The following is a 72,089-nucleotide window of genomic DNA, read 5'->3' on the forward strand; positions in this document are numbered from 1 at the left end:
CCAGAAGTCGCGAAATGCCAGCTGCAACCCCAAAAGCTGAGAGTGCAAGACTACCAAGGAAACCGAATCCCTGTTCGAGGAGTCACGTCGGTCAGAGTGAGATATGGACATTTCAAGAAAACCCTGCCGATCACCATCGTAGATGGAAACCTGCCCAGCTTACTAGGTCTGGACTGGTTCCGAGCCTTGGGAATGGGCATAACCGGAGTTCACAGAAGTGGCGTCAACCTGAAGGACGAATTGCTGAGGGAATTCGAGGACGTTTTTCAAGACAGCCTGGGCAAGTACGTGGGGACCCCCATTTCATTCAATTTAGACCTCCAGGTAGCTCCCATTAGATTAAAAGCTAGGAGGGTTCCGTTCGCTCTCAAACCCAAGATTGACAGGGAACTAGATAAATTATTAAGCCAGGGAATATGAGTCCCCGTCGACCATGCAAAATGGGAGACACCAATAGTGACCCCAGTCAAACCGGACAGATCAGTCCGTATTTGTGCTGACTATAAGGCAACGCTTAACAAAGCATTGCAAAAGAGTGCTTACCCCGTCCCCATAGTGCAACATTTGTTGCACTCGTTAGGGCAGGGATAGGTCTTTGCCAAACTCGACCTGGCTCAAGCCTACCAACAATTACCAGTTGACAACGAAACAGCTGAAGCACAGACGATTGTCACACACCGGGGCGCTTTTAAATGCACTCGACTTCAATTCGGAGTTAGTGTAGCCCCTGGGTTATTCCAAAACCTCATGGAACGACTCCTACAGGGTCTACCGGGAGTAGTTTCATATTTTGACGATGTACTGATATCAGCAGAAAACTTGGAAGAATTAGGGGTCAAACTGCGGAAGGTTTTGGGCATTTTCAGGTCTGCGGGGCTTAAGGTTAAACTCAACAAATGCCAGATAGGAGTTGAATCTGTAGAATTCTTGGGTTACGGGATAGATAAGGAAGGCATCCACCCAACTGAGAGCAAAGTGCGAGCCATTAGAAAGGCTCCACCCCCAAAAAACAAAGCAGAATTACAAGCATTTTGGGGGCTTGTAAACTTCTATGCGGTATTTTTAAAAAATAAGGCAACGGTAGCCGAACCACTACATAAACTGCTAGCGAAAAAATCTGTATGGACTTGGGGCAGGGTTGAGGCTAAGGCATTTGAAGACGTTAAGAAACTTTTGTCCAGCGATAGCCTTTTAATTCAGTATAATGAGACGTTGCCATTAGTACTAGTTTGTGATGCATCACCCTACGGGGTAGGGGCTGTCCTCAGCCACAAGTTACTGAACGGTTCGGAAGCCCCTATCGCATATTTTTCCTGCACAATGTCTGCAACAGAAAGGAACTATAGCCAACTAGACCGGGAAGCGCTTGCTATAGTCTCTGGGGTTAAAAAAATCCATGAGTATCTGTTTGGGCGGCGATTTGAAATAGTCACAGACCACAGACCTTTATTGGGACTCTTGGCGGGGGACCGTCCAACACCAGTTGCATTATCACCCAGGCTGACCCGTTGGACTATTTTCCTGGCAGCATATTCGTACCAACTGTCTCACCGACCGGGCAAGGACTTGGGACATGCAGACGCTTTAAGTAGATGCCCATTGCCAGAGACTATTGAAGACCCGACCCCAGGGACACCTGTCTTGTTAATTGACTCTTTGGACTCTGGCTCGGTCACATCCACGGAAGTGACTAGGGCATCATACAAAGATATTATTGTAAGGACTGTGATCGGTTGGGTGCAGAGGGGATGGCCCACTGCACCGGGGGATCATTTTAAAGAGTTTACAAAGAAGCATTCGGAACTGTCGGTACAAGGGGGTTGTCTGTTATGGGGGGATAGAGTGGTTATTCCGGAGAAATTACGAGGGCATGTTTTGGAACTATTGCATGTGGGCCACCCAGGGATCGTGAGGATGAAAAGCCTAGCGAGAAGTTATGTGTGGTGGCCACAAATGGATAAAGACATTAGCGACCAGGTAGGGAAATGCCAAGCTTGCCAGGAATCAAGGCCACTACCCCCAACAGCCCCCATAAGGGATTGGGAAAAACCCCAGGGTCCTTGGTCCAGGATCCACATAGATTTTGCCAGGCCGTTCCATGGGCAGACCTTCTTCTGGTAGATGCCTACTCGAAGTGGTTAGAAATTATACTCATGAAAACCACAACAGCTGAAGCTGTAATCACAGTTTTGAGGCGTTTATTTGTGACACACGGGTTGCCCGATACCATAGTGTCTGATAACGGCCCACAATTCACGGCCACCCAGTTTGAGGGGTACTTGGCCAGAGAGGGCATCCAGCATGTCCTCTCGGCACTTTCCACCCGGCGACGAACGGACTTGCAGAATGTTTCGTACGCAGTGCCAAGGAAGCGCTATCTAGAATTAGCCCAGGAGATTGGCAATCCAAAATTGACACCTTCCTGGCAGTCCAACATAGAACTCCCTGTGTGACCACCGGCCGCAGCCCATCGGAGTTATTAATGGGTAGAAGACTCTGGTGCCCCCCTAGATCGGTTAAACCCAACATACTCCCCTGATGGGTACCAGAGCACAAAAGGAAAAACCAGAACAATGACAACAGGTGACCCGGTATGGGCACATAACTATAGTGAGGGCCCAGCATGGCTAAGGGGAACAATTGTAGGAGTGACGGGCCCAAAGTCATACTTAGTGGACCTGGGGGATGGCTGAGTGTGGAGACGCCACATAGATCAATTACGAAAAAGAATGCAAAACGATCCAGAAACCAAACAGCCAGACCCTGACTTCCAAATATTTGAACCAACAGCTAGCTCAATCCCGAGGCAATCGGAGGACTTAGCTGATTCAGAGGAAGTCCAGCGACGCCAACTGGCTCCTCCAGAGGACAGCAGGGACGACTCTGCCAATAATCCAGGGCCGGAGGGCCCAGAGGAGTAGCTGGGAGGAACAAACAGTCCCTCCGACAAGCTCGACTCACTCCCAGGGAATGATTTGCGCAGGTCAGAAAGAGTTAGGAGATGCCCTGTCTACCTGCGTGACTAAGTGGAAAAATAACATGCAAATTTTATGTAAATATGGCTAAATGTGTTCTGGGAGGGGAGGAGTGTAATGTATTTGAATTTTAGGAGGGAAAATTGGGCGGGAAAATGCACGTTGCTGATTGGTTGATGCCTCAGCCTAAATACTATATAAAGAGAGGATTTTGCCTGTTGGCTTTTGCTGGGATTCACAATAAACTAAAGAGCTGTTGTCACTTGCATCGTCTCCTGCCTCTTCATTGCCCAAACCCAACAGGGAGGACTCTGCATCGGAGGCAGAAAGGGAGCTAGACAGCAGTGAAGCAAAGGAACACCTGCAGCCTGTTCCCAGTGTGAGCATGTGCAGAGCTGCCAGAAGACAAGAACAACTAAGAAAGCTGGGCCGACTTGGGAGTAAAGCCACACTTTGGAGGTGATTGGCCCCTCCCATAGGAAACAAAAGAGGAGCGAATGGAGAATGGGCTTTTGCAGGAAACAATTCATTTGTTTGGTTGTTTCAAGAGTGGAAAGTTCTGTTCGTGACTTTAAGAGACTCTGTGTCAAGTTTTGCCTTGCCCTGTGTTTAGAAACTAGTTATCTGGCAGCTTTCCAAGCGAGATAAGGTTTGTGTTGATAAATATTCCTCTGAAAGACTGTTTGCCCAGCCTTGCTGACTGTGACTGAAGGGAATTCACAGTCGTGTAAATAAATGGTGTTTTGCCGGAAACAAGACTCTGCTTCATGCTTTTTAAGGAAGCCTAGGTCAGAACAGACATCATCTCATCTTTAGGTGGAAAGATCTACTCAGTGCACTGAAAAGAAGGGTTGATATGAATACCTAGCTGTATTCGGTGAATATTGATATGTAACCTATGTAGGGCAGTATTGCTGATCGTAAAAAAAAAATCAATCCAGATTCATGCAATGGGGCCATGGCCAATAAAAACAAATCAAAACAGCGAAATCATTCAAAACAGCTATCAAAAAATGTTGAACCCATGGATCGCCACAATGGAGAAATAGCACTAGCACTTAGACTTCTAGACTGCTTCATAGTGATTTACAGCCCTCTCTAAGCAGTTTACAGAGTCAGTATATTGATCCCAATAATCTGGGTCCTCATTTTACTGACCTCGGAAGGATGGAAGGCTGAGTCAACCTTGAGCTGCTCAGAATTGAACTCCTGGAGTGAGCAGTGAGTTAGCCTGCAGTACTGCATTCTAACTACTATGCCATAATGATTCTTAAATAGTCAATAAAACAGAAGAGAGAATAGTATCGGAAATACTAAATTCTAAATTCATACTAATTCTACCTAAAAGGCATGCCCAAAAAGCAAATGCACACTATTCTGCATGCTATACCAAGGGAATCTGCAGTGAATATTAATATCATGAATAGCATAGCAAATATGGATGCGAAAAAGCAGTAAGGGAAAAAAACTAACTTTATAGTTGAACCACCACAGTTTTTATTAAATTAAACAGCTTACTTTAAAAAGCAAACTTATATAGAAACCCCAGAACACAGAATGTCTGGTTATGGCAATAGGATAAAAAAAAGAAGGGAAAAATACATATACTTTGCTAAGGATATTTTTAAAACAAATTAATACAAGGTTTTATTTTTCTAGATAACCTATATGTGTGTTCTGGGCATAAAAAACTCTGAAGACACTTATATTGTTGTATTAGTCCAATTCTGTTTTCCAGGTGTTTTCTCCATCCACTGACCCATGCAAGACCTTTGCTTGCTTCCTTGCCATGCTCACCACATGAGCTCATTGATAGACAGACAAGAACTTCCCTCCTGCTTCCTTTTTCCACCATGCAACATTTTCTTCCCTTCTTCCAGCCACCTTCAGGCTCCTTTCCTTCTGCCATTTTCCTGTTGTTGTTTTAATGGGACTCTGGTAATTTCAGTGGGACTGGTATAAAAAGGAAAGGGAAAAGGAAAGGTGTACCAATTCACTGGTGGAAAGGTTACATGTCAATTATATTTATATTAAATATACATAGGTGTGACAGTAGCACGGCACTAATTCAAACACTCAGGAGGAATGCCAGTAATGCAGGTCACAACTCTCAACACTAGATGAATTCAGTGTTTGTTCCCAACAAACGCTCCTCCCAACTGCCTCTCCTTTAAACTCCATCCCCAGGTGTGCCTTGTGAAGGGTGTGCCTTTCCTTCCTCGTAAGCCACATAACCCATGTTGCTCTCTTCTGCGTTCTTCCCTGCACTCCCTAGGATGCGGAAGGGGTGGTCTTCATCTGAACCCCCTCTCCCTTGTTCTACCTCTCCCCTGCTCTGCCCAGTCTGACTTTGCCCTTCCCCAGTTTCCTCCACAACCAACAGAGCCACTCTCCCGCTCTCTCTCAGCTGTTCGTCTCAGATTCAGACTCTGATGGGGGCATGACAATAGGTTACAGTTACATTAAAAGAGCCACCACTCCATCGGTTAACTAGTGGGTTGATTAAACAACAAATCAAGGAACAAAAAGTTCGCATTTCACTATCTTGCAGCCCACAAAAGATCTGTGGAGGGCAGTGATTAGAGCCCAAAGAAGAAAGGACTAACCCACCACAGAACATACATTGGTGTGGAAGCTTTGGCTGCAATGAAATGAAGTGTGACAGAGTACACAACTTGGGCCAATATAGGTTGGAATAAACTAATTTTGATGCAGAGCAAGGAAAGAGAGGCCAGGATGCACATTGTGCATTCATATCATCAGAAACAGTAGGTGGGATTTCCCTATGTTGACTCAGTCTTCCATCCTTCCAAGGTGGGTAAAATGAGGACGTAAACTGTTGGGGGCAATATGCTGAGTCTGTAAACCGCTTAGAGAGAGCTGTAAAGCATTGTAAAAGCGGTATATAAGTCTAAGTGCTAGTGCTAGTGCTAGTGCTATGTTGAACTAAACAGGAAGTGAGCATGAGCCTTGCCCCACAGGACATGGTCTTGGTTTTGGTTTTCCACTGCATCATTGCAACAAGTCTGCCTATAAAGCATTGTGCATGGCTGTCACTCTTCAAACTGCTGACCCTGCTTAGCTCAGTTGTAAATCTGGAATGAGTTCTTTGAGTTCTATTAGGCCACCTTTAATGTTGCCTAGCAAAGGGGAAGCAGAATCTAGCTCTCCTGTCTAATTGGATTTACTGCTGCATTTCAATTGGTACAATTGGTTTTGTAGGCCCAGCCATCTCAGTAATGAAAACGAATGGAATGATATTTGGACTAGAAGTCTTTCATGGGCAAGTACAGAGAGCCATTTCATCAGCTCTGCCTTTGGTAAAATGAGAAAAGTCTGTTGCTGTTGCTTTGCTTTTCTCTCTCTCTCTCTCCCACCCACAGCCCACCTCCAAGCCAGAAGCGAAGGACAGTTCATCATCACTACCCATTTATTCTGACAGAAGTTTATACAGTATGATAATGGGTCGTTTGAAAGGCCTTTAAATATACTCAGTGTGATAATTTTATTAGCCTTATGCATGTAGCCTCTGCAACTGAATTACTGGCGAGGAGAAAATATAAATACAAATTATAAAACCATTACGCTCAGAGGGCATTGTGTGGGTGGGGGGCGGGGGAGAACTTTCGCCTGCCCAAGCCAAGCTGGTATCCTTTCTTCTAAAAAGAAGCAATTCTTTCTTTTAAAACTGCAGGAAGTCACTGTGAGAGCAGATGATAGAAAGAGTGGATGGAGCCCTGCAGTTTTATGGACACCAGAAAACTTTCTTCTCTTGTTGGTTTATTCTTGGAGACAGGGTTTACATTGTCAACATGTTGTTCAGTTCTGGACATAGAACTGATGAAAATTTACTTGTGCATCACATTACAATATATACCCAGACCTGACTGAACTAGCTGGACACTTTCATTTCTTATATTTGGAAGAGATGCAAATTTTGTCTATGTGCACATTATAGGTGATGATGGATTATTCACAAATATACATGGACCACGTACATTGCATTTTTCACCCTTGTGTCCAGCTGAATTAAAACATGCATTGTCAGCTATTTGCAGGTTAATGAGAGTGATGCTCAGTCTGAAGGAAGATAGCACAAGAAACATCAATGTTCACAGAAGCAATTTACCTCAAGCATGCCTTAAGACCCAACGTTCATTCCTTGCTGTCTTTCTCCATAATTTCTTACTTGAATGTTGCCAACATTACATGGTGCTAGGTCAAAAGTGTGGCCTTCTTTACTTTAGTAATCAATCCTGCATGCCCATTTAGACATTGATACTATTGAGAACAGTGGTCCTGCAAAGGGTAAGTTCAAACTTGATTATTGTACAATTGTTTACATCTGTTTGTTTATTCTGAAGATTTGTAAGGCTATCTATATTAAAGACACAACTCGGGTCAGCTAGCAAGTCAAGAAGCAATATATTAACAAGACCCCCAAAAAATGAAGTTAAAATAAACCAATACAAAATGAACCAATACAAAAAGCAAGGTATCACATAAGAAATTCATAGTACAAATGCATGTATATTCAGTTCCTGTAGTAACCTGGCCCTAATATCTGGGAAGAAAGCCAAGAGGATTGACCTGTCCAAATCTTTAATGGGGCAGATGGTGCAAAGGGAAGGTGTATCTTTCAATACCACAAGATGATACTGTAGAGGAGACCTTTAATATGCTGACCCTGTTGGATCTGGTGGAATAGGAATAGGTTCTTGTAAATAGATGGTTCTGCAAGCCACCTAGTTCTGTGACATCTACAGCTTAAAAGGTGATAACCAGGACCCTGAATTGCACCTGGAAGCATACTGGAAGCTTGTGTAATGAGGATATCAAATTGACAAATTTTGGTATAATTCTGGTATAACTAAAACTCTTTGAGCCGCAGAAACTTTTCACACCAACAAGAGCAGAGGGGGTACTACATGTGTACTTTTGGATGTCGCTGAATTTCAACTTCCAGCATCTTTCACCATTCGAATTATTGCATAGGGTGCATGAAAGCTCGGATTCAGAAGTATCCAGAGGGACAGATGTTACTGGCTCCTGTACTACAATGTAGGGAATGAATAAGATTTATCTCCTACAATGTAAAATCCTTTGTGATAAGGAAAAATCTCAGGCTAGATGTGATGGTGTGTGGGAATGGCCTTGGGAGATATAGCAAAGAGATGCAACCAAGTTGATAATTAGATAAAAGGTAACTGAGCCCACAGCAGGAATGTGGACAAGGCAAGAGACCAAAAGAGACCATCCCTAGTTTTGGAGGATGTAAATGAGACTTTGGGCAGGAAGGGATGGAAAGATGTATTTTCATTCTTGCAAGATTTCTCAATGTAGCTTTACAATAAAGTAGAATTAGCTCATCTGCTAATGTTTCCTGCCTGGCTTACCTCATAAGGCTAGCTCTAGAGTCCTCAGAAATTTGAATCGTGCACTTTAACTTCTTTACCACTTTCCCACTCTATGCCTTCCTCTCAAAGGAAGCCTAGCCAACATGGTCAGTCAAGACAGAATCTTTACTTTACAGGGTCAATTCCACCCTGTCTAAAAAGCCATCTCAAATTTTGCCATCTCGGAAGTCTGTCAGCTCTGCAGGGAATTCACCTTCCGATTTCAGGATGATGGTAAAATTTCCAGGATTTTGGTCTTGGACATGGAAGTGACATTATGCTTTAAAAAAGTATTCATTTGTAGGACCTGCTTATGGTTGATGGCAATTTTGTTCCACTTGCTTCAAGGATCTTATCTAGGTCGCAGCTGTTTTTGGTCAGTAAAGTCAAGACCAACCTGTATTTACCACAGACTTAGCATTGTTAGTTTTAGAACCTGCTTCGCAACCTAAGAAAGCATTCTGCCATTTATATTCCTTCTCCTTTTACCTGACGTATAACGTGTCCAGAAATATTTTACAAGAAGAGTTCTCCATTCCTCTGAAAACAACAAAATACCTTATCCCACCAGACTTGAAATCCTAGGCTTAGAAAACTTGGAACTCCGTCGCCTACGACAAGACCTAAGTTTAACTCACAGAATCATCTATTGTAATGTTCTTCCTGTTAAAGACTACTTCAGCTTCAATTGCAATAATACTAGAGCAACCAATAGATTTAAACTTAATGTCAACCGCTTTAATCTAGATTGTAGAAAATATGACTTCTGTAACAGAATCATCAGTGCTTGGAATACTTTACCTGACTCTGTGGTCTCTTCCCATAATCCTAAAAGCTTTAACCAAAAACTCTCTACTATTGACCTCACCCCATTCCTAAGAGGACCATAAGGGGCGTGCATAAGCGCACAAACGTGCTTACCGTTCCTGTCCTATTGTTTTTCTTTTCTTCTTCCTATATACATATATGCTTATACCTCCTTATATTTACCCATATATGTGTTTATATATTATATAATCTTTTTGTACGATACCTACATGTATTGTTATGACAAAATAAATAAATAAATAAAATAAAATAAAATAAATGATTTCTATCTCCTGAGTCTTGACTTCTACTGCAAAATCCCCATTCCCTCCCCTCTCCTGGGGGAAGGATATTGCAAAATCTCCATTCCCACCCCAATCTGGAGCTGGCCAGAGGTGGCATTTGCCGGTTCTACTACTCAAAATTTCCACTACCGGTTCTCCAGAACCTGTCAGAACCTGCTGGATTTCACCCCTGGTCCTGCTTTACTTGGGTAACACATGTAACTATGACCCCTTGGCTTTGTTTGTCCCTCTCGATTTTGAATCTGTGCAGAGGTGACTCTCCTCACCCCTATCATAAAATTACTTAGTAGACAACAGTGGCTGCTAGTCGCTGACTAGACAGACTCAAGAAAAAATAATTTTAATCACTTGCATTATTGGTTATTGAATTAATGTGCTTTTCTTTTTAGATGAATTATTTTTGAAATACGGAGCCTAATTGCAGATGCCTGCACTTCTTACCTTTTTGTTGTCCAGGTTCAAATTAATGTTCTTGTCTGAATAATATTTGCATTTTAATAAGATGTTTTTTCCTATCTTGCACACGCTCATAGTTAGATTTTATTTAATTCTTGTTCTCTGTCCTCTGAATCTCTGTCAGGGTTTGTTTGTCTTCTTGCTTATTTTTAGCTTTTACAATTCAGTGTGATATTAATTTGAAGTTAAACTATTCCATGCCATTACTTGGTATTTCTGTGATCTGTGTGGTCAGGGGTTGAAGCATCATATGCTAATTTGTCATGAGTGGAAACAGATGCATTATAAATGAAATCTGAATGTAGCGTTAGTATTAAAACCTGGAAACAGCTGTTATCTATCCGAGAAATTCTGTGCACATAAACAGGTATAACACTATAGGTGTATACATATATCTCTACAGCTGTAAACTTGCTACTTAAAGAGATATACTGTATTTTTGGGAGTATAAAATGCACCGGACTATAAGATGCACCTACCTTTTTTGGTGAGGAAAACAAGAAAAGGAAATCTGCTTCTGCCCCCCAGCAATTTTGACTCGTTGCAGCAAACAGAAAATATCCTGCTTTACTTTAATTTTCGTTTTCAGCATAGCTTGATTAGCACACAAAAAAAAATATCTGCTCCCAGCAATTTATCTCCTTGCAGCAAGCAGCAGAGGCCCTCGCAGCAATAGGCAATAGCAATCCCTGCAACCTGAAACAGCTGAGAGTTGGGAGCTGATTCAACTTGTGACAATCAACTTGTGCTAATTAGGCTGTGCTGAAGCTGAAATGGGCTGTTTCTTCTTGCTGCTTGCTGCAAGGAGGTAAATTGCTTGGAGGCAGAGGCCAAAGGGTGGGGGCCAGTGGGTGGGCAGGGCTACATTTGATGTATAAGATGCACCCAAATTTTCACCCCCTTTTAGATGGGAAAAAGGTGCATCTTATACTCCGAAAAATACGGTAGGTACATATGTAAATTTGGTTCTCATTCATGCTGCTTTGGATAGAATAAAATTTCAAAAAAAAGCATTAGAATGTTCATGTTTATGTTTATGCGTAATCACCTTTAAAAATGGAATTAGTGTCTCATTAGGCAGTTTGATTAAATTAGTATTAGAAACAAGGATCCCGTACAGGACCTATTGTAACAAAGCTTTGAACTCTGAAGGTTATTAAACTAGCTTAGATGTTCTGGGACCAAAATACCTAAAAATTAAACTTAATAACCAACAAATGCAACTTATGAAATTATATTTGAGGCTATAAAGGCAATCAAATAATAACAGGTCTACATTGTGGGAATTTAGCACAAACAGTATTTGAGGCTCATAGCTAAAAACAGTCAAAAAGAGCAGTGAAGTATCTATAAAAGACCAGTTTGGTGTAGTGGTTAAGACACCAGGCTAGAAACTAGGAGACTCTGAGTTCTAGTTCTGTCTTAAGCACAAAGCCAGCTGGGTGACTATGGGCCAATTACTCACTCACTCGACTCTAGAAGGAAGCAATGGCAAACCACTTCTGAAACTTCTCTACTGCCAAGAAAATTACAGGGATCTAGTCCCAAAGATAGTTTTTCAAAAGGCAATTGGATATTTTGCTTGAAGACATTTCTCTTCTTATCCATGAAGCTTCTTCAGTTCTCGGATGACAAGCAAAATGTCTTCAAGCAAACAAAGAAAATCCAGTTACCTTTTGAAAAACCACCTTTGGGGCAATCATGACCTGGATGACTGAGAAAATCCATAGACATATATGGGCTAGTCCAGCAATATCTAGGAGTGCATAAGGACTCAATTAATGATTCAATCACCTACATGCACAAAGACGCACTCACAACTGTGTACAGCAATTTAGCACTTAATTCAGCTCAGGGAAAAGTTTCAGAGCACAGAATATTCAGGTCAATGAAAGAAAAAGTAGGAGTTCAAAGAGTGCAGGGCGAGGGTGCTATTCAGCAGGTTCTGGAGAACAGGTAGTGGAAATTTTGGTAGAAGTTTGGAGAACCGGCAATACCACCTCTGGCTGGCCCCAGAGTGGGGTGGGAATGGAGATTTTGCAATATCCTTCCCCCAGAAGTGGGGAGGGAATGGGGATTTTGTACTATCCTTCACCCTGGAGTGGGGTGGGAATGGAGATTTTGCAGTATCCTTCCCTTGCCACACCTACCAAGCTATAGCCACCAAGCCAAGCCACGCCCAAAAAAAGGGTATTTAAAAAAATTGAATTCCACCACTGGTACAAGGGAAGTAGAAGACTTTCACTAATGCTTCAAATTTTAACATTCAGTTATAAAAATAGCAGGCAGAAATAAATTGGAGACTTACACCAAAAAAAAGCATGCATCTTTAAATTACAGCCAGGGAGAAACGAATTGACAAGACACAGCTTTCAAGCATACACATACACACACACATACACATACACACACAAAAATGTGCTACAGAGGAGCCACTTTTACACAGGCACCTCTTCAATAAATTCAAATTATTGGATTTATTTGTGCCCATCGACTCCGGGCAGCTTCAGCATTAAGGAATGGAGCAGGGGTGGGTTTTAGATCTGTTAGCAATGGATTTGCTGCCCCATTGCTGATGGGCATGACCATGTTGGGCATGACCTAATCAGCCGCCTGCACCATGCCAGATAGGCATTTTTCACCCTCTCCAGGCTCTGGAGGCTTTCCTCAAGTCTCCAGGAGGACAAAAACAGCTTCCCCCGAGCTCCGGAGACCCTCCGGAGGCAGGAAACAGGCCTGTTTTTGGATTTCCGGAACCTCCAGTAGGTCTGTTTTTTCCCTCCCAGACCTTCTGCGTGGCCCTTGCACTTACCTGAAATGATGAACGGGTTGCATGGAGACTTCTGGGAGGATAGGGGTGGGGTGGGAGAGGCAGGCATGGCCAGCCAGGGTTGGCATTTGGGGTTCACCGAACCCCAGCAATCCTTGGCTAGAGGATTGCCCAAACCCTGCTAAACCCCCAGAAGCCCATCCCTGGAATGTAGAATAAAGGGATTTCTGGATTGGAGATAGAAAAAGGCAGCCCTGTGCAATATTAGCATACCATTCCAGTCAGGGGTGAAATCTACTTACCTTCCTTACCAGTTTGAAACTGCACGCACTGCGTGCACTTAAAACCAGGAAGTAATGACACAGAGGCACGTGGGTGGAGCTTCGCTCCGCCATCACTACCAGATCGCTGAACCAGCCGCCAAGATCGCTACCAGATCACACGATCCGGTCCAAACCAGGAACATTTCACCCCTGATTCACCCCTGATTCCAGTCCTCATAAGTTGATATCAGATGGATCACCCAATAATTGCACAGAAAGGCATGAAAGTATTCAGATCAATAACTGATTGTTTGACTGGTCCACTTTGTGTGCAACTATATATATATATATATATATATATATATATATATAGGTCTTTGGTTGTTCGGGTTTTCTCCCGTGTAAAATTGGAAATGTCTTGGCGACGTTTCGACGAAGTCTCATTCGTCATCTTCAGGCTTCAGCTTCGTGCTTCTGGGAGCAATGTGTGATTGCAGCTGTTTCTTCCTTTTAACTGCTTGTGGGGGTTTGAACTGATTGGGTGGGAGCTTGGCTGTGCTCTGATTGGATGGGGGGTTTTCTGTGCTCTGATTGGATGGGGGGGTGTCCTGTGTTGGTGGGGGCTTGGTTGTGCTCAGTCTAGTCTGTGCTGCAGGGGGATTTGAGCTGGTGAGCTGCATAGCTGTTGTTTGGCTTTGTGGTCGTGCTACATCTTCATAGTGGGTGTCAGTCTGCTGCATGAATGGATTGGAGGGGTTTGAAATGGCTAATGTTGCAGCTGCGGTCTGGCTTCTGGTCCTTGGTCGTGCTTCATGATCAGTGTGGGTTTGGGTCTGCTTTCTGGGTAGATGTGCAGTGGTGACATCCTGTGTGGACCTTGTGAGTGTGGGTCTGGTGTCATTCCTCGTGTTAGGGACTCGTTTGTCAATAAGGGCGGATTTCCAAATGGCTGGTAGGCGGGAGGTGTCATCTCGTTTGTTCATGCTGTGTGGGCGTTTTTCTATCTCAATGGCTTCTCTGATTATTCTGTTGTTAAAGTGTTCAGTTTTGGCGATAGTTCTGGTCTTTTTAAAGTCAATATCATGTCCTGTGACTTTAAAGTGTTGGACCAGGGAAGAAATTGGTTCCTCTTTTTTGGATGAGTTCTTGGGTTCCTCAATCGCACTTATTCTTCTGTTGGTTTGTCCAATGATGGCCCCTAGGACACGCACTCTCACACCACGACCCAGCACAGATCAACTCCGTAGCCAAGACACTCATCTCCAGAACAAAATGCTTAGCTGATGAACAACACCTAAAACCCGAACTAGACACTCTCACTAACGTACTAACATCCAATGGATTCCAAAGAAATAAGATTACCAAACTAATCCAAAAAGAACCCCCCACTAAAATCCAAGACAGAGAACAAGAAAACGGCACAGCCCTCCTCCCATATATAAAAGCACCACAGACAGAATCAGCAAGATCCTCCACAAACACAACATCAAGACAGCATTCTGCACAAACAGAAAAATATCCACCATCCTAAGAAACCCCAAAGACAAAATTGAGTTAGAAAATCAAGGAGTATATGAAATCCCATGCACCGCCTGCCCCACCACATACATTGGACAAACCAACAGAAGAATAAGTGCACGCATTGAAGAACACAAGAACTCATTCAAAAAAGAGGAACCAACTTCTTCCCTGGTCCAACACTTTAAAGTCACAGGACATGATATTGACTTTAAAAAGACCAGAACTATCGCCAAAACTGAACACTTTAACAACAGAATAATCAGAGAAGCCATTGAGATAGAAAAATGCCCACACAGCATGAACAAACCAGATGACACCTCCCGCCTACCAGCCATTTGGAAACCCGCCCTTATTGACAAACGCGTCCCTAACACGAGGAATGACACCAGACCCACACTCACAAGGTCCACACAGGATGTCACCACCGCACATCCACCCAGAAAGCAGACCCAAACCCACACTGATCATGAAGCACGACCAAGGACCAGAAGCCAGACCGCAGCTGCAACATTAGCCATTTCAAACCCCTCCAATCCATTCATGAAGCAGACTGACACCCACTATGAAGATGTAGCACGACCACAAAGCCAAACAACAGCTATGCAGCTCACCAGCTCAAATCCCCCTGCAGCACAGACTAGACTGAGCACAACCAAGCCCCCACCAACACAGGACACACCCCAGCCAATCAGAGCACAGAAAACCCCATCCAATCAGAGCACAGCCAAGCTCCCACCCAATCAGTTCAAACCCCACTAGCAGTTAAAGGAAGAAACAGCTGCGATCACACATTGCTCCCAGAAGCACGGCTGAAGCCTGAAGATGACGAATGAGACTGTCGAACGCGCAAGACACTTCCAATTTTACACGGGAGAAAACCCGAACAACCAAAGATCTATATACAAACACCCGTGAAAACCTCAGAAAACAAATATATATATATATCTCAATGGCTTCTCTGATTATTCTGTTGTTAAAGTGTTCAGTTTTGGCGATAGTTCTGGTCTTTTTAAAGTCAATATCATGTCCTGTGACTTTAAAGTGTTGGACCAGGGAAGAAGTTGGTTCCTCTTTTTTGAATGAGTTCTTGTGTTCTTCAATGCGTGCACTTATTCTTCTGTTGGTTTGTCCAATGTATGTGGTGGGGCAGGCGGTGCATGGGATTTCATATACTCCTTGATTTTCTAACTCAATTTTGTCTTTGGGGTTTCTTAGGATGGTGGATATTTTTCTGTTTGTGCAGAATGCTGTCTTGATGTTGTGTTTGTGGAGGATCTTGCTGATTCTGTCTGTGGTGCCTTTTATATATGGGAGGAGGGCTGTGCCGTTTTCTTGTTCTCTGTCTTGAATTTTAGTGGGGGGTTCTTTTTGGATTAGCTTGGTAATCTTATTTGTTTGGAATCCATTGGATGTTAGTACGTTAGTGAGAGTGTCTAGTTCGGGTTTTAGGTGTTGTTCATCAGCTAAGCATTTTGTTCTGGAGATGAGTGTCTTGGCTACGGAGTTGATCTGTGCTGGGTGGTGGTGTGAGAGTGCGTGCAGATAGCGGTTTGTGTGTTTTCTTCTGGTATATGGTGTGTCCTAGGGAGCCATTGGGTTTTCTGTAGACTAAGACATCCAGGAAGGGAAGTTGGTTATTAACTTCTGTTTCCATGGTGAACTGTATTTTGGGGTGTAGGCTATTGAGGTGTGTGAGGAAGTTGTCAAGTTTTCTTTCCTGTGGCCAGATTATGAAGGTGTCGTCTACATATCTGAGCCAGAGTTTGGGTTTGTGACCAGATTTTTCTAGAGCTTGGGTTTCAAAGTGTTCCATGTAGAGATTGGCAATGACAGGTGAGAGGGTGATCCCATGGGTGCTCCTTCTACTTGTTTGTATTTTTGTCCATTATAGATGAAGTATGTGTTGGATAGGCAGTGGTTGGTCAGATCTAGGATGTGTTTGGGTTTTATTAGTATTTTAAATTTTAAATTTATTTTAATTCTGAGCCATTTAGTAATTTTATATTTTAATCTGTTTTAATTGTATATATTTTGTATTTTACTCTGGCTATACACCGCCCTGAGTCCTCCAGGAGAAGGGCGGTATAAAAATTTAATAAATAATAATAATAATAATAACCCTTTGCCAGCAAAAATGGAGCCCAGGAAGACTGCATGAAGCCCTCATGAGCTCCATTTCCGGCCACGATAGCCTCCTGCAACACCCTGCCAGTGAAAACAGAGCTCAGCCACACGCAGCCATCACGAGCTCTGTTCTCAGCTGCGATGGCCTCCTGCAACCCAAGCAAGAGCCCTCCCAGCTCCATTTTGACTGGCAGAGGCACTGCGGGCCAGTCTATCACCACATCCAAGGCGACCCCCTGGGCCAGATCTAAGCACTCCATGAGTTGGATTCAGGCCTTGAGCTTGACAACCCTGTTCTATATCATTCTTAATAAGAAATGGAACAGTTTCCCACAATCAGCATTTCGGACTTGTTAGAAGCATACATGAATGAGATCTGCAGAAGCAGCAACAATTCTAAATACTGGCTTACTGGTAGATTCTTTTTTTCTTTTTTTTTTGGAAGGGCTGATTTGTTTCTAATGCAAATCCCAGCATGTAAGCATTGCTCTTTTCTACTGATTAGCCAAAACATAAGAGTCCAGAGTACTTTTTCCTGTTGCTAGTTTTCAAAAGACTTGAGTCTAACAAGTCTGCAAGAATTACTATTTATATCAAGGTAATCAAGAAATGGTGCAAGATCACAGGCTTGTTTAATCAATCAATAAGAACAATAACATGCATTTTCAGGATTGATTTAAAGGTGCAGAGGCCTCTATGTAGTGCTTCGGCACTATTTTCTCTTTTGAAGAGAAAATAAAAGAGTGTTCTGAGCACAAGATGTTGAAGTAGCTTAACTGTTAGTGAATGAGATGTAATTCCCCAAAGATCTAACCTCCTTGCCTTTCAGGTGTATGAACTTTGCCATTTATTTCCAAAGAGCATATATGTAGAACTGTGTACAGCAAATTTTATAGAAAAGATAGAAAATCACGGATAACCTTTGCTCACCTAGGTTTCTTCGATTGTTCTCACTACTGAAGACACAGGCTACTAAAGTAACAATTTCCCTATGCTATATTTTAGTTAACAATAAATAAAATCCTATCATTCCATGTGAGTTAAATACTGTATATTCTTATTTGCACATGCTGCCACTTCTCTGGATTCTAGCCTGGCTTTATCATTAATACTGAGAGGTCCAACTTCAGTATCAGCTACAGTATGTAACTGCCATGAACCAGTACAGATAGTCCAGGGGTGGGCTTCAAAAATTTTAGCAAGGGCTTTCCTCGAAACTGTTCCTCTTGAGACTGATGAATAAACAGTTAGAAAAGAGTCAGGGAGCGATTTTTATACAGATAACTGCAGTGATGTTATTGTATGCACAAAGGCAAAAAGGTATGACAATATCTAAGGTGGAGAGATGATTGGTGAAAATGGACTTGCTGAAATGGCTAAATGGACCTTGTTTGACTAGAGGAAACATCATGTCTATATTCGTGACTGGAAACCCCTTATGGACTTTTTGTATAAAGAAAAAAAATGGACTTAAGATTTATAGTTTTGATGGTAGGCAGGACATATTATATAAAGAGGAATGTCATAAGGTAAGATTAGAGAGAAAGATTAATTGTGTTTATATGTGTGAAGGAGATGAGAAGCCTCTTCTTTATAGCTGCTTTGTATCTTTTCATTCTATTCTTCTTCTATTCATTTCTTTCTCCATCTTTAGCTTTTTCTCTCCCTTTCTGTTTCTTCTTTCATTCTATTTCATTATATAATAATTATATTATAAACATATAATAATTACTGTATACTATTATATACTAATAAAAACTATAGGTTCTTATTGTTGAAACTTTTATACACACACAAACACACATGCAACATATATATACACACACTTGCACATACACACACACATATACATACACATACACATATACTATATACATATACATACATATACTATATATGTATACTATATATACTATATTCAGCTTCGTGCTACTTCGAAGCACGAAGCTGAAGCCTGAAGATGACGAATGAGACTTCGTCGAAACGTCGCCAAGACACTTCCAATTTTACGCGGGAGAAAACCCGAATAACCAAAGACCTACATATATATATACATATATTTGTTTTCTGAGGTTTTCACGGGTGTTTGTATGTAGGTCTTTGGTTGTTCGGGTTTTCTCCCGTGTAAAATTGGAAATGTCTTGGCAACGTTTCAACGAAGTCAACGTTTCGACAAACCCAAACTCTGGCTCAGATATGTAGACGACACCTTCATAATCTGGCCACACGGGAAAGAAAAACTTGACAACTTCCTCACACACCTCAATAGCCTACACCCCAAAATACAGTTCACCATGGAAACAGAAGTTAACAACCAACTTCCCTTCCTGGATGTCTTAGTCTACAGGAAACCCAATGGCTCCCTAGGACACACCATCTACCAGAAGAAAACACACACAAACCGCTATCTGCACGCACTCTCACACCACCACCCAGCACAGATCAACTCCGTAGCCAAGACACTCATCTCCAGAACAAAATGCTTAGCTGACGAACAACACCTAAAAACCGAACTAGACACTCTCACTAACATACTAACATCCAATGGATTCCAAAGAAATAAGATTACCAAGCTAATCCAAAAAGAACCCCCCACTAAAATCCAAGACAGAGAACAAGAAAACGGCACAGCCCTCCTCCCATATATAAAAGGCACCACAGACAGAATCAGCAAGATCCTCCACAAACACAACATCAAGACAGCATTCTGCACAAACCAAAAATATCCACCATCCTAAGAAACCCCAAAGACAAAATTGAGTTAGAAAATCAAGGAGTATATGAAATCCCATGCACCGCCTGCCCCACCACATACATTGGACAAACCAACAGAAGAATAAGTGCACGCATTGAAGAACACAAGAACTCATTCAAAAAGAGGAACTAACTTCTTCCCTGGTCCAACACTTTAAAGTCACAGGACATGATATTGACTTTAAAAGACCAGAACTATCGCCAAAACTGAACACTTTAACAACAGAATAATCAGAGAAGCCATTGAGATAGAAAACGCCCACACAGCATGAACAAACGAGATGATACCTCCGCCTACCAGCCATTTGGAAACCCGCCTTATTGACAAACGAGTCCCTAACACGAGGAATGACACCAGACCCACACTCACGAGGTCCACACAGGATGTCACCACCGCACATCCACCCAGAAAGCAGACCCAAACCCACACTGATCATGAAGCACGACCAAGGACCAGAAGCCAGACCGCAGCTGCAACATTAGCCATTTCAAACCCCTCCAATCCATACATGCAGCAGACTGACACCCACTATGAAGATGTAGCATGACCACAAAGCCAAACAACAGCTATGCAGCTCACCAGCTCAAATCCCCCTGCAACACAGACTAAATTGAGCACAACCAAGCCCCCACCCAAACAGGACACACCCCCAGCCAATCAGAGCACAGAAAAAACCCCATCCAATCAGAGCACAGCCAAGCTCCCACCCAATCAGTTCAAACCCCCACTAGCAGTTAAAAGGAAGAAACAGCTGCGATCACACATTGCTCCCAGAAGCACGGTTGAAGCCTGAAGATGACGAATGAGACTTCACGAAACGTCGCCAAGACACTTCCAATTTTACACGGAGAAAACCCAACAACCAAAGACCTATATACAAACACCCGTGAAAACCTCAGAAAACAAATATATATATATATATATATATATATATATATATATATATATATATATATATATATATATATATATATATATATATATATATATATATATATATATATATATATATATATATATATATATATATATATATATATACACACACACACACACATACATAAATATACATACATACATACACGTGTGTGTGTGTGTGTATGTGTATGTACACAAGCACACATACACATGAATTCATGCACACATACAGTATATATATGCAAATACATATACACATATACATACATGCATTCATGCATACATGAATGCATGCTTATATAAATACACATGCACACTACATCGGACAATGTTTCTCAACCTTGGCAGGGTGTAGGCTTCAACTCCCTGAATTCACCAGCCAACAACATTGATATAAATCTGCATATTCGAATATCTTATGTCAGCTTTTTTTTTAAAAAAATTAAGTCAACATCAAATAAGTCAATATTAAAACCAAACGATTATGTAGTAATTAAAAATGTATTCATTATGACTCAAGCTATAAATTATGAACTGACATTTTAAAAGGCAATAATTTATGCATAATGTAAGAAAAATGGCATATTGAACATATCATAAAGAGATTAAATATTTTAGTCTTATATTGGAAAAATCTAAAACTGTGGATATAGTACAAACTCATTCATACGAATTTAGCCCAAATTATGAAATCAGTTTTGACAAGAGCATAACTTGATTGATCATTCTTCTACAGAATAACTTTTCATCTTAAGTTTTTGATCAGTCAATGAAAATCCATGTATGTGTTCCAATGTCACAGTATGAATATACCCACTTGCAAAGAAATGGATAAATCCTTTTGAAGGCCCTTGAAGAAATGAGATCTCAAGGGAAGGCAAACTGAATTTCTTCATTTATCTGGTTCCCATGTCATTTAAAACTTTAAATGTAAGTACCTTTAAAGCAGGTAGGGGAAGCCATGCATCTAGTTTATGGTTGAGGAACTATAACCTGCCAGATGCTGATGGATTATAAATCCCAGGACTCTCTACCCTTTATCATATTACCTGAGGCTTCATGGCACAGTAGTTCAGAAATATTTGGAGAATATTAGGTTTCCCAGTTCCCGTACATGGTTAGAGTATCTACATCTAATAAAGCAAGTCCTTGCCTATTGAAGTTGTACAAAACAGTAGTAATAGTTACTATTATTAATGGTATAGCAATATTCTACTGAAACAATGTGATTTAGACATCGTTTTATAATAACAACTTTGCACATTTATTTTAAAGAAAAAGAGTTCGTAGCCAAATAGAGATGCCCTGGATATCCTTGAATGAGGATGATGCTAACTATAGAATATGAAGTTGATGTTAACTATAGATTATCAAAATGCCATTTTAGTGAAAGAGCATTCTATTATTATCAATTATTAAGTTACAAATAAAATATTAACCGACCAAGACCATTCTTGTCAATAATAGGCATGGACATTCAATCCCACCTGGAAAGGATATTTTCCCATCTTTTATTAGACTTAATAGACAGGGGTGGTATTCACTTACCTTCGCTACCAGTTCACAAATGTTCGCGCATGCGCAGAGCATCAAAAACAGGATGTGATGACGTCCAGGCGGATGGGCAGAGCCCCTCGCAGCTGCCACTACCAATTCACCCGAACTGGATAGAACCGACTGAATACCACCACTGGCAATAGAAAAAATGGAAAGTTTATGTTATGTCCCTGGTAGGGACAAACAGACTGAGGTAAGATGATTTGTAAGAGTCTAACAAGATTTTTTAGTTAACATTAACGTGTTAACAGGTTCACTAATTTTGCGGCTAGCGAGGCTGCTCGGCTAACAAGAGCAGCGGCTGTCAGCCCATCTGACAACTTCTTACACACTCACGCCCGATTCATTCGAGCCAATCAGGGCTCAGCGGCTTCTGCAGACCAGAGTGTAGCCTGGACGCAGCAGTTTAAGTAAGAGGATATTCACAAAACTCACTTTGGGTCACATTTTTTTTTTCTTTCTGATATTTTTGCTCTTCTATCCTGGACATTTTAGAACAGCAAATGAAATGTCATCCCCTCTGTAACTACATTTTGCTGATTAATCTCTAAGATGTCATAAAGAAAATGCCACGCTTGCAGGTCTGATTGCCTGGATGAACAGTTTGGCCCACTTTGGATTGCTACCATTTTCCTCTGAGCAGTTCAAGGAGAGGCTGATTTGAATCTCGCCCCAAAGCTGCATATCTAGACAGAATGGAGGTTTACAACAGCCTTGAATCAATTAAACCAAATACACATTAAGGCCTGATTGTAATAATAAACTGGTACTGTATTAACATTTTGTTCATTAAACCTGTTTAATTAAATTTAATTGCACTTTTCCATTACAACGGCTACTGAGAAGCGAAATAACCACATATCGTCTTGTCTCCCATGACCTAATCATCTCCTCCTGCTGCCATTAGGGAATAGAGATCATCATTCAGAAGAAGGCAGAAGGTTTTAGGAGGTGTGCTTAGATGAGGTCTGAGGTTAATGAAATCACTGGATAAATCATCCTAATAAAAAAAAAGAGAGAGAAAGAAAATATCAATTAATTTGCATGCCTTAAGCCTCCAAGCCTGCTATTTCCAATCTATTCTCTGAAGCTTTGATCTTGTTTCAAGTTGTGAAATGGATGATTAGCTTTAGCCTATGTTTTCCTCAATGAAAAATAGGAATGTGTTAGGAAGAGGATGAGAAAAGTAGATTTGGAGTTTGGAGAACAAAGGGAGGATATTCATGTTAACTGTGAGAGATGCAGGGGCATCTCACATAATCGTCTTTTTTCCTTATCGATTGCCAGAAACAAACTAAAGGCATATACCAAAAAAGTTTAATTCTATAGATTGGAATTTTATCCATATCACAAGTCTCTTCAAAATATTATCTAGCACCCGCACAACATGAGACATATATAATGACCTGCTGGGGCTTAAGAGCTTGTTGTTGTTGTTGTTGTTGTTGCAGTGATTGTTATACAGGGGGAAAAAAGGAGATTTATTGACCTTCCCATGAGCTGCATGTCTGGCTAAGGCTAGCTTATTTTTCAGTTGGTTGTACGGGAATGTTAAAAAAGAAAAGCATCCAATAAACGAACAACAAAGGCATCATTTATTGCTTAAAAAGAACCATGTTACTGCTTTATGAAAAAGTTGCAGCCAGGGTGGAGTTGCTCTCACATATACATATGGTATACACATATCATATCTAAAGAGAATTCGGCCTGCAGGGTGCTTAGATCTGGCCCGTGGGGTCACCCTGGAAACAGTGAAGGACTGGCCCACGGTGCCTCTGTCAGTGAAAATGGAGCCCTCCTGAAGGGCCGCCGCAGCCCTCCTGAGCTCCGTTTTTGCTGGCAAAGTACTCGGGCCACCGCAGGTGCCCCCGACACAAGTGATAACGAGTTGGCCATGCCCACCCTGGCCACGCCCACCCATCCTCCCCCCCCTGAGGTCAAACACAACCTTGATGTGACCCTAAATGAAATCAAGTTTGACACTCCTTGTTCTAGAACATCTTATCTAAACCTTCTAGATCAACTTCCTTACTCTTTACATTATCAGATAATCTTCACACTTACTTTTCCCTAAACTGGCAGTGACAGATCAACTTTGCAGTATCCTAGAGTAAGTAGATCATTTTGACCCTTTTCCGTTGGTTCAACGTGAGCGTGAGGTGTAGCCATCATTGGCTGCTCTCTTAGATGGTATACCACTCCTAGTTCATTGGACCGCTTAATAACATTTAATATCATCATTGCAATGTGCTCCATTTGAAGCGGCCCTGAAAGACAACTCAGAAACAACAACAGGTTCCAAATGCGGCAGCCCACATTTCCAGTGTTGAGTGCATTTAATCAGAGGTGAAATCCAGCAGGTTCTGACAGATTCTAGAGAACAAGTAGCGGAAATATCGAGCAGTTTGGAGAACCAGCAAATACCACCTCTGGCTGGCCTCAGAGTGGCGCGGGAATGGGGATTTTGCAGTATTCTTCCCCTAGAGTGGGGTGGGAATGGAGATTTTGCAGTATCCTTCCCCTGCCATGCCCACCAAGCCACACCATGCCCACCAAGCCATGCCCACAGAACTGGTAGTAAAAAAATTTGGATTTCACCACTGCATTTAATACATTTTTGTGATTTGTGTACTGCTTGTCGATCGGTTTTGAGACAGGGCTGTTTTTTTTATCTCTATAGCTCATTATGGTTTGGAACCTACAGGATCCCTTATCCAACCATTACTGGCTCAACCTATTAAAACAACTAGCAGAAGCAAATCCACAAATTTAGAGATTTGAATAGCTGAATGGAGTAAATGCACCAATTGTCCCTCTATGCTGATTTTTCAGAAATTTTTGAAAACAGAATTGTTGCAGAAATTTTCCTTGACTTCAGGTATGAACCTATCCTTTCTTTTTATTCTTTTATTGTTCCATTGTTTTGGCTGATTGTTGCTTTTATCTCTATTCCTCTTTAGTTTGAAATGGTTTAGATTTTTAGTCTCTGAGAATAATTTTGACTGAGATTGAATAGAAATATGTTTCAAATACATCTATATTTTGGCCCAAATAAGAAAGGATATTTGGAAGCAGCTTAGCCAGCCTAAAACCAAGTTGCGAATGTGAATGGAATTAACATGGCATTATATGTAGGCAATAGAAGAAACCAGCATTTTTTCTTTAGACTAAGAATTTATTATCCCCCAATTCCCTTTATTCTTCTTTGGAGGTATTTTTAATTATACTTTCCTCTTACACAGAAATGCTCTCAGAGGAAATACTAATGGAGTAATAGTAGTGGTAGTAGTAGTAGTAATAATGCATAGCAATAAAACAGTAGCCCAATGGAGAGATTCTGAGAAGTGTTGTGAGAACATTTCTCCAGCATTTTTTCTATCCATTGTCATGTGGTTTGATGAAAGAAAAATTACTTCCAGCTTTTCTTCCAAAACAGAAGAAAATGTGAATCAAAATTGTTGTCGGTAGAATATGCATTTTCTAGAGACCTTTAAGGTTTTTTGAGTGTGAATGTTGTATCTCTCACTGTAGAATCCTTTCTTGGGAAGCTTACAAGCTCCCAAGTTTTCCATTTTCCAATTGAAAATGACATAGGGGAATATTTCCTGTCTGTACTTTTCAGAAAAGGACTCAGCCACAGAAACATCTGAATGATAAAAAGATGTGTCCCTTGAAAGCAACAATGCCAAGGCAGAGGTGCTATTTAGCAGGTTCTGAGAGATTCTGGAGAACCGGTAGTGGAAATTTTGAGTAGTTTGGAGAACCAGCAAATACCACCTCTGGCTAGCCCCAGAGTGGGGTGGGAATCAGGGGTGGGTTCTACTTACCTTTACTACCAGTTCGCAGCGGGAGCAAGGGCTTTTCTGTGCATATGCAGAAGCTTCTGTGCATGCGCAGGTGACCCATGATGACGTCATGGCAGGTGGGCAGAGCCTCCTCCGCTGGTTTTACTACCAGTTCAAGAGAACCGGGAGCAACCCAACACTGGTGGGAATGGAGATTTTGCAATATCTTTCCCCTGGAGTGGAGTGGGAATGGAGATTTTGCAGTATCCTTCCCCTGCCATCCTTCCCCTGCAGTATCCTTTCCCAAGCCATGCCCACCAAGCCACGCCCACAGAACCAGTAGTAAAAAAAATTGAATTCCACCACTGTGCCAGTGATAACATTCTCCACATTTCTAGTAAAAACAAAATACTAGAAATGCTCAGGATTGATACCATCAATAGAAATTTAAAAGAAACCTGGCACTTCAAAAATGAGGAAGAAAGCAGACGCCTCTTTTATAAGATGATGTAATTCACTTGTTTTACTTGATTAAGACATTTATCTACCCACTCATCTTCCAACCAACTTTAAATAATTTCTTTTTAAAAATTGCATGGTCAAATTGCGGCAAGCATTTAAATGAAAGACTCCCCGTATGCAAGATTCATGAGATTTCCAAGAAATCACCCAAGATTTCCATTTTCGCATTTTCTATTGGAAGTTTTAACTAGATTTTGGAGATTTAGCAGTTGCCTGTAAATCACATTACATGCTCCTCAAATTGGGTTAGTCTCCTCCACAAAAATCAATCTCAATTCTTTGGCATCTTGGATGAAGAAAAGTATTTGTTGTTGTTAGTCTGGAAGTCATGTCTGACCCATCACGGCCCCATGGACAGCATTCCTCCAGACCTTCCTGTCCTCTACCATCTCCAGAGTCCATTTAGGCTTACACTGACTGCATCACAGTCTGCATTTTCCATCAGAGGAAAATGTGATAAGGAAAGTTTTAGAGTATGAAGAGATGGATAGACTTACAAAAGAAATAAAAGATAAAGGAAAATCAGTCACCTTCTTATTTTGCCCATTTCTCCACTGAGTCCTTCCTTCTCATTAGGTGGCCAAAGTATTTGAGTGTCATCTTCAGTATCTGGCCTTCTAAAGAGCAGTCAGGGTTAATCTCCTCTAGGACTGACTTGTTTGATTGCCTTGCAGTCCAAGGGACTCGCAGGAGTCTTCTCCAGCACCAGAGTTCAAAGGCCTCAATTCTTTGGCATTCAGCTTTCCTTATGGTCCAACTTTCACAGCCATACATTGCAACTGGGAAAACCATAGCCTTGACTATACTATAGATGTAGGTATACTACATTCCAAAAGTCAGCATGCAATTAGTTACTCTCTTTGCAGCATTTTTGCTTGTGGCTGCTTACTCTTTCCCATCAGCTTTCCCCAACCTAAACAATAAAAGTATAACAGGTCCTATTTTTAAGTGCACAGCAGTGCTTGCGAAATTGCAGTTTAAGATTAAATAAAATGTTTTTGTTAAATCAGACCAAAGGAATTGTCTACTTTTGTTTTGTCAATAACGACCTTGAATATGCTTGCGGGATGTCTTCAAGAAGAATTTATTCCTATCAGAGATACTCAAAATCTTTGCCATGGAACTACCAGAATTATATATGAATATATGAATTCATATATCCAAGCATGAGCTACACAATGAAGCAATGGACTTCTTTCTAAATTAGTGCTGGGCAGTTTTAGGAGAGAGGTGGAATATCATAATAAACTGTAATAGTGGGAAGAAGAGCTTCTATGGATGTGCTTTGCAAAGTATATTTATTTATTTAATTTATATAGCCACCTATCTCACAGTGACTTTTTCAGAATGGACTCTGCCAATATTTGAGGCTAAAACTTAAAAAGAACACTTACAGGAATTGGGTATGTCTAGTCTAATAATAGATGAACTAGAAGAGACATGATAGCAGTGTTCTGATATTTGACCCCCTTGTTTCCTACAGAGACAAGTGGGTCAAACTATTTTCCAAAGCATCAAAAGGAAAGATGAGAAACAATGGATGGAAACTATCCAAGAAGAGAAACAACTTAGAAATAAGGAGAAATTTCCTAATGGTGAGAACAATCAACCAATGGAACAGCTTAATGTTTATGCAGATTCTCAGTAACCCAGGTCATGATTATCCCAAAGATGCTTTTTCAAGGGCAACCAGACTTTCTCGTTTTTCTTCTTCAGCTGAAGAAGCTTCTTGGATGAGAAGCAGAATGTCTTCAAAGAAAAACAAGAAAGTCTAGTTGCCTCTTGAAAAAGCACCTTTGGGACAATGGAAGACCTTGCCTTCAGAAGTTGTGGGTGCTCCATCACTGGACATTTTCAAAAAAAAAAAAGACTGGGCAACCATTTATTTGAAATGATACTACTTGAACAGGGGATTGGGTTAGAAGACCTCCAAGGTCCCTTCCAACTCTATTATTCTATATATTGTAATACTTAGCTGATATTGCTGAGCAGATTCTACTGGTATTTTTCTCTTCTAGTCCATCATTTGCATGAAGAATGATATATCCGAAAAATAATGCATATTTCAGAAACTTGAAGCAAAAGAGGAGGAGAGAGAGCATATTAAAAATGCATGCATTACAATTAGTGACATTTAAAAAGAGCCTGCACTGCAGGTATTTTCAGTGAAAAGCCTGCATCAGAAACAATTACAGACACTCAGGAGTTTACAGGACATCAACAACAAAATGAAAAGTTGCAAAGAGAAAAAGTTGCAGGGTGTATGCATGTGTGTATGTGTGTGGTAACTAGCACAGATAGTTAAACTGCCTAGATGGAGAGTGATTTTTACATCTCTGGGTATTAAAAAATGCCAAGTCTCCCAGGAGATAAAATTATCATTTTATGTTATTTCAGGCATTTAAGGTCACATCTATCACTGGGTTGCACTTCACTAAATCCTTTGCTTCTTCTGGGAATAAACGGTCAGATTTCTCAAAGGAGTAAGGATCCTTTATCTAAAGTAAACTTACCAACTTGATTCATTTGACAGTTTCTGCCTAGCTCAGAACCGCTGAAGATAGAACTTGACTAACAAAGAGCAATTAGAGGAGGGGGGAAGGCCTTAATTTTTAAATGGCAAGGGAAGAACTGTCTAGATCCAGTCCCCTGTGAAAGGTTTAGTTGGTGGTGGGTAAGAATCATTAAGAGAAACACTATACAAGTGTGAATAGAAATGATACTTCCTTAATGAAAGTCACATGTTGGAAAAGCCTTGCTGCTCTATTTAGCAAGTAAAATAAGACTGTAAGTGTTCCTAAGTGGTAGATCAAATTTACAGTAAAATTGGAGCGTAGATTTGTGTGGTGTGTGCTGAAAACATGCAGTCTTTCCCCAAAGGTCTACAATTGGCAGTGGTGAAAGGCTAATTCGAACCTTTCAGTTATCCATGAGGGAAACTGCATATTTCCTATAGTGTTGTTATACAGAAACCTACAAGACTGCAGAAAGAAGAGTCCATGTAATTTCTTAAATTTAATGAAGCCCATTAATTTTATCCATCTGCATAGAAGCAATCTTATATAACCATGTTTTTTTTTTTAAAAAAAAGGGGGGAATAGGAAGTTCCCAGTATGTCATCCCCCTTATACTAGACACTAATACTAGGCATGCAAATAGCAATGTTTTGGCTGTCAGAAATAACTTCCCTCCATAATGTTTGTGTAAGATATAGCTAAAATTGCCCACTTCCCAGCTTTGGGAGAGCAAAGCTCACCAAGGGAGGGGAAGGAGGAAGAAAGATAGCCAGGGATGGGTGGGCAGGGAGGAAACTGCTGCTGGAACTCAGAAGACCAAAAAATGCCTGCTTATAAATATTTATAGGAGAATGTTTCACATGGTATCTTCAATGCTGAATGGTGAATATTATTCTTATTAATGTTTCATAAACATTTGCATGAAAAACAATATGTTTTACTTTGCTTCTAAGTATTAAGTAGAGTTACTGCAGCATCTGCTACCAATGGTTGAGTGCACAAGCAAATTCGTGCCTTGTCATAAATCCTGTGATGCATTAAGATGTCATTAAACGTACCTTCTGTGCTTGTCTCTTAATTTACATACTCTGTAAATCATCAGGTAAAAATCAAGTGAACTAGAGAATAATCTCCTGCGTTCTTTCCTTCTGCTCCAGAATTCAATGCATTCCATATTTCTTACCATTCACAGGCAGGGAACAAGCATCTGTGCATAAAGTTTCTATCGTATCTATCAATGCACAAATGTGGATATCAGTAGACAGAGATTACCACAGTGATATAAATAGAGCAGAAAGGGATGCCATGAGATGGTGTTCATGTATACAGAAACACCAATAGACATCTTCCTTGATGTCTGGCAGCCTTCCTGTGTTAGTTGACTTCAATGTTTCCAAAAATATTTTCAGCTTTGAAAAAAATCAATGGGGAAAAGGCTTGCTGGAATACCAAGTGCTGTCTTCTCGAATCATCTCTATGTTCAAAAATACATTACACGGCTATTTTTAAAACATAAATAGGTTAAGTTTGTGAATGTGCTGTCTTGACCTTCCTAAAGAAAAAAAAATGCATGGTGCAGTAAGTATGCCGGAGAAGCATTTCTTGACATTAGTTGATGATAGATATTGTTTCATAACTGGGTGGGTCCATCAGAGAAGGTATGTTTTTGAACAAATGTTTCTCACCATTGCAGTCATGTTGTATAGTTGCGCACAACAGGATCTCCAAATTCAGCAGATCCCCATCTGTGCCCACCACCATCATTACCAAATTATAGGTCTTATATAAGAAATTGATTTCCAAAGCCAAGATGAAGTGTGATGAAGTACTATCTGAGCTTGGTTGTTTTCTTGCAGATGTTTCATTACCCAAGCAAGGTAACATTATTAGTGCTACTAAAGAGTGGGGTTTGCTCTCAATTTATATTCTAGTGGCTTCTAGTGGAACCAATGATAAGCCAATCAAGGGTAAATTAATAAGATCTCAGGGGCTCAACTATCCTTTCAATCTCCCAGGCCTGGGGAACAGACAAGTGGTAAGAGCTTTCCAAAAAGACCCCAATGTTGAGTCAACTTCTGGAGGCAAGTTGTTCTACTGATTAGAAATTGTCAGGAAATTTCTCCTCAGTTCTAAGTTGCTTCTCTCCTTGATTAGTTTCCCTCCATTGTTTTTTGTCCTGTCTTCAGGTGCTTTGGAGAATAGCTTGACTCCCTCTTCTTTGTGGCAACCCTTGAGATATTGGAACACTGCTATCACGCTCTTCTTTTCCTTAGTCCTTCTTTCCATTACACTACACATACCCAATTCCAGCAACCATTCTTTATATGTTTTAGCCTCCAGTCCCCTAATCATCTTTAGAAGTTAGTGCAGCTCATGAAGCAAAGTATATCCAGCTAGATCGGGAACTATCTAGCTTAATAACAGTATTTATGAATCAGACTTAAATTATGATTTATCCAAGCTGATTATAAGCCACCACCATGGCATAGCTACCAAAAAAAAAGGTGTTTAAATAGTATCATTTACAGCTTGTCAGAAGTAGCAATTTCATTCTATGCTGGTCAGTTCCCACATTAAGTACAGTTTTCAGTTTGGGGCATTATACTTTTAAAAGCATTCAGGTTAAGACCGATCATCTCTTCTCCCCATTCATTGCAATGAGAAAATATCAGATCCACATCCAGATGCCAGATGGATATACATCTTTGCTTCTTCCATGCATCCAGAAATGTGCAGATGTTTTACACAAATGCTGGGGTTATGGGATAATTATATAACTGGAGGAAACATCTCACAAGCACTCAGAAGTATTAGCTGATAATGCAATTTGATGCACATGGGACATCTGGTACACAATCCAGCCCAAATTAAAGAACAGTTAAATTCCATAACATCCATTTTTTCCGTGGGAGGCAAAACGCATTGTCAGCTCTCCCAGTGCTCTGATTCTTGGCCTTGTTTCATTGGCTCCAGAAACTGATGCAATTTGGGTGGGGATATTTTATGTAAAATCAGCATAATTAAACCCAATGACTTGTTGAAAGGGAAAATTCCCATTGAGCAGCTGAACTGATTCCTATAGATGGTCTGATGAACATCATACTCCAAAACGAACAGCAGCAAAATAATAGACTAGGGGGAGAGAATGGAAAGTAAGCAAAAATGATTCCTGCTAACACACACAGTCAGATTAATTGATGCATCAAAGATTAATTGTGGAACTGCCAGAGGTTACTCTCTCATTCTCTTTAGTTCACTGGATTCCAGAGGGAAAAATTTCCTCTAAGCCCCAAGAAAGCATAATAACCTTGTAATTCAGGGTCAGACTTTCAACTAGCATATGTTGCAACTTTCCTTATTGTTGTTAGAATAAGGCACAGAGGAACTGTACGCAATCTTGTTTTAGCTAAACCCAGCTTCTGAAAGGGCTGGACTCTTTTCACTTTAAGTAGCATCGCTAATAGGAAAATAATAAATAACATGTCATTCTGTAGGTTTATGACGCATTGTATAAAAAGCTCCCTTGGCTCTCTTGGCAACCTCCTCCTTCTTCTTGTCTCTGCTTATGCTGTCTCCTATTTGTCTTTGTAACTCCTTTGACCTTGAACTACTGCAGAAGAAAATACACAGAGAAAAAGAACTCCACTAAATGATAGCAGACTTAATATTCCCTCTTTTTGTTTTCAATAAAATAACAATTGGCAGCTTCCAAGACGTAAATAACATTTGTTGTTATTGGTTGCAAAGTCATGTCCGACCCATCGCGACCCCATGGACAACATTCCTCCAGGTCTTCCTGTCCTCTACCATCCTCTGGAGTCCATTTAAGCTCACGCCTTCTGCTTCAGTGCCTCCATCCAGCCACCTCGTTCTCTGCCATTCCGTTCTTCATTTATGCAGCAACACAAAAATGCTATTATCCTGTGTTAAAACGAAATAGGTGTCTTGTCCACACTAAGAAGCTCAGCAAAAAAAAAAAAAAAAAGAGGGGTAACAAGCACCTTCTTGGAGCCAATAACAGTAAAAATAGTAATTTACAACTTTCAAGTAAGCAATTTGCAGATCTTCTCCTCCCAATTTTCTCAACCCATATGATAATCATGCTGTGAAATTAAGGAATTGGCATCAGCAGAGCCATTCTCTGCCACATTTTCTCTTTTTCCCCCCTCCACTACTTTACCTCTTCTTCTTCTTCTTCTTCTTCTTCTTCTTCTTCTTCTTCTTCTTCTTCTTCTTCTTCTTCTTCTTCTTCTTCTTCTTCTTCTTCTTCTTCTTCTTCTTCTTTTTTTTTTGCCATCCCTAGAGAAAAATAGGGGAGAAAATATACGAGGCCTTCTTTTCTTCTATGATAGAGAAAGGAGGGTCCAGTAAGGAGCAACTTCCAGTATTTTTTTTTCCTGCTATATCTCTGCTTTTTAGTATGCTGTCTAGATTTGCCATAGCTTTCCTCCCCAGGAGCAAGCGTCTTTTAATTTCTTGGCTGCGGTCCCCATTTGCGGTGACCTTGGAGTCCAGGAAAATAAAATCTGTCACTGCCTCCATTTCTTCCCCTTCTATTTGCCAGGAATTGAGAGGGATGGATGCCATGATCTTAGTTTTCTTAATGTTGAGTTTATTTAAGACTGTTTATTCCACATCTGTTCCTCAGCTTAGGCTTCAGGCTGCTTGGAAATAAAGTTGTGGTAAAGTTGCAAGGAGGAAAGACTCGCCTGAAGCGGTCCTTCCCTGGCTTTCCTTCCCATGATCTCCTTTCTCACCATCAAAAAAAGGTAAAGCAAGCAAGGTATATTTGATTTGTTATCCAATGACATTTCCTGATAATTAAAAAGTCAGGAAGATAGATGAGCGTATTTTACATATATAAAATGCATGGGCATATATGCATATATTCATTCATATATCCATGTATGCATATATTCATTCATATATACATTTAATTTGAATGAATGAATGAATATTCCCTATCATGCTAATAACCAAGGTAGAAACAACCGTTAAAAACATCAGCACCAACCAGACACATCATGGTCTAAGCAAGGGCAATAACCTCATCAATGATACCCTATATATCATCTTACCTAGCTTTTAGGTGAGGGTGAGAGCCCAGAGTAAGAGCCAATTTTTAATGTTTCACAAAAAGCATTAAATTTAGCTGCATTTCATTATTATTTTTTTCAAGGAAAAAAAATACTGTGCAATATATTTAATAATGGGGAGGGTTATGGGTAACTAATTTCTGAGCTTACATCTTTGAGCTCTGGAGGGGGAAAATTGCGGATCTGTGCAGGAGAGGTTAATTAATTTAGTTCCAGTTTTTATCCCCTCAGGCCTTACTGAGTTCCTGGCACTTTTTCTTCATGAAGATGAACAACTGGTTGGCTGCCTTTAAACATCTCTGTCCATTGTCCTCTAGTCATTTGTCATCATCTGGACGCAATGCTTACCTTCATCTTATGCTCTCACCTTGAAAGGCTCTGATAACAATACCTCATCTACCAGCTTATACGTGCTTTCCCATTGTTGTTTTATCCCTCCACAAAATTGAACTGAATATGTACTTGCGTGAAATTAGATATTTCACTGCTGTCGCTTACCTGTCACTAGAGTTCATCTCCCTTTTGATGGATCTAGGCAAATCATCTAATTGCTTATCTTGATTTCCTGTTATCATTGTGACACAAGAAATTTATGGTTTGGCATCCATGAGCAGGTGACTATCTAATTATTAGAGGTGGACTGAAATGGCCTCAGTTGGAAGTTTTATCTGTTGCAACGTGGTTCTTTCATTATTGAAGTCAAAACTCTGAAATCCAACAGGCAGAATTAATCAGTTCTTCACATTATTGTTACTATTCATGGAACAGTCAACTGGGATGTGGAGGTAATACAATATGTATTTCTAGCATACGACCTCAGGCTTCCAAAAGTCCCACCTGGCATACAAGAATCTTTTACTGCAGTCAAATATCATTTCCTTTTTAAAAGATATATAGGAAATTTTCTAAAGAAAGTTCTCAGCCCAGCTAATGACACAAAATAATGACATACCCAGAGTTGTGCTTTCAAATGGGCAGCCATACAAATCTTTTAAATAAAATTAAATATAAAATTTTAGCAGGTACATGTGTGGAATATCTGGATGTCCACGTGGGTACAAGAGAAGCAAATGGTGAAACAGGCCATGACACCCTGATGCAATTCTGCAACTTACATGCTTTGTGTCAGTTATTAGAATCCAAATATATAAGGGTGAGGTTTACAGCATGACATAAACAGTTTGCCAGTTTTGCATCGTTGTAGCTTGTTATGAGCATAGCTGGTTTATGAATGCAACATAAAAAAACTTTTTTTTTTATTACAGAGACTTAAAAAAAAGCAAAGTGAAGAGAATCAAAGATTGAGACAAGCAAAAAGTTCATTGTCTGGAGTCAAAATAATACCAACCAGTAAAGCACTGCCCACAGACAGAGTGCCACCACTGAAAAGACCCTGTTGCTGTCACTCTCAGATGAACTTTATTCAATTGGAGCCTTCTCAGTCATCCAGGTCATGGTTGTCCCAAAAGTGTTTTTTTCAGGTGGCAACTGGACTTTCTTGTTTTTTCTTTGAAGACGTTTCTCGCTTCTCATTCAAGAAACTTCTTCACTGGACAGTGGGGAATGGAAGGATTTATATTCCTTACAGAGAGCTGGTCATTTGCATTCTTTTAGAGAGTCATTGAGGTTACTTGAATGTTTATCTTTGGAGCATCTGGAATAGGGCTTTTGAAGACGTTAACATTCTGAATAGACACGGAGAGTGATAGTCCTGAAGGACTCTGGTCCAAAGCTGTGACTCACAAATTGAATTGAATCTGGCAATACAAATATGAAGATATTCTTACTTTTCCTCATAGGCACCAAGTTAAATCCTATCTATTCAAGATAACTCAGAAGTAACCTTGGATCGATCACTGTCTCTCAACTTAATCTATTTCAAGGAATTCTTCAAGGATGCAAAAGGAGGAGAATAAGGTTTGTTATCATAAGATACTTCTAAGAAGAAGGGTGAATTATAAATGTAATTAATAAATAGAAATAGGGGCCGGTTTAGCTCAGGCTGGTAAAGCCTGTTATTAAGAACACTGAGCCTGCAATTACTGCAGGTTCAAGCCCGGCCCAAGGTTGACTCAGCCTTCCATCCTTTATAAGGTAGGTAAAACGAGGACCCAGATTGTTGGGGGGGCAATAAGTTGACTTTGTAAAAATATACAAATAGAATGAGACTATTGCCTTATACACTGTAAGCCGCCCTGAGTCTTCGGAGAAGGGCGGGGTATAAATGTAAACAAAAACAAAAAAAAACAGCCAACATGGAACTACTGATTGTCAGTGACTTGCCATAACACATATCGTCCCAAGATATTTGTGCTCTCTCACTCTCACACAAACACAAACACACACAGACATGATCAAACAGCTTCTATGAAGTTCAGATGTTCTCTTTTTAGTGACTTTAGAGTATTTAGGGCATTAAAGACATTTCTCTCACGAAAAGCATTTGGTTCCTGATTATGGAATCAGCTATGATTTGGAAGTTGTCTTTTGCTAGCTTCTGAAGATTGTTCTACAGTATATGGGCCCTGTTTTTCAATATGTTGGTTGTGGTAGTTGGTGTGATCCAAAGGGATCATGTTTTGCAATGGTTTTATTTGTGTTTTGGACTCTTGTAAATCCTCTCAAGTCTTAGTTTCTATCCTAGTTCAGTACAACTTTTCTACAGGTTATTTTCTGGACAATTTGCAAACTAGAATGTCATCTTTTTTCTCATAATCTTTTTTTTTCTCATAATCTTCTCATAGTTCCCATCACCAATCTCTTTCCACTTATGACTGTATGACTGTAACTTTGTTGCTGGCAATCCTTATGATTTATATTGATATATTGGCCATCAATTGTGTTGTAAATGTTGTACCTTGATGAATGTATCTTTTCTTTTATGTACACTGAGAGCATATGCACCAAGACAAATTCCTTGTGTGTCCAATCACACTTGGCCAATAAAAATTCTATTCTATTCTATTCTATCGTTTTTCTCAACCTTGCTGTCACTCCCTAAAAAAAATATTATTCCCCTTTGAATCTTGAACTATACATATTAATTAAGCAATATCAACTATGATTCTTGATTTAAATCAGATATTAATTGATTTTAATGGAGAGAGAGAGACATAAAGAATAGACCAGATTGTGGTCTATTTCAGGGACTCCGTTTCAATATATTCTTTGATATTAAAGTTACTGAAAGAAGTCCTTAATTTGCAGGATATCTTTCACCGTTCTCCATTTTCTTGACTTCTTGAAAAATCTGAGTGTTTGACTTAGCACCGGGGATAAGAGTATTAGCAAAAGTCTTTGAAATGGAAATAAATCTCTGTGGGAGTAGGCTGAACTTAAGATAAATAGATAATAAATAAACACTAACATCCAGTAATCCTAGAAAACTGATTAAGCAAGGTTTTGAATAATGCACTCTTTTGCCTTTGAGGTGGCAATGCTATGAATACAAGTAGTCCTTCATTTACAACCACAATAGAGCCCAAAGTTTCCATTGCTAAGCAAGACAGTTTTTAAGTGAGTTTTGCCCCATTTTTATGGCCTTTCTTGCTACTGTTGTTAAGTGAATAGCAATGGCACTTAGACCAGTGGTGGGTTGCTACTGGTTCACCCTGGATTCGGTGACAGGTAGCAGTGGTGGCGGGAGGCTCCGCCCGGATGTCTCTGTGCATGTGCAGAAGCACTGAGCATGGGCACGCACTTCTCGCCTGGACTACTGTAACGCTCTCTACATGAGGCTTCCCTTGAAGAGCACCCGGAGGCTCCAGTTGGTCCAGAATGTGGCTGCGCGGGTGATATAACACCTCTCCTGCGCAAGCTGCACTGGTTGCCTGTGGTCTTCCGGGTGCACTTCAAGGTGTTGGTTACCACCTTTAAGGCGCTCCATGGCTTAGGACCGGGTTATTTACAGGACTGCCTACTGCTACCGCTTGCCTCCCACCGACCTGTGCGTTCTCATAGGGAGGGCCTCCTCAGGGTGCCGTTAGCCAAACAAAGTTGGCTGGCGACCCCCAGGGGGAGAGCCTTCTCTGTGGGGGCACCCACCCTCTGGAATGAGCTTCCACCAGGACTTCGACAACTTCCTGTCCTCCGGACCTTCTGCCGCGAGCTGAAGACATATTTATTCTTCCGTGCAGGACTGGCATAAAATTATTATTATCATTAATATTAATGGGGTTTTATGATTGTAATGTATTTTAATTATGGGCCAAATTGAATAAGCTTTTTAACACTGGTTTTAACTGTATTGTATTTATTTATTGTTGTTTTTACCTGGCTGTAAACCGCCCTGAGTCCTTCGGGAGAAGAGCGGTAGAGAAATTAAATTATTATTATTATTATTATTATTATTATTATTATTATTATTATTATTATTATTATTATTATTATTATTATTATTATTATTTTTATTATTATTATTATTATTATTATTATTATTATTAAATGAATGGTTGTAAGTTGTAAGTTGAGGACTCACTGTATATTAGAAAGTCCAAGTATACTCTTAGAAATTTGAATTTGTTGTGTTTTTTTTTAAAGAGGTGCTTGTAACAAAAGCTTATTGCTCCATTGAACTGTCACAATTGGTTCCGAGTGATTAATAAAAGTAGTTGCAACCATTTCAGTAGCATTCCAGGGAGTGCACATATTGTGTATGTTCTATGCCAGGGGTTTCCAACCTTGATCCCTTTAAGACTTGTGGACTTCAGCTCCCAGAGTTCCTCAGCCACAAGTCTTAAAGGGACCTAGGTTGGAGACCCCTGTTCTATGCCACAGGTTTACATCATTAAGGCATAATTTTCCTTACCACAATTGCTTTTTCATCTTACTCTCCCCTTTTTTATGAGTGTGCATACATGTAGGAGGATAGCGTGGTGGCTCAATGGTTAAGACGCTGAGCTTGTCAGCTGGAAAGCTGGCAGTCCAGACTCGAGATCTGAGTGCCATGTGATGGGGTGAGCTTCCATTTCTTGTCTCACCTCCTGCCCACCTAGCAGTTCAAAAGCATGTAAATGCAAGTAGATCAGGGGTGTCAAATCGGATTTCTTTGAGGGCTGGATCAGCATTGTAGTTCTCCTCCGCGGGCTGGCCAGGGGGGAAGGAGGGGAGACAGGACACCTCCTGCAGCACCCTGCTGGCCAAAATGGAGCACAGGGGGGATGTGTGCAGCCCCTGTGCCCCATTTTCAGCCTCGACAGCGTCCTGCAGCACTTTGCTGGCCAAAATGGGGCACGGGGCCATGCCAGGCCCCCCAGCGCCCCATTTTGGCTGCCAGAGGCCTTGCAAGCTGGTCCTTTGCTATTTCCAAGCCGGCCCTGAAGTAGATAAATAGGTACCACTTCAGTGGGAAGGTAACAGCATTCCATGGCGTCATACTAGCCACATGACTGTGGAAATGTCTTCAGTGCTGGCTCAATGACCTTGAAACAGAGATGAGTAGTGCCCCTTATAGTTGGCAGCAACTAGCAGAGTAAAAGCTTTCGGATCATGCTGGAGCCCATCTTCAGGGCTGCATGAGTCCAAAAGCTCAGAAAACAAAATCTCTGGTCCCAATAACCTACCCAGACTGGATCCCGTATCATTATCCTGGGACACGTATATTTGCCTTTATTAGCAGAGTAAAATCTGCAGGGACTTCTTTAATTTTATATATATATATATATAAATGTAGGAAAGAGAATTGCATTTCGTTAGAACAGTAGGATCCTGGAAATGTAATTAAATTTAGCCCACCCATGTTCATCTCACTAGTAACTGGTCAATTAGTTCTGGATAAAAGAACAAGTTGTTGGAATGTTGATTATTCCAGCTATTGCTATGGTGCTTGTAGACTCAAGTCAAAATACATGTATTAATTTTGATGCCATAAGTCTTAAGTAACTTAAAATTAATAGGAAGCAGTTGAATGTTAAATCGCTATAATTGAGATTGTAAGTAAGAGAGGATATTCTTTAAAAGCTTCCTCATATAAAAGCCTTCCTGAATGCAGTAAACTAGTAAGAATGAAAAGGAGAAAGTCAACTACATTAAAGCTTTATCTGTGGTATATTAATATACTGTGTGTAAAAGCTTTTCATGTAAGGAAGTATTGGGCTGTATCTGGACTGCAAAATTACGAACAATTCTGAATGGCTACAAACAAATATATAGATAGATATAGATATAGATATAGATATAGATATAGATATAGATATAGATATAGATATAGATATAGATATAGATATAGATATAGATATAGATATAGATACTAAGTCTTGACTATTAAATAACTTGAGCCTATCCAGAGTTTTGATTGGGAACTGCCCAGAGTTGGTTGAAAGATGGGTGACTACATAAATGTTTTGAATGGGGGAAGGGGAGGAGGGGGAAAGGGGGGCAAAAATGATACATGGATTGATTATTAATGTACAGTAATTTTTGAAGATATGAAATTAAAATTTAAAATGATATTGGGGATGCTCGACTGCCATTTCAGAAAGAAAAGGAGAGAGGAGTAGAAGGAGGGAAGAAAGTAGGTAGGAAAGAGTAGAGAAGGAGGAGGGGAATAAGAAGGTTAGATAGGGTGGAAGAAGGGAGGAGTGGAGAAGGAGGAGAGGAAGTAGTAAAGTGAAGGAGATGAAGGATGTGAAAGTAGTAGAGGGTAGAGAGGGAGGTTGTGAAGAAAGGAAGTGGCAATCGGGCAGGCCTGAATCAGTAATAAATAAAAATTAATGATTAATGATGGATAATAGTTTGTACATAAATATGATGTTGGAAAATGGAAATAAAAATTATTTATTAAAAAAATAATAATAAATGTTTTGAATGAATGATTGAATGATTGATTGAGTGATTGAATGAGTGAATGAATGAATGAATGAATGAATGAATGAATGAATGAATGAATGTTTAAAGCCCATATAAGGTAGTCATATCATATTTCAGTTGCTACCTTTTAGTCTTTTTTTCCACCGTGATGTTAGGTTTAATGGGATCTGATCAAATTGGTCTTCAGTTTTTAAGTTTCTCTTCTTGATTTGCCATTCTTTATCCCAGTGCCTGGCCTGGCCAAGTCATTCCAGTGTTCACTCCACTAAGTCATATGAGCAACTTTTACTATCTTCCTCAGCTACTTTTCTCTTCATCCACTATCAAGCCACTTTCCTCTGTTGTCCATCCTCCCCAACCACAACATGTACTAGAGATACAGAACAGTAGCTCTGAGTTTTTGATAAAGAGCAGCTTTGAGTCTCTTGCAGAGCAGAGCAGAAGTTGCATTTGGCAACTTTAGTCTTCACAAATGTCTTTTTTAAGATGTGACAAAGCATTATCATTTCTTCTATAGTCTAATATCATGTGGGGTGTGAGATATACATATGAATATTTAGGGGTCCCTTTGGGATGTGTTATCCTGGACCTCCACCTGGTGGTATAATCCTATCAGTGCCACCATTTCTACTCATTCTGCATAATCTTTAAGGGGGAAAAAAACTCAATTCACTTGTTTTCTTTTCTTTGGTTTCTTATTTATCCTGACTTTATATAACTTTAATTAGTATGCTAATCTCAAAAAGCTAAGCAAAGATAGATCGGGTTGTTACTTGGAGAAAAGATTGCTAGGAGACCACCACAGGCTGCTGGCTTGCCTTGGAAATTGAAAAACCATCCCAGTAGAAAACAATGGCAAACCAATTCTGCGTTGTTGTCCCCATTTACCTACATGGCCTTTTCTACAAAGTCACCTGGAATTGAGCCTGACTCAAAGATGTTATGTTTTCATCATTTGTTACCTTAATGCACTTTCCACATTCGGTTCCTTTAATTAAGAATATCATTAATGTTGGATCCTTAAAAGACGTTCAAGAATGCAAATGATCCTTCTGTTTCTTTCACCTATGTCCTTTTTACTGCTTTCTATATCAGTGTAATTGTTTCTCTGTTGCTTTTTGTTCAGCTTAAATCAATAGCTCACTAAGTGGTGTGGACAACCTGAAATAACTCTTGGGATTAATTTTTAATTTATTTATTTTAGAATGAAACAAAAGCTTTAAACATTCTGAACTGTACTTTCTCCTCCATAGGTAAGGCTTGGGGAAACCATCCGTCTTACCCACATGGGCCCAAAGGCAGGTGGCACATGTATGCAAACATGCATCACAAATCATTTATAAATACAATGGAACAAACCGTCTATAGAGATTCTCAGTCATCCAGGTCATGGTTGTCCCAAAGGCGCTTTTTCAAGAGGCAGCTGGACTTTCTGGTTTTTCTTTGAAGATGTTTCGCTTCTCATCCAAGAAGCTCTGATAGAGCTGAAGAAACTTCTTGGATGAGAAGCGAAACATCTTCAAAGAAAAACCAGAAAATCCAGTTGCCTCTTGAAAAAAGCACCTTTGGGAAAATGGAGCAAACTGCTTAATGGATCCATTGCAGCTGAATGAACATATCTTTGAGTTTTTATTTATTTTATTTATTTATTTGTCAAGCATGTATAACAGATATAAGTATAAACATAATTATGAATACAGTAAATGGATACGGATAAATGGGGACAGTAGGACAGGGATGGTAAGCACGTTGGTGCACTTATGCGTGCCCCTTACAGACCTCTTAGGAATGGGGTGTAGTCAACAGTAGACAGTCTAAGGTTAAAGTTATGGGGGTTTGGGATGAAGCTTAGACAACTTAGAACTACTCCGCCTTTGGTCTGACCTAAGTGTAGTACATAAAATTATCTGCTACAATGTCCTACCTGTCAATGATTATTTCAGCTTCAACCACAACAATACATGAGCAAATAATAGATACAAATGTAAGTTAAACTGCTCCAAACTCGATTGCAGAAAATACGACTTCAGCAACAGAGTGGTCAATGCCTGGAATGCACTGACTCTGTGATTTCTTCTCCAAACCCCCAAAACTTTAACCTTAGACTGTCTACTGTCAACTTCACCCCATTCCAAAGAGGTCTGTAAGGGTCATGCATAAGCACACAAACGTGCCTACCATCCCTGTCCTAATGTCCCCATTTATTTGTATCCATTTCATGTATTCATAATCATGTTTATACTTATATCTGTAATCTTATATATGTTTGACTAAATAAATAAATAAACAAACAAACAAACAAACAATAATAAAATAAAATAAAATAAAATAAAATAAATAAAATAAAATAAAATAAAATAAAATAAAATAAAATAAAATAAAATAAAATAAAATAAAATAAAATAAAATAAAATAAACCATAGAGCCAGGTAGTGCATTCCAGGCATTGACCACTCTGTTGCTGAAGTCGTATTTTCTGCAATTGAGTTTGGGGCGGTTTACCTTAAGTTTGTATCTATTGTTTGCTCGTGTATTATTGCGGTTGAAGCTGAAGTAGTCATTGACAGGTAGGATATTGTAGCAGATAATTTTGTGTACTACACTTAGGTCAGACCGAAGGCAACCTAAAAAAAGAAAAGAAAGAAAAAAGAAAAGAAAGAGTTGTAAGGCAAGCTCTTTCTGCAGTTCTCTTAAAGGCTCAGTAGCCCAATTTCATCTTGCAAACCATTTCATATTTAATTCTACAATTAAACTAATATCAATGGGTTAATTCTGAGGTTCATTTGTATTTCTTCTTTTACTTCTTTTTCCTTTTCTATTTTCTTTTCTCCTGAAACAGAATCCCAGAGCGCCTCATTTAATTCTGTTGTAAATTACCATTGTTTTCTTGGTTTTTACCAGCATGCAATCTCTTGACTGCCTTGCAATGGATGAAACCTACTTCAAGATATCATAATTATCTCCACTTCTGACTGACAGAGTCTACCAATTAAATACCAATCACTGTAAAAGTACTGTAGTTGGGTTCTTTTTTTTATATATTCCTTTTCTTCCTACTACCACATTGTAAATTTCTGCTGGTTCAGATGTTTTTTTAACCTGTTGATGTCCCTTAGATTTTTTCATGTGCTGAAAGCTAAATTCCTGATATATGTGTAATACCACACTGATTTTATTTAGCTGATTAATTGCCTTTTAATAAATTATTCCCCTATTATCCCTTTTCTAGAGATAATCCCTATTTATTTGGCCTCTATCAACCACTGTCCCCATATGTCTTGAATTGTGCCTTTTAGGATTGTCTTGCTAAACGTTGCCATGGTGTGGCTGGTAGAACTGTCATCATTCCACTGCCTAATCTATTGGAAGTTATATTGCTAATTGGGCGATGTACAAATCCAGCTTTCAAAAATTTTGTGCATAGAACTAGACGCCAAAAAAACGGGGGGGAAAAACACCCCCACCCTTCTGTGTGTATGTGTGTGTGTGTGTGTTTGTGTATTTCTACTGGTTTCTTATTCGATTTGAAGAAATATAGTTTTTTACATACAGAATACAGCGCACAGAGTTGGAAGGGACCTTGGTGGTCTTTTAATCCAACTCCCTGTTAAAGCAGGACACTTGTTTAGATGCAAACCCCAAAATTCTCATTCAAGGCACAACTGACCAAACTCAAATTTCTCTACTTTAGTCCCATTAGATCAGGAGTATCAAACTCGTGTCATCATGGCGGCATCACATAACATATCAGGACTATTTCCCCCTTCGCTAAACCAGGCGGAGGCATGGCCAGCATGTGACGCATCCAGCCCCCGGGCCGCGAGTTTGACACCCGTGCATTAGGTGAAGTCCTAACTCTTTGGATATGCCTCTAATGCTAGTAAAGATGGAAGGAAAGAGAAAAGAAGAACCACCAACAAGGAGAATGGACTCATTTCTAGTGCTAATGGGTACATCACTGAAGACCTAGGCTCCCGTAAAAAGCAGGAAGCAGAGTCTTGGTCCCAGCAAAACCTCTTTTATTTACATGACTATGAATTACTTTCATTCACAGTCTTTCAGAGGAATATTTATCACACACCTTATCTCACTTGGCAAGATGTCACATAACTTCTTTCCAAATGCAGTACAAGGCAAAACTTGGCACAGAGTCTCTCAGAGTCACAGAACAAACAAATTGTTTCCTGCAAAAGCCCACTCCCTGTTTGTTCCTCGTTTGTTTCCTATGGGAGGGGCTAATCACGTCCTAGGTATGGCTTTACTACCAAGTCGACCCTGCTTTGTGAGTTGTTCTTGTCTTCTGGCAGCTCTGCGCATGCGCACACTGGGAACAGGCTCCAGCTGTTCCTCTGCCTTGACTGTCTAGCTCCCTCTCTGCCTCTGACACAGAGCCCTCGTCCGAGCTTTCCCCGTCCCCCAGGTGGCCCAAGTTCCTTCCCAACCTCCTCACTGTCCGACTCTGCTACCAGCTCTGCTGGCGGGCCACAACAACCATTTCAAGACCTGTAAATCAAAATTAGGAAAAATATCTCTATGTGGTTGCTAAAAGTAAAAATGGTTTGATGGATCATAACCAATCAAGGAAACCCTACAGTTGTTGTCTTCTCATATATTTCATATCTATATTGGTCTGAAATCACCCTGGCTTCTCAAACATCTATTAAATTTCCAAAGGAGATATCATAAGGGATTTTTCCTATGAATCTATATAAATTCTATCAGAAAGGCATCTCTCTCTTTCTCTCCCCCTCTCTCCATCTCGTCTTCCCCAAAAGCTAAGGGAAGATGGTCTATATATGCCAAGGGAGGGAGACGAGATATACCATTCTGCTAAAATATCAGCACCCCAGAATGGCAACTGCAGACCAGCACTGACAGTAGGTATATCGGTTCAATGCTCTCTAAATACTTATGGGAAAAGTAGGGATTGTATGCTTTAGGTCCCATTGGCTAATGAATGCCAGTTGATACGGCCAGTTGTAGTGTCCACTTTAGGGAACATTCTGCCACTGTAGATCAGAATGATCCTAACCTTGTTGATTTTTCATAAGTCTTTAGAGATTTGTCTCTGTTCCCAGGCCTAGGGCTCTGAGTGTGTGCAGGGACCGATTTCTTGGTTATATTATAATTATGGTGTGTATGATATATTCTTGATGCCATATATTATTGTAACTGTTTATATTTTATATTTAATTTTGTTTTAAGTAATTTGTTGAGATGAGCAGCCATACAAACTGAGTAAGTAAGTTAGTAAGTACCATATGTTTTGGAGTATAAGATGCTTCGGACTATAAGATGCACCTACCTTTTTTGGGGAGGAAAACAAGGAAAAAAATCTGCCTCTGCCTCTCAGCAATCTGCCTCCTTGCAGCAAACAGCAAACAGCCTGTTTCAGTTTCAGTTTCAGCACAGCCTGATTAGCACAAGGGGAAAAAACCTGCCTCTGCCTCCCAGTAATTTGTCTCCTTGCAGTAAACAGAAACAGTGGAGGCCAAAGCGCAGAGGCGGCAATAGGCAATGGCAATCCCTGCAGCCTGAAACAGCTGATGGTCGGGAGGCTGATCTAACCGACAATCAGCTGCTTGTACTAATCAGGCTGTGCTGAAGCTGAAACTGAAATGGGCTGTTTGCTGTTTACTGCAAGGTGGTAAATTGCTGGAAGAAAGAGGCCAAAGGGTGGGGGCTGGCGGGTAGGCAGGGCTACATTCGGTGTATAAGTCATACCCAAATTTTCACCCTCTTTTAGGAAGGAAAAAAGTGTGTCTTATACTCCAAAAAATACAGTAAATCTAGGCCCTTGATTGAGCACATAGACAAGTAAAATCCGATCCCTTCTTCTCCATCACAAATCATTCCTAAGATATAGTATCCACCCCAAAGTGCTCGTTAGATCCATCTTATATATACCACTTTTACAATTAGTATAGAATGAAATAGCATTTGTACCCACTGTGAAGAATTGGATTATAAAATTGAGACAACTTGTGGAAACAGCAGTTGACCAGTTTTGTCAGAGAAAAGGCAATGAAGACTTTTTTTTTGAAAGAATAAATGCATTATATGGACTTTTTGTTACAAAAAGAGAAGACTGAATTGATTTACATATTTGGGAACTAAAGAGTTGAACTGCGGTGGTGCAGTGGTTAGAGTACAGTATTGCAGGCTACTTCTGCTGACTGCTGGCTGCCTACAATTGGCAGTTCAAATCTCACCAGCTCAAGATTGACTCAGCCTTTTATCCCTCCGAGGTCAGTAAAATGAGGAGCCAGATTGTTGGGGGTAATATGCTGACTCTATAAACTACTTAGAGTGGGCTGTGAAGCAGTATATAAATCTAAGTAATCTTGCTATTGCTAAAGGGGAAGGAGAAGGAGAAGGGAAATAACAAAAAAGAGGGGGAGGGAGGAAGAGGAAAGTGTAAGATAGTAACTACTCCATAGAAAGAAAGGCAGAAGTCATAATTCTATATTTTTGTTTTTTTCTTGCTTTTTTCTTTTTCTTTCTCTTAACCTTTCTTTGATTCTTTATCCTTTTACAGTATTCTTCAGGGATGAAATCCTCCAAAGTCTGCTACCGGTTCTGAGAGTCTGCTACCTGAGGCCCACCCACTCAGCACTAAAAAAGGAACATTTTGAATCTTTCCGAGTCTGCAAAGGTAAGTAGAACAGTGAAGGGGAGACTCCGCTGTGCCACACAATTTAGATTACCGTAGCTAGAAAGCAGGAAATCTGACAATTCTGGCTAATATAAATCATACATCACAGCTGATCATCGCCCAGCTGATCATCAGAAATACTGGTTCGCCCGTACTGGTAGCATTTTTTACTACCAACTCGTCCAAACCAGGCCAAACCAGTAGCATTTCACCCCTGCTTCTTACAATGGTTCAGTAGAATGATCCTGTTCTACATATTCTCTTCTTTGACATCACTGGGGCATTAGGACCCAGATAGCTCCTAAAACATTATATCCACTGATCTAAAATGCAAAGGTCCATGAATTCAATTCTACTTAACAGAAGGTAGAGCCAAAAGCTCTTCTGTTCTCTTTTTGATGTGCCAACCAGTATTTCCTCTTTTAGGTTAATTATATAGCCTTGCAAGAGCTGTGACTTCTAACATCCCTCTTGCTTCATATTTAATTATTTTTCATGATGTGAATGCAAAACTACAGAATTTAAAAGGCTTACGACTAAGTTTCTTTTGTCCATCATTTGTCATGCGTTTTAGGTATCAGTTTGAGTAATGGACACCTTATATTTTTATCCAACATCTTCCTCAAATAGTTAAAATCAAGATCCTGTTCTTTTTCTTGAGGAAAACAAAACAAATTGGAGGAACACGGCTGCTCCAGAAGCATCAGAAAATGCCAATTAATTAAAATTAATAGCAGAGAATAAACCCATCAATAACCCACAGTCAATATGTATTGAAAGATCTGACAGTTCACACTCTTAGTGCATATGTTTATAAACCTGTATTCACACAGAGGGATTATGAAATGCTTTAGCCAGCTGAAAATTCTTCCCCTTTGGAAAAGCTTTCATCTTCCATTACCACAAAACACTTTCTTGCACTGAAAATGCTTGTTGTAAACCATTCACAAGAAACAAAATGGACGCACTAAATAGAACCGTACATTTTATGGGAAGAAAACATTATTTCAATTGTAACCATTTGATATGAAGACATTGTTCCTTTTTTTCCAAAAACTCCATATATGTTTTAAAAGCCTTGCTTCAATAAAGCCAGGATTCCCGCTTCAGCAAATCTTCAATTTCCTGAAAATCACTAGACTTCATTCTTCTAGAGCAGGGATGTCAAACTCAAGGTCTGGGGGGGGGCATATATGGTCCACGGGGTTCTTAGATCTGGCCCATGGGGCTGCCCTGGAAACAGCAAAGGACCAGCCCATGGTGCCTCTGCCAATGAAAATGGAGCTCGGGAGGACCACATGCAGCCCTCCTGAGCTCCGTTTTTGCTGGCAGAGGGTTGCAGGAGACCATCACAGCCAAAAACGGAGCTCATGAGGGCCACGCATGACCCTCCCCAGCTCCATTTTCTCTGGCAGAAGGGGCAGACTCAGCCGAAAATGGAGCTCGGGAGCCCATTTTCACTGGCAAAATGCTCGGGCCGCCAGAGGCAACCCTGACTCGAGTGATGTTGAGCTGGCCACACCCATCCAGCCCCCCAGCCCCAAGATCAAACACAACCCTGATGTGGCCCTCAATGAAATTAAGTTTGACACCTCTGTTCTACAGAAACTTTGCATGTTTCTACAAAAATCAGTCAGCCACTGGAAAGGATTAATGGATACGAAAAATCCAGAGGTGAAATGCTACCAGTTCGTTCCAGTTTGGGTGAACCTGTAGCAATAAAAGCTACCAGATTGGGTGAACCGGTAGTAAAAAAAAACCCTACAGGTTCATTCAAACTGGTAGTTAAAAAAAGCGATGTGTTCCTCCGAACCAGTATTTCCGACGACCAGCTGTACTGCGCGGTTTAGCTTTGCTAGAAAGCAGGGTTTCCTGCTTTTTAGCAAAGCTAAATCATGCGGCAGAGCTGATCCCCACCCCTTGCTGTTCTGCTTATCTTCCCAAGCCTCCTTTTGGCATGTACTCCACATATGCACGCAGCGCGTGTTTGGTGCGCAGCATGCATGCGCGGCCAGCAAATTGGTAGCAAACCAGTTCAGATTTCACCACTGAGAAAACCCTAACACTTTGCTTCCATCTAGCAGTCATCTGAATTTTTGAAGACCAGGTACAAAATTCTTCTTTCATCATTATTTGAGATTTGGATCTGAAGATTTTATACTCAGTGTCTTTTTGGTTCATTGAATTGAATTCAGGCTTAGTTATATACATATATGATCCATTAAAATCATTGTGAGGTAAATTACTAATAAGAAGGTTAAGTCCCATCAGTTCCAAATAATCTGTGTTCAGTCAAACAGAAAGAAAGTGAACAGAAGGCTCACTGTCTGGAAGAAATAATGTTTATAAAGCAATTTATTTAGTTTGCAAATTGAGCCAATTCACACTATTCTGAATTAATGGCTTACCGAACAGAATTAAAAATCCAGTCTGGTACTTATCCAGGTATTTTAATGTAGTTTCTAACTTTTTTTCATACATTTTATGCTAAAATAACTATGTAGCATACATTACAAACAACGTAGAGGTTAAGCATATACAGATTTTCATTTTCAAAAATGTTGTATCTGTGTGTAGATGAAAGAGAACAGAGAAAACAATAGTTCTATGTAAAATTAATGCAGACTTAAAATTTTCATCCCTAATATGACATAACTAAGGAATTCTGTGTTTTTCCTCTTTAAATCTACCTTTATGGCAATCTTGAGCCCAATTTGGAATATTTCAATGTAGGAGCATTCCAAAAGGCCTAGAACTTTACCAACAACAGAATGACTGGATGCTAAACTAAAAAAGAATCTATGCTTGTTGCTTATCTGGTTTGTTTATTTTTAATTACCAGAAACAAATCCCTCTCTATTATTGAGCGGTTGAATCTCCCTAAGTCAGGATGTGGCCAAGAAGCTTTCAGATTCAGAAGTATTTCCAATATGAGAGTCCTTCAAGTTTCTAGCTTCTATCATATCTCAAGACTTAAAATGGACAGCTAACATCAAAAACGTCATCAAAAAAGCACAACAAAGAATGTTCTTTCTGCGCCAACTCAGAAAGCTCAAACTGCCCAAGGAGCTGCTGATCCAGTTCTACAGAGGAATTATTGAGTCTGTCATCTGCACCTCCATAACTGTCTGGTTTGGCTCTGCCAGCAAACAAGACAAACATAGACTTCAACGGATAATTAGAACTGCAGAAAAAACAATTGCTACCAACCTGCCTTCCATTGAGGAGCTGTGTGCTGCAGGAGTCAAAAAGAGGGCTGTGAAAATATCTACAGACCTCTCGCATCCTGGACATAAATTGTTTCAACTTCTACCCTCAAAATGACACTATAGAGCACTGCACACCAGAACAACTAGACACAAGAACAGTTTTTTCCCGAATGCCATCACTCTGCTAAACAAATAATTCCCATAACACTGACAAATAAATTACTAAGACTGTATTACTATTATTCTTGTGTATTATTCTTATAGTATATCTCTAATAGTATTACTATTATTATTCTCTTCCTTACTAGTATCTATCTCTTCCCACTTCCCACTTACTATAACCATGTGATTGTATTTTTCAATTTATATTGTTTTTACTTGGTTCCTGGTAACCTGGTAACCTTGACTATCACTAAGTGTTGTATCTTTTTATTCTTGATGAATGTATATTTTTTCTCCATATGTCCACTGACAGCATATACACCAAAGACAAATTCCTTGTGTGTTTAATCATACTTGGCAATAAATAATTCTATTCTATGAGTCTAGAAATCGTTGGATTTTGCCAAGATTGGAATTTCTCAATTTATCAAAGAGCCACTTATGGAAGTTGACTAAGAGGCATAATGAATAATTTGATTAACAATTTATCCCTCATATTTATATACATATAAATATGTATGTATACGTGTGTGTGTGTGTGTGTGTGTGTGTGTGTGTGTGTGTGTGTGTTTGTGTGTGTGTAGGAATATGACCTTAACATTACTACAACCTCACTGAATATGAATTGTAGAATAGTGAGCTATTAAGTAGCTTTAGACGTTTAGAACCCTTAAATTTATATACAGGAGCCCATCTTTAATTTTATAGATTTTCCTGATGTGAAGTGGAAAGAAGATAAAATCAATCCCATTAAGTCCATAATATTATTTTTATTACAGATTAAAAGTATCTCATCCCTCCAAGAGAGTAAGGAAGGGGATGGAGGAAGAATCCTAAATGATTTTTTACATGAATTAAGTGGCTTCCTTCTTTCAAATATATATATAAATATAGAAAATGTAGGATTTGCATAAGACACTTTAGAAGAGAATCAAAATGTGCTGAACCTGAATTGTTCTAATACTGTACTGAATGTTTTGTATTTCTCTAATAGACAGCTGTCTCAAGAAAGCCTATAGGCATTGCATAAAAGAAATAGTAATTTACTTAGTTGATTGTATATATTTATTGTTAGATTTATATCCTACCATTTGTTCAGGAGATGAAAGCATTATACACAATGCTTGCCCCTCCCAGTCCTTAGAATAAGCTTCCTGTAAGACAAGTAGGGCTGAAATATGTGACTTGTTCAAAGATACCTAGACAGCATCTATGGTTGTGTGTGGACTTGAAACTAGGTCTCTGCAGTGTGATGCCAGTCCATCACCTTAACCATTCCATTATATTGCCTCTCTTTACAAATAATTTTACTCTGTCTTCTGCTTTGGAGGTAGGGAAAAAAAACTATTTTTCAAACATTGAATTAGCAAGTCAAAAATCTAATGGATGGAGAGGGATAGAGAAATGACAAATATAAATACTAATGAACACAAAAGCCAGATAAAATCAGATAGCATAGGCAGGCTAAAGTCCAGATCTACTGTGTATAAGTACTTATGAAGGGTATAGACATATGTATGCACATGTCTTGGATGCTCATGAGGATGAGCCATGGTGGCACAGTGGTTAGAGTGCAGTACTGCAGGCTATTTCTGCTGACTGCCAGCTGACTTCAATTTGGCAGTTCAGATCTCACCAGGCTCAAGGTTGACTCAGCCTTCCATCCTGCGGAGGTGAGTAAAATGAGGACCCAAATTGTTGGGGGCAATATGCTGACAATGTAAACTGCTTAGAGAGGACTGTGAAGTGATATATAAGTCTAAGTGCTATTGCTATTGCTACTTCAGACATTTCAGAAAGTCCTGAACTTCATTTTCTTCCTAGATGATGTTAATGGATCTCAGTGGTTGGTACAGTAATATATGAAGAAATAGTTCTTGGGATTGGATATAATCCCACTTCTGAAGGCATCTGAGAGGCTGTTATTAAAAATATAGTCCTGGGATAATGTTTTGATGATGAACAATTTATTTTCTCTCTCTCTCTCTCTCTCTCTCTCTTCATTTTTTTTTCTTTTTCTGAAAAAGACTATCCTTGGTTGATTAGGACAATCTAAGCAATCTTTGCTTCATCTTTGCCTTGTTTTTCATATTCTTCTCAGAAAATTGCTTCCCTGATAAAACAAATGGCATGTGTCTTGAAAATGTCATGTCACATTTTTTCATGTGGCATGAAAAATGTCGTACTGGACTTTTTTTTTTTTATTCACATTTATATCCCGCCCTTTTCCGAAGACTCAGGGCGGCTTACATTGTGTAAGGCAATAGTCTCATTCTATTTGTATATTTATATACAAAGTCAACTTATTGCCCCCCCAACAATCTGGGTCCTCATTTTACCTACCTTATAAAGGATGGAAGGCTTATAAAGGATGGAAGGCTGAGTCAATCTTGGGCCTGGTGGGACTAGAACCTGCAGTAATTGCAAGCAGCTGTGTTTTAATAACAGGCTTCTTACAGCCTGAGCCACACCACGGCTCCATTCCATTTCTCCATTCAAATTATTTTGCATTACATTTTGAAAAACCTGGCGTTTTTTTGCCTGCTATGCTCTGAGTTGAAAGGCTCCTTGAACTATCTCCTATTCCTAATTGAGACTATTCTTGGATGTCACCTAAATTGAAATGAAAAGCAATTGCAGGAATAACAGAGAGGTTCCCAAAATATTGTTTTGCAGGAAATAAAATCATTACAACACATCATTTTTTAACAACGGGTCCAAATAGTTTCCATGTTTGCTTACTTGAAATATGATGAACTTTCAATTAGCATCTAGTAGGAGGTCCCGGGAATGAATTAGAAAATTCTTTGATCTTGTCCAGGGAGACTATCCCTGACTTCAAACAAAGCATTTTTTCAGTTATTATATTAGAAACAGAAGATACACTGAAGCGGAATAAAAGGATTGCCCTTAGTTGAATAGAATATTGTCCTGTATAACAGAATAACAGAGCTGGAAGGGACCTTGGAGGTCTTCTGGTCCAAACCCCTGCTCAGGCAAAGAAATCCTGTTCATGAAGGGAAGTATTTTTTTTCTCTTTAGCATTCGATACTGCCACTTGCTGAACCATACAATGAATCAATATCAAGTTGTATATGAATCTTCCACTATAGTTGAGTTTTTTCTATATTATTCATGTCTCCCTGAATTTTTAATATTTTTTTTTTAAAAAAATAATTATTTAACTTGTTAGTTATAAATTATAATCCAGGATTTTAACAGCTGAAAATCCCATCCATGGTTGTAAGAATTTGGATGTATGATAGCACATTTCAAATATCTGATGAAGGGATAACCAGAGGAAAAAATTGGTTCAGACTTACACTATCATTCAAGACTACAAGACATAAAGTAATGGCTTTAAGTCATCAGATTCATTTTTCAGGAAAAATGTTAACAATAATTCAACTATAGAACCAATGACTAAAGCAATACGTTTCCTGGATGGATCGCAATCTGTAGGGGATACTTTAATTTGGCTTTCTGCATTGAATACAAAGATACTGTAGCTCTGATAGTCCCAAATCTAGAAATATGGCTTATTTTTGTTCATTACCAATGTTCCATCCTTTAAGCAGTAAGGTTTTGCTACAAGCTTACAAGTCCTCACGTATTAGACAAATAAATAAAGAAGGGAATGTTAGCTTGTGAAGAATCAGGACCACACATTAACTTCTACTTAGAAGATGTATTGCTTAAGCCTATATGCAGGAATCTAGTCAACTAATGGTCAGCAATAAACTGATGCTAGATAAGAATCAATAGAATTTAAGAGGGATTGGACCTAAATCAGAGATGGGCTTCAGCAGGTTCTGACCAGTTCCGGAGAACCGGTAGCGGAAATTTTGAGTAGTTCAGAGAACCGGTAATAAAAATTTTGACTGGCCCCGCCCCCATCTATTCTCTGCCTCCAAAATCCCAGCTGATCAGGAGGAAATGGGGATTTTGCAGTAACCTTCCCCTGGAGTAGGGAGGGAATGGAGATTTTACAGTATCCTTCCCCTACCACACCCATCAAGCCATGCCCACCAAGCCACACCCACAGAACCGGTAGTAAAAAAATTTGAAACTCACCACTGACTTAAATGATTTAGAAAAACCTAATGATTCCAGGCTGATTCCTGTTTTGACTCTGACCCCAGGCTCTGCCTTTTCTCCTAACAGCAAGCATGCAATACATCAAAAAGTTATATTTTCTTGAACCAAAAACAAAGTATGTTTAAATGATTGCTGATCTCTTTACATTCCCCTCAAAAGCTCAGGTAAAAATGCGGGTACATTTTAGGTATTTTTATTTATTTACAAAATGTCTTTCAGTCATATTTTTCTAGTTTGAATAAAAGAAGACCTAAACCTAAAGATACATTTTGCTTGGAATTCTGTCCCCATAGAAACCAAGCTCTTTTTAATTTTTTTACATTTGATATGTAAAAAAGAAAGATTAAAGAAGGGAAAACCATAACAATTTTTCATATATATATATTTATGACAGGATTTTTTAATCTTCCATATTATTTTTATTTATATATCAAATTTAGAGACCCCCATCTGACTGACAGAATGGTATTTCTCTAGTTACACAACAGCTTTTTTTCTAAAATTTTGAGAATATTGTTGTTTTAGTGGTTTTCATAGACCCTTATCTGTTCCATAACTTCTCAGGGGCTCTTTCATATTACTTTAGTATACTGACTCTGTTTCTTACTTTGATCTTATCTTCTCACTATAGATTCCTTAAGTTAAATCTTCTTGGTACACCTACTATCTTTAATCTTCTAACTCTAACCTATACATTTGACATCAATAATTCATGATATGTTCCATTGTCCGTACCTGGCAATGTTCTAATTGAATGGACTGAACTTTACCAGGTTCTGTTTTATCTGGTGATGGCCAAGTGTAAAGTCTACAGTTTTGTTGCTTGACAGAGGAATAAAGAATGAAATGTTTTAGTAAGAGTCTGCCAACTTCTCTCCTGCACTGAAGCTTTTACCATCTATAAGAGTTTAAGGTTCATGACCAGTAAATAAAGGACTTTCTTTTTAATATCTGGAGTTTGAATTATTCGGCACCTAAATGTATCTAAACAATTGTGTCCAGCAATGCAAGAATTCAGCAACAACCGAGAAGTGGTTTGCCATAGCCTTCTTCTGGGTTTGATGTCAGAGTTTCATTATCTGCAGTGATGGGATTCAAATAATTTAACAACCAGTTCTCTGCCCTAATGACCAACTGGGTGGGCATGGCCAGGATGGGTGTGGCCAGGGGGTATGACAGGCAGCACTCGGCCTCCTGCAGCCTCCTGGGAGCAAAAACAAGCCATGGCGGCAGTGGGCACCGCACTCCCCCCATGCCCCATTTTGGGCCGAGTAAGCCTCCCTCCAGCCTCCTGGGAGAAAAAACAGGCCATAGAGGGGCTGCTCTGCACCCCTCCAATGCCCCATTTTGGGCCTAGTAGGCCTCCCTGCACTTACCTGGGAGCCAAAACGGGGCACGTGGGGACTTCAGAAAGGGGAGGGGAGAGGAGGGGCCAGCCAACAATTTAACAACCGGTTCAGTCGAAATGGTGCGAACCGGTTGAATCCCACCACTGATTATCTGGTAGAGCTATCTATAGAGATCAAATTACCCTCACTATTATTTGGATTATTTTTAACTTCACTCCTCCCCTTTTGACTTTTCCAACAAGATCCTCCTGGCATAAGGGTCAGGAATATTAAAATAACTGAATCCTCCCATAATATTTCTCTTATCTCCTTATTAATTCTTATGCCACTATAAAAGAACATGAGAGCACGTGTGGTAAGCTGTGAGGTAATGTCTACTTAAAAGAGAGTGACTAAAAGACTACATGGTGATTGAATGAACCAATGCTGAATTTGAGAACCAAATTGCCAGTTATTTACCAAAAACGGCAAAAGATGCATGTCCAAAATTATTTTTTTCATCGGTAAAATTTTAAAATTTATATAATCATGATTTAAAAATAGCTGGATGAATGCAAATAAGGTTAGCCCTAGCAAAGATAACTCTGCAAATAGTGGCATTTATCCAGAAGAAGTCATGTCAAACCACCTCCATAAACAGTGCCAAGAAAATTGCATAGATATAGTTATCAGAGCTGACTTTATTTTGAAGGTATTTTTATTTTTTAATAAAAGTATCAACCATACTTTTTTCACTCTAGCCCAATGTAACTATGGCTACTGTTCATAATCCCAAGTCAGTTATTCTTTTATAAATGACTGCATTATTAGCACTCCAGGAATACTTTGATATCATCAGTAATTCAGTGACAAAGAATCAGACTTTACGGTGTTTTAATGTCAGCTATATAACACTGGCATCATTCAGCAGTCCATAATAGGGCCTTGCTATATCATTGCTTCTCAACAGCAAAGCAAATGCGGTCTCTGATCTACTAGAAAATGAACGAAAAATATATAAGAGCTCATAATATCTTATTTCATGTCCTAGATTTAACAGTAAACACTTCATAATGGAGCCCATTATTGGCAGTGCTACGCTTTCATCCTCCTATTCTGGGGTCTCCCCTTATGCCTCAAATTTAATTTCCAGGTAATTTCCACAGAAATGTTTGTAATCCAGGTTTACCCTGAGATGTAATGTGAGAATGCCATATCTGATATTTTGGAAAATGCCAGATGGTTGAAACATGTTTCAAGTTACCTTGAAGAAGGGAGCAAAGGAAAGATGATTAATAACACAGAGAGCATCTGCCACAAAAATTCTGAAACACTTGTGCTCCAAAGAGTTGCTTTCCTACTGATGAACCTGCCCATCTACCAAAATAATCTTCAGAGGGTCTCTTGTATGTTCTCGAAGTTCCATAGAGTTGAGAAGGTCTTACTTTTAGACTTGTGATTGTATCCAGTTCTTTCTCTTCTCTTCTGTTGTCTTCAAATACTGCAACGTCTACTATCCAGGCTTTTCTTCTCAATTGTTAACTCTGGGGTTTTATGTGGCAGGTGCTTGTCTGTTTCAATTCTAAAGTCACAGAGTACTTTAGCTTCTTCATTTTCTATTCGTCTATTTTGTGGCCCTAACAGTTCTTGCTTGAAGGCAAATATTATTTCTTGATATAGTCCAGTGGACCATTGTTGCTACTTTGTCATACCATTGGTAGTAGTTAGTCTATATAATCTTCTTGCAACAGCTAAACTGTCCACTATTTCTTCAGCTTCTCAGCATTTGCTACCTGTTGCTGTCTTCTCAATAATGGCTTTGTATGCATTTGTTCTTTAAGCTTGGTCTTAAAGCTTTCTTCAATGTTCCTGTTCTTAATCATTGCCATGATTCAAAATATAAGACATGTTATGTTCAGATATAGACTTCATACATGAACTTTTCTACATATTGAGAAAAATAGCAGCTACTGTGCTTGACACTCTTGCCAGAAATTAAGCTGCTAGGCTATGCACTTACACAAACACACACACACACACACACACACACACACATAAACACCACATACAGGCATCTTTCTTGTTCAATCCTCCATGCTAGAACCGTGGCATCAGAACATAGTATTAACTCTTGGAGATGAAAAGTTGTGACCAAAGAACAGAACTAAATATGATTTTTCCACAAACAAATGTATTTTTAGGAGATTCTGTGTGCAAGTCTGATTTGGTTTTTCTCACTATGTCTCTCTCTCTCTCTCTCTCTCTCTCTCTCACACACACACACACACACACACTCTTACATACACACAAACACATTTTCTTTCTCTCTCTCTCTCTCTCTCTTTCACACACACACACACACACAAATGAACAGCAACCCTCAGAAATAATAACCCATTGTCCGGACTAGCAAAACCCTTTGCAATTAGCAGCTATCAACATTCAAATACTGGAACTAGGTAGAAAGTCATTATTTCTCTCATTCTTATACTTATAATCTTGCTTTCCTGCAATGAAAAATGTGTGAAGTTTGGTAAGATCTTATCAAACAAAATTCTGAACTGACCAAATTTGGTTGAATAGAGAACAATATGTACTTCTCTATGGAGCTGCCAAAGCCTCAGAAATATTAAATAACAGCCCTAATTCTGTCACAAAAATGATTAGATTTCCTTGAATTAAAAATTAATATTTTGATCCATACCAGAATCCTCTACTTTGATAAAAGAGGCAAAACTTTTGATTTGGGGGGGCTGGATCCTGTAAACTGAATTTTTTTCTCCTACTACCAAAAAGAAATCTAAGTAAAGGGCAAAACAAATTTAGTGTCCTCTCCTACACCTATCTTGACTGAGACAGGTGTTGAAGATGGAGTTAGCAACTTTAAAACCTGATTAGATAACTAAAGCAAATTATAACCTTATCATTGGGCAGACCGATAGGAGAAGAACAAGATGCATAATCCACGGCTGAATTGAGTAACATCTTACAGTATATCAAGATCAAGCAAAAATCAATTTGGGTAACCCCAAATTGTAAATAGTCAAAAAGAGGTAAGTAGTCAAAAAGAGAAGCAAATCCAGAGTCAAAGAGTTTAAAATATCAGCAAGCAATAAGAATGTGCATTGAAAAAGAATAGGCAAGCAATTTGAAGTCAAAACTATTTAAGGTTGTGTATATGTGTACAGATATTTTTCAATAAGGCGGAACACGTTTTTAAAAATTCATCCTCTCCATACCTGTACCTAGTAGGATTGTTATAATTTATATATCAACAATCACATGTTCTACGAAAATTGTTAGGTATCACATAAGGACTTTAATTCTTAGTTCCAAAAGCCAGCAATATTGGCAGAACATGCACAAAATTTACATTTATGAGTCGTGTGGTAAAGACTAACCAAGCATCAATTTTCACTGTGAGCAATGAATTGTTTAGAGCAGGGGATAGAGGTGAGCAGTTCCTGAAGGCTCCCAAAATAGCAAACATTTGGCAGCATTTGGAATGCTTTTACCTGAGCTGAAGCCAGCTTGCCTGTCAAAAGACGGGAAGAAATGGAATGGAATTCATGCCATTTTATGATGCTTCACAGAACATTTCCTCTTTATGACATTCATGCGGCCATGAACTGGATCATAAAATGTTGTAAATTGTTAGGAATGAAAGACATGTTCTGATTTGTCAAGAGGGACTTCAGATACAATAGATACTTCTATGGTAATTGTTATGTTCGGGAAGTAACGAGGCTGGAGACCAGGGTAGTGACAACAGCTCTTTAATATATGGTGAACCCAGCAACCGGGCTGGGGAAAAACCTCTCCTTATATACAGTCTAACCGGCGGCTTCAACAAATCAGCAACGTGCTTGTTTCCCGCCAAAATATTTAAAGATACATTACACTCCTTCCCTCCCAGAAAACACTTTACCCCTATTTACATGATATTTACATATTATTTTTCAACGTAATCACGCAAATAGGCTGGGCGTCTCCTGACTCTTTCGGACCTGCGCAGTTCATTCCCTGGGAGTGGGTTGAGCATGCCCCAACTCTTTTCCTGGTCGATGCCGCAGGTTGTAGGAGTAGGCGGCCAAAAAGATAGTCCATCGGGTCAATCGGGGCGAAAGTGCCACAGGCGTTGGGCGGTCGCCAGCCAGTAACCCTAACAATGGTCTATGGTCTGTAACAATTTCAAAGTCTCTACCAAAAACATATTCGTGAAACTTTTTTACCCCTGACACTATAGCTAGAGCCTCCTTATCTAACTGACTATAGTTCCTCTCTGTCGAGGACATCGTTCTGGAGTAGAAGGCTATTGGGGCTTCTGTGCCATTTGGAAGCCTGTGGCTGAGCACAGCCCCCACCCCGTAAGGGGAAGCATCGCAAACTAATACCAATGGCATTGTGCTATGATACTGAATCAGTAAGCTATCGCTCGAGTAGGTTTTTACTGCTTGAGCCCTAGCTTCCGTCTTTCCCCAAGACCAAGCAGTATTCTTTCCCAGTAACTTATGTAGCGGCTCGGCAACGGTTGCCTTATTTTTCAAAAAGACCGCGTAAAAGTTCACTAGACCCAGGAATGCCTGTAGCTCTGTTTTGTTTTTGGGCGCTGGAGCCTTTCTTATTGCCTTGACCTTGCTCTCAGTGGGGTGGAACAGGGATGCGATTCCCTTGGTAGTCGTGAACTCTTAGCCGCTGTGTTTGCAGTTTGCGTTTGGCGATTTTCGGCAAAGCTTTCGCAAAAGTGTCCCAGGACATGATTGTGATCGCTGACCCTGTGTCCACTTCTAGTCGGCACGGCACTCCTTCGATTTTCGGTTTCGTGAAGATTTTCTTCTCGACGCGGGTTGCTGCACGGCCTATTATCACGGTCGTTCGATTTGAATTCGCGCCCTTTTTGTTTTGACCAATCGCAGGTCGCCTTGCCGATCCCGCACTCTGATTGGTTGGTTTGAATTTTCGGCGGGAAGGTTGGGGTGCTCGACAGACTTGAGCCAGGTGCCCCTTCTTCTCCGACATGTAGCGTCCTTGAACTTGCATCGTTGACGCTGGTGTTGCCCTCCGCAACTTCCGCATTCATCCTGGTCTTCTTTGCCCCTTCGCTCGGTGAGGCAAACTCCTTCCTCATCCTCGCCGTCTGATTCGGTCTGGATTTCTTCGTTGTGGACCGGGGTTGATTTCGCGCTCGCCGTTGGCGTGAGTGACTTTTGTAGGGTTTCCGCCGCTTGGGTGGACATCTCATGAGCTCTGGCTTCGTCCAGAGCGTTTGCCAGCGTTAGATTGCTTTTTGATAGCAGCCCCCCCCGCAAACGAATGACTCTGACCCCACGGATGAGTTGCTCTAACAGCTCCTCATCCAAGTCTCGGTACCCACAATCCTTGGAGGCTTTCCTCAGGGCGGCCATGTACTCGCTGATGGATTCGCCCTCTTGCTGCCTGCGCTCTCCAAACTCAAAACGCCGTACATAATTGGGCGGTGTTGGCGCGGAATGGTTCTTCAATAGATTTTGCAGAGTTTGCCACGATACCGATTGTACCGGCGTTGGCTCTGCCAGGGCTTCCGCGATGTCGATGACCTCGGGACCGCAGTGGCTCAGGAAATATGCCCTTTTGCGGTTGTCTGGAACTCCTTGCAGTTCGTTTGCCTCGAGGAAGCTCTCGAAACGGGTCATGTCGTTCCCATTTCTCCCTGGATGGGTCAAACGGTGCGGGCGGAGTGTAGCTGGCCATCGCTGCGTTTCTGCCCTGAATTTGCTGGGTTCGGTTCTTTCGCGCGTTCAGCTCGTTCCTGGTGCTCTTAGCCTCGAGATCCCACCTTCGTCGACAGTGTTATGTTCGGGAAGTAACGAGGCTGGAGACCAGGGTAGTGACAACAGCTCTTTAATATATGGTGAACCCAGCAACCGGGCTGGGGAAAAACGTCTCCTTATATACAGTCTAACCGGCGGCTTCAACCAATCAGCAACGTGCTTGTTTCCCGCCAAAATATTTAAAGATACATTACAGTAATGGTTTTAGATCTCAGCAATTTTAAGATGTGGGCTTAAACTCCCAGCATTTTAAAGTTGCCAAGGTTTGAAAAACACTGTTTTAGGGCAGGAGTCTCCAACCTTGGCAACTTTAAGACTTGTGGACTTCAACAGCAGAGCTGGCTGAGGAATTCTGGGAGTTGAAGTCCACAAGTCTTAAAGTTGCCAAGGTTGGAGACCCCTGTTTTAGGAGATTGGATTACTACTAAAGGTTAGTGGTGATCAATACAACTTATCCAACAAATAATGGATGCATGATGAAATTCACTCTTAAATCACGTTAGTTCTTAATGCAATATTTAAACGTAGAATTTTGGGTTTACTCTACTTTATCTGTGGTATTAAAGTGTAGCAACTTCCATTCTGACTAAGACAGTCTCTGGGCTACTGTGGGGTTTTGGAAGGCTTACATCAGATTTACTTTTTAAAAAACTTAAAGGAAACTGTTTCCCTCTCTAACTCTAGGGATGAGCAGAATATCTCTGACGATTTTCTTCATTGTTCCATAAGCCTTAACCCTGTTCTAGATTTTACTAATCCAGTTTCAGTAGGAATATTTCTAATGTTAGTACCATTCCTGGAGCAGGCTTGGTTTGCTGCAATTTTTGAATCATTTGCGTCTTCTCTCCTTTCATGTGCATTAATGAACATTAGTATTTTAATTCCTGGTACTGCAGTTCCTTGGATTGTTCATTCTGGTTAATGGTATAATTGTATGACACAAGAGTATTTTGTTTGATAAGTAACCTCATGTCTTTATTACTTACAGTTGGATTACTATAATACAGGGGTGTCCAAACTTGGCAACTTTAAGACTTGTGGATTTCAAAGCTGGCTGAGGAATTCTGGGAGTTGAAGTCCACAAGTCTTAAAATTGCCAAGTTTGGACACCCCTGCTATAATGTAATCTAGATGGGCTTGAAGATGATTCAGAAGCTATAATAGGTACAGAATATAGCTTCAAGATAATACAGATTGAATGGCAAGACTGCCTACCACAGGTGAAACCTGCACTCCTTAATACAAGCAAGATGAGAAGAGATTATGTGGGCACTGCCCCAAGATATTAACAGGCCATGAGTCTGAGAATAACCTTTCTTCTTATTTTGAAAAAATGCTTTCAATGATTTTTCAAGATTTTTTTTAAAGGAGTATGATAGAAATAGAAGTATTTACTGAACTATTAGGGTGGAATGATTGAGAGTGTTATTGTGTCTATTTGCACTGATTTAGGTTTCTGATTTATGTTGTGTATGTTGTGTATTCATTATGCTGTGAAACACCTAGAATCATTCAATAAGGTGGCTTACCAAACTGCAAATAAAAACACTCATACAATACAGTTGTATACAATATAGTAACAGTAACAGAGTTGAAAGGGACCTTGGAAATCATCTAGTCCAACCCTCTGCTCACGCAGGAGATCTGTACTAGGGATTCGAACCGCCGAACTGCCGACCTTTCTGATTGACAAGCTCAGTGTCTTAGCCACTGAGCCACCTAGCCAGGCATATAATGAACCCAAATGCTGAAATAAACACAGCAATTAATAAACAATCAAACATACACAAGGGACCCACCCTAATACAAAGTCTGGCGAAAAAAGCCCGGTTTTCAAGGGTCTGAAAGAAAGCCTGGAAGACCAAAACACAGCCAGGGTGAAGGCCAAACATATTGGGAAGGAGATGATATACCAGAGGGTAAGTGCTGTGAAAGGGGAGGCATGCTTCCTGGGTCCCATCAGGCGGCATTATTTAATGGGTTGGATTTGAATCAATTGTACAGGCTGGACAGAAGCCACAGAACACAGATGGTCCAATGCCATGAAGTCTTTTATAGTAATAAGCAGCATCTTGAATTGCACCCAGAAGCTATTGGTAATCAGTGCAGTTTACAGAGCAAAGCTTGTCACGTGGGTCTGACAAGATATGCCCATAATTGTCCATACCACTGCATTTTAGATTAGCTATATATTAAATTCTGTGGGTTCCGTAATAATTGAGGCTCCACAGATGTTCACACATAACGTTTATTTTTAACTCACAGAGACCAGCAACAACACAAGAACAGCGCGCCTGCTTTGACAGCCCTTTTATACTCGGCTGTCAAAGCGGGAGCCAATCAGAACAGAACAAGAAACCATCTCCACCACTAGGGGCCACCACTGCCAGTGCAGGACATAACAGTATAGCTTCTAAGTGGCTTTCAAGGGCAGCCCCATAGACCATATTGCAGTGAGCCATTGGAGACTGGGTGAAAATTCTCCAGTACAATGGAACCCTGCAAAAACAGATATACAGTCAAGAAAATTTAACTGAATGTGTGAGTTTGTCTCTCTGTGTGTGTTCCAGTGGTGGGTTGCTCCTGGTTCTTGCGAACCGGTAGTAAAAGTGGCAGGAGGTTCTGCCCACCCGCCCAGATGTCATAATTGACGATCTGAGCATGCGCAAAAGAGTGTACACGCGCACAAGCAAAGCAAGCGCACATGCATGCTCCCATTGTGAACCGGTAGTAAAGGTAAGTAGAACCCACTCCTGGTGTGTTCATACAAACCTGGCATATATTTGCTTTATCTCCATTCAGACTTTAAAGTCTTAATCTTCTTCAAAGTGGTGCATGTTGAATTTTCAAGTAACAGGTTGGATAACCAGGGCAGAAGGCATCAAATAAATAAATGAAGGACAATTGAAGATGTTCAAATTCTATAGAGACCCTTGGCCTCAGTTTTAAGAAATGAGGGAGTTCACAAGGCAAAAGAAATAAATGAATTTTTAAGTCAATATCAACTTGCACTTTTTTTAAAGCGCAAGAGAGAAATGGCTTAATTAAGAGACCTAATGGCCTGCTCTGATACATTAGCATTCTATTGCAAACTGCATAGACTTGAGTAACACCGTTAATGATGCATGCCAATCTTGATAGAGTTTGAGTTCCTTACTAATATACCCAAAGTGCTTTTTTTTAAAAAAAAAACCTACTGGTAAGGACATGAAAAATAGATCTGTTTCATTTAATTATTTAAAGCCTTCCAGATTTTCTTTTGGAGAAGGAATTATTTCTTTTGGAAATGAAGTAAGTCAGTGAAATGTGGTAATCTAGAAAACAATGTCTAGACGAGAGATCAAAAATCCCTGATTAACTGTTCATTGTTTTTAACTCTAGTTCACATCAGAAGGGATTATGAATTGGGACAATACATGACCTGGGTTATTCTATGTCCTGGCTTGACTGAGGTTGTCAAATTTTGTGCTTCAATCTGATGTCCCAGGCACTATACAAAACATCCCAGATCAGGGGTGTCAAACTCAAAGCCCGCAGGCTGGATCCGGTCTGCAGGGTGTTTAGATTGGCCCATGGGACTGCCTTGGAAACAGGGAAGGACCAGCCCGCGGTGCCTCTGCCAGCAAACACGGAGCTTTTGCTGGAAGAGCACTTGGGCCCCCACAGGCAGCCCCGACATGACTGATGTTGAGCTGGCCACACCCACCCTGGCCATGCCCACCCCGGAACCCCAAAGTCAAACACAACCCTCATGAGGCCCAAATCGAGTTTGACACCCCTGTCCCAGATGGTGCACTATTCATACCGGCAAAGGATAATCATAAATGTAGCTTCCTTATATAAGGTAGTGAGCTTGTGAAGGCAGAGAGGAATGCGTTTACTGGCTAAACTGGTACTCTGTCAGGTTTGAACACATGGCTAACCCTCTGCCCTCTTTTTGCCTAAAGAAGCAAGTGTTTCGCCATCTGTCAAACCACCTATTCCCCTCCCGTCTCACCTTTTTGCAGACAGTGAGTATTGAATGAGTATTGAAATTCCAATACTCCCCAGTTTTGCTTCACTAGGGCTGTTTATCATGATCTTTCTCTTGATAAACCTAATAGAGCAAAGCTTTTTTTAAAAAAGCCCAATAAGACTACATATAGCCTTGGCATAGAAGGAGGAGATAACTTGCAGATTTTGTGCAGCTTCCTAGCTTTATTTAAGAGCCCCGGTAGCCCAGTGATTAAAATATAGTATTGCAGGTTTACTCTGCCCACAGTCTGGAGTTTGATCCTGACAGGCTCAAGATTGACTCCGCTTTCCAAGGTCAGTAAAATGAGGACCCAGATTGTTGGGGGAAATATGCTGATATTGTAAACTGCTCGGAGAGTGGTATAAAGCAGCATGGAGTGGTTTATAAGTCTAAATGCTATTGCTATTTATGGGCCCAGATTTTTCCAACAGGTACAACAAAATGCAATGATAAATAGACACGTAGAAATAAACCATATTTAGACGTAATTCAAAAAAGACAACAAAAAAGTTAAGAAGGAAATAAAAGACCAGGACAAATCCCTTCCAGCAACCAACATTCAGAAAAGCAGGGATTGACACCAGACAAATAATCAAAAAGAAAACCATACCGTAATCAAGGTACTACTCAGGAAAAAAGAACAATCCCATCAAAAGTGGCAGAGCAAGCTACTGTATATAAATAAGGAACAATCCCCACACTCGATATTGCCTAGTTGAGTAATGAAAGATCTGCAAACAAACGACCAAGTTCAGAGAACACCGTGAAAACTATTTGTTGATGAATTAAACATATGCTCTATTGTTCAGAGATGGAAAATTGGAATTGCTGAACTGTATCTTAAATTATTAGACATGGGACTGTGTTTTATATAAAGGGTACACCAACAACTCCATGGTTTAACCCTGAGCTGCATATATTCTCCTCTATTGGAGTGGTGAAAAATTTCTGTCTGCATAGATTCTCGTGTTATTTTAAGAGCTAAAATCAGCACACTAAACTTCTGCTAGGCTGAAACCACTTCTAGTTTTGATGCTTATTTTGTTTTTACCCCTTCTCCAGATATCAATCTCTTCGAACCCCCAAAAAACCCAGATGTTTTAGGTCTGCTTCTTCCAGTAATATGACTATATCACAGCAACATCACCCACAATCTCCAAAAGCTATAAAAAAATAAAATAAAAAGAGGCATCTTCTGGCCTTGGAAACATTGTGATTGCCTTAGGCTTTCCAGCTTTATGACTTTTGATTTTTACCTTCCACAAGAGGGAAGGGAGAAATGGGGGTCCCTGTCTATATTGAGCTGTTTAGAGGAATGGAAAAATCTTTTTAGCTAGCAGGTCCTGGAAGGTATGTGCTTCTTCACTCCACTTAGTTAAAATGTCAATTGAAAAATAACAACGGTTGTTAAAACAAACATTTTTCTAAGAAGCCCTGAAGTGTTTTCCCTCAATACTCTCCTTTTTGAACTGCAATTTATTCCTGCTTTAAAAAAAACCAACAACCTTATATTTAAAAAGTTGACATCTGGAAAAGGAATAGAAACAAAGTAAGGGTCAAAACTAGAAGAGGTTTCAGCCACACAGAAGTTTAGTGTGCTGATTACTTAAACACACACACACACACACACACACACAAATTTTAAAAAGAAATAATGTATAATGAAAATCTCAAATACTATAAAATGTTCAAAAACAAAATTCCAAGACATAATAGTACCAACATCCTTAGAATATTATTAAAGCCGTCTCTTTACTCCTTTCTTCAGGATGCATAAAGCTGTTTACTTCGTTTGGTTACTTTTTTTTTCTTTTAATCCTCATTTCTTTCTGTTCCATTTAAGAAATTTGAGGATTTTAGCCAGCTGTTTCCAGAAAACAAATGTATTAAATTATGCGGCACTGATCAAATCCATTAGGCACCAGTAATTCCCAACATAGTCAGCGATATAACCACCAAAGATGGAGTTAATAAAACAAGCAATAAATGGAGAACAAAAGACATTCAGTGGGAGTGTTGCAATCAGCAGTCATTTTGGCTGGAAATAGTGTCCCTAACCATTTTAGAAGGCACCATAGAAGGCTGACTCCTTATATTAAAAAAATTAATGCTCTGACCTTTCAAATATTTTTTCTTGGAAAATAAAATAGATTCCACAGCATTAATTTCTGACATAGGCTTGTGTTTCATATCTGAAGTTCCATACATATTTACTTCAAAGAAATTCTCCATGAACTCAGCTGAGTTCCTTCCAAGAGAATCTATTTGCACAGGATAGATTGCTCAAGTCAGGCAAGGAAATGAGGGCGATTTATTTGCAGAGGATGAAAATAAAGTCAGAATTGACTACTTTCAACTTTGAGGTCATCAAAATCCCTGCAATCAAAAGTCAGAAAAAGTCAAAAATATTGGAGGGGTTTTGTTTTGCATCTACTTAAACATTTCAATGGTTAACTTAAAATGAGAATGTGGTATTCATGCTATCAGGTATGCTTTCTTCTCAAGTCGGTTTTTGACTTTCTTAAGTAAGTTCAGGAGGTATTGGGAATTACTCAAGCTCCCTTAAGACTAATAGTAAATATTGGCAACTCTAAAAAGTAATTATGAAGATTGTCTTTTTGAATGTAGCAGAAGATAAAAATACATTCCATACAAGAAAATGAATATAACAACATTCTATAATTCTACAGCAGAAATCTTTAAATGAATAATCACTACAAAGTACTGATTAATTCATTAAATGCAAATGAAAAAAGGAGTTCATTTGGTCATCTATCTTTTAAAAGAAACTCAATCAATTCGTGAAAAACAGGCTTTAATACTGTTTAGCCAGTCAAAACAAGTACAGTATTCAGAACTTCTCCATTTACAGCAACATAGGAAATTTGTCTTATAATAAGTCACATTGTTGGTCCAATTAGTTTGTGGTTCTTCAAGATTCTAGGCAAGAACATTTTCCATCCCTACCTGGAGACGCTATCAGTGAAACAACAAATCTTCATGCTAAGCCACATAAGCCAATGAGCAATAATTCCTGAGGCAAAAACACAGTGATATCCATTTGCTAAGGGGAGGATTTTGGTTTTATTCCATATGGATAGGATCAGAATGACAGAACCATCAGGTTGGAAGAAATCAAGCAGGTGACCACCTGTTTGGTGTAGCAATCCAAATTATCTACTTATTATCTACTTTGGTGTAGCAATCCAAATTATCTACTTCCCACCAAAGGAAGGTCAATCAGCCTCTGCTGGAACATATACAGAATGTATATATATATAATATATATATATATATATATTATATATATACAGAATGTATATTAGAACACAGCAGCCTGCAATTACTGCAGGTTCAAGCCCGGCCCAAGGTTGACTCAGCCTTCCATCCTTTATAAGGTAGGTAAAATGAGGACCCAGATTGTTGGGGGGGGGCAATAAGTTGACTTTGTAAATATACAAATAGAATGAGACTATTGCCTTATACACTGTAAGCCGCCCTGAGTCTTCGGAGAAGGGCGGGATATAAATGTAAATAAATAAATAAAAAATATACAGCAAAAGTGAGACTGCTGGAACATATACAGCAAAAGTGAGACTATCACGTTGACTTTGGACTAATCTTACCATTAGGACATGTTTACCAACGTTCAAATTTGGATCTGTCTTCTTATAAAGCCAGGCAAAGTCACGCAGGTGAGATGGATAGTATAGAACCGTGATGGCAAACCTATGGCACATGAGCTACAAGTGGCATGCAGCACCCTCTCTATGGGCACGTGAGCTGTTGCCCCAGTTCAGCTCCACCGCGCATGCGTGCATGCCTCCCGCCAACCAGATGGTCGTCAGGTCTGTGCTGTGCATGCGCAGGGCATGTGCGGGGGGGCTGTGTATGCATGCACGGAGGTGGGGTGCATGGGGGGCTGCATATGCATGCGAGGGACAGAGCATATGTTGGGGGAGTGCATATGCAGGGGGTGGGGCACATGCTGGGGCCATGCACACATGCACAGGGGCGAGGTGCATGCACAGAGGCAACACACACATTGCATTTTGGGGGTCTGGGTGTGCGTGTGCGCTTTGGGCACTCGGTCCAGAAAAGGTTAGCCATGATTGGTATAGAAAGTTGATAAATAAATAAAATTGTTTTCTATGATGTATAGTCTTCTGATGTAAGTCATTAGGGGTGGCACAATGGCTCAGTAATTAAGATGCTGGGCTGGAGAGTCAAGTGTCACACGATGGGGTGAGTTCCTGTTGCTGTCCTACCAACCTAGCAGCTTGAAGGCATGCAACTGTGAGTACATAAATAGGTATCACTTCGGTGGGAAGGTAACAGCATTCCATGACATCATGCTGGCCAAGACGTCCGAGAGTCGCCTTCAAGGGAGATGGGGAGGATATAAGTTTAGTAAACAAACTAATAACAACCCTGTGGGGTGAGTTAAGTTGAGGGAGGATAGTTGGCTCAAAACCACACAGTCCACTTTCACATCTAAGGTAAGATTAGAACTCAGTTTCCATCTTAAAGTTGCCAAGAGGTTGAGAAACACTCCTCTAAAGCTACATTTTGCTTTAGCTTCATAATTTCCAATCAACAGAATCTGTTAATATGTGACTGCAAGCTGACATTGTTACATCATCATGTAACACCTTTTCCAGTTTGTACTGCCTGAGGATATGGCCAGGATCCTTGAAGAAAAATCGCCTATCGTGCATGTGCCTGATTCTTGCTTTCTTGGTATGTCATTTTTAGAGCTCCTTCTCATCTTCCCCCGAAATCGCATAATGAATTTTTTAGGAACATGCCCTGATTTGATCTCTTTCATCTTATCTCTGGTTCACTCCTGAGGCAACCTGAAACATTCTTTAAGTGTTGTTTCCCATCTTCTCCCAATACAAGTCTACCCATGTAAACAAGGTACAGTGCAGAGGTGGGTTTCTGACCAGTTCTGGAGAACCAGTATTGGAAATTTTGAATAGTTCGGAGAACCAGTAGTAAAAATTCTGACTGGCCTCACCCCCATCTATTCTCTGCCTCCTGAGTCCCAGCTGATCGGGAGGAAATGGGGATTTTGCAGTATCCTTCCCCTGGTGTGGGGTGAGAATGGAGATTTTACAGTATCCTTCCCCTGCCACGCTCACCAAGCCATGCCTACCAAGACATGCCACACCCACCAAGCCATACCCACAGAACCGGTAGTAAAAAAATTTGAAACCCACCACTGGTACAGTGCCTCACCAACTAGTCTGGGAGTGAAATGGTTAGGGATCTTCTCAGTTCTTACTGGCCACCTAAATCTGCTGTGGACACACCCTTTCCCTCATCTTGTTTGTGGGCCTTGCCCTCTGTGGCTATTTTGTTTTTGCTGCAAGACAGATTTGTCTATGGAGATTCTCAGTCATCCAGGTCATGGCTATCCAAAGGTGCTTTTTCAAGAGGCAACTGAACTTTCTGATTTTTCTTTGAAGACATTTTGCTTCTCATCCAAGAAGCCTCTTCAGCTTTGACTGGATGGTGGGAATCCTTCCATTCCCCACCGTCCAGTCAGAGGTGAAGAAGGTTCTTGGATGACAAGTCAAAGGTCTTCAAAGAAAAGCCAGAAAGTCCAGTTGCCTCTTGAAAAAGTACCTTTGCTGCAAGATAGATTAGACACCCAAGTTGAGCAGCATCTGTGTTGCTGTTTTCCATGACAAAATATTGGTCTCCTACAAGAATGAACTTTAAAACCGAAGTTCAGTCTATTGTGTACACTCCTTCCTCCAGCTGACAGATCATTGTGGGAGAACGGAAGCTAGATAATTCTCATGCTGCTCTTAATTGCCAGTCTCACTCAATGATCTTTACCTTGTCATAGCAAATATAAGCCAATCAGCCTATAATCATCTGCACAGCTTGATACTGTTTGACAATACAAAGTGGAACTGAATAATAAATTTTAATATATATACCATATTTTCTTCCTTTAAAAGGCCCTCCCCGAATTAAATAAGCCATAGAGAAAGCATCAGCATATGTACTGTGCCTCCCATTTAAATGGTATGGAAAAAATGATGAAAAAGGAAAATTTGTGAAAAAAAGACTGTTTCCTTCCATGACTTATCCCCTTCCAAAAAATGTTGCTGTTGCTACTCTTGGTGTTGTGTCAATGGAACTAGCCATGTCCTGGGAGATAAAAAAATTCCAATGAAAATATTTTTTTTTCCCCCAGTTGTTGTAACTGTAATAATTCAGGCATC

General features: G+C 40.1%; 1 long non-coding RNA gene across 1 annotated transcript; it reads right to left on the reverse strand.

Moving 5' to 3' along the window:
- Positions 1–4,439: 4,439 nt before the first annotated feature.
- LOC131203190 (uncharacterized) lies at positions 4,440–28,045 on the reverse strand. Its single transcript, XR_009156318.1, has 4 exons — positions 23,912–28,045; positions 21,839–22,847; positions 7,105–7,274; positions 4,440–4,928 (listed from the first exon to the last, which is right to left on the reverse strand). It is a non-coding gene; the product is annotated as an uncharacterized LOC131203190 (long non-coding RNA).
- Positions 28,046–72,089: the final 44,044 nt, after the last annotated feature.

Source organism: Ahaetulla prasina, chromosome 8 (assembly GCF_028640845.1).
Source record: "Ahaetulla prasina isolate Xishuangbanna chromosome 8, ASM2864084v1, whole genome shotgun sequence".
NCBI classification, from domain to species: Eukaryota; Metazoa; Chordata; class Lepidosauria; order Squamata; family Colubridae; genus Ahaetulla; species Ahaetulla prasina.